Raw genomic sequence first — 56791 nt, 5'->3', positions numbered from 1 at the left:
CTTTTCTGGACACTCCACTCAAAGCACTTTACAGGTAACGGGGACTCCCCTCCACCACCATCAATGTGCAGCATCCTCCTGGATGATGCGACGGCAGCCATAGTGCGCCAGAACTCTCACCACACATCAGCTATCAGTGGGGAAGATCGCAGAGTAATGTAGCCAATTCATAGAGGGGAATTATTAGGAGGCCATGATTGGTAAGGGCCAATGGGAAATTTGGCCAGGATGCCGGGGTTACACCCCTACTCTTTTCGAGAAACGCCCTGAGATTTTTAATGACCACAGAGAGTCAGGACCTCGGTTTTACGTCTCATCCGAAGGACGGCGCCTGTTTACAGTATAGCGTCCCCGTCACTATACTGGGGCATTAGGACCCACACAGACCGCAGGGTTAGCGCCCCCAACTGGCCCCACTAACACCTCTTCCAGAAATAAGGATGAAATATATATATATATGTGTGCAGCAGCTGTGGGAATTTGGAAATTCGGGAAGTATCAGGAAATCTTTGGCACCTGTGTGGAAGTCTTACAAATTTGCCTTCAAAATGTTTTGTGAGTTGTAAACACAAAATCCATCAGCATATTATGAATTTCCATTTTTTATCTTTTTTTTCTGGAGTTTCCTACACGAGAAGCTAAAGAAATATCATTTTCTTACACTACATTTTCTTTATTTCAGTGCAGAGGCAACTTGATAAGCTTTTCATGTCCCAATACATACAGATATTAGTCATACTATAGAGAATTATGCAAAATGCCACTCAGAGTTGAGCTAGATAAAAAAGTGCAATGAATTATGGGACATATGTTAATTAAACTGTTCTCTTTGATTTTTGCTTCATGCTTATTTACTTTACGCAGACAACCAGAGAGCTGTTATGCTAGTATTGTATGACCTGTGAACCAGATCTGAGAGCAATAGGAATAGGATTACTCTAAGTAAAAAATAGTCTAAATGTGACACCATCATTCGCTCAGGGAATATACCGTAATGAAGAGTAGGAACGAAACAGAGTGGGGTTTTTTTTGTTTCCTCCCAAAGATCTGTTTACTGCAGCCTATTTTTGTTCACATGGCTGCTTTGAAGAGCTGTTTCCTTTGTCATCTCATGAGCATGTGCTCCTGACTCCATTTAGATCTGAACTATGAAAAATAATCCAATTACACAGAACAACATTTCCAGTTGTGTGAAATGTGGTTTGTAGTTTCATGCGAGTTTAAGGGAAAAAAGGATGAGACACTGGATTTTTAGCCACTCAGCCTACACGCTTGTGTTTGGCAACTGTACAATAACTTACTGGGCTTCAGCAGAGATAACCAGCAAGGCATTTAAACACGATCAAAAACATCACAATAATCTTATTTTTAGCATGCTGCTCACTATAAAGTTTATGGTTTGGAATGAAATAAATAGGTAAGCCGCCATACTTCATATTTGATAAAGGTACCAGATGAAGGAATAATATGCTCATTAAATTTATTTCAATAACAGTGTGTACAACAATAACATCTACTTCAATGCAATTTAACACTCGGAACAAATCCAGTCAGGTTTATGGAGGTTATAGCATATGAACTGAGTAATGTCTGTGACACTGGACAAATTATTACCATCCACCCTCTCTTTAAAGGGATGACAAGCATGTTTTTGCTGTGGCTTCTGTTTTTTTTAGCACCAAAACATTATAGCACAGAATCTTCAAATGATAGTTCTGGCGGCTAGTCTGTGCTAAAGGATGAGGGATGTATCTTATTAAGAAGAACTGCAGGTTTATGAGTTTCTTGGCTGGTTTGTGGTGTGTGAATGGGTGTTGGTTCTAGACAGGGAGAGAATGACAGAGAGAAAATGAGAAACAACTAATCCATACGGAAGGTTTTGTTTGGAAAATAATTTGGTCTTTTCTTCCTTTGGAAGATTTCTTAATGAGCTCGTCTACAGATCACCGTCCGAACATGTGAGAGAGAAGACAGCACCTACGTGTCTTCTGAAGAACACAATATTGCGGAGTCTGTTTCTGTAGCAGGGACTGATATTCACAAGCCCCTTGCAATCCACTGGGGGCGCTATTGTAAATGAAACCAATGAGACCTGGTTTGACCCGGATCAACTAAACCACAGCAACGCCAGCAAGTCTGATTTCCGAACCCAAGCTCAGAATCCCAATTCACTCTCCAGATGGCTTTCTTTACTAGCTGGGACTGCTGGGAGGGCTTGGATCTCATTTGCACGCATATATGCATTCTCATAACAAAGCATCCATATCTCAGGCACAGTTAATATTTTCAGTGCAGTAAATTGAACACAAGATGCCTTGGATAAAGACATTAACTAAAAAAAACCCTGTCTTACTGTGCTTGTTAAAATTATTTGGTCAACTAAAAGTGATGATTCATTCCCTTATTGATCTAAGAGATCACTTGATTCATCACAGCCTGTGGTATGTTGTTGTGAAACACAATCTCACGTGCAATAGCTGGTTCAAAATATGTGGGGAATGTGTTCTTGTGAGAATGTGATCATTCTTGGTATTAATTTATGGGAAAACAGCCTTTCAAGAGAAGCAGCACTCTGGAATGAAAAAAAACAGTCTGTCTTGCCAGGTTCTTTATTAAATTGTCCACTTTATATTGGTTTCATGCTTATTTACTGTGTAGACAATCGAAGAGCTATTTGCTTTCAGAAAATTGGTGGATGAGATGCTTAAATTAATTAGTTACAGGAGAAAAAAAATGAATTAAATGACCTCCTCTGTCTAAAATAGTGGTAAAACTCAGATGGACATCTGACCCATTTTTCTCAGTTTGCTGTTTACAGCTAGGAATCCGAAGCCCCTGGGTGATGACACAGACCCTTGATATAAATATTATAAAGCATGGCACATGATTTATTTAATGATGTTAAGCTGGTTTTGGCCAACAGGGGTCTCCATTTAATGAAGGACCTCTATGGCAGGGAAATTATTCAGGTATTTTTTTATTTTCATTTTTTCATCTAAAAGTTTCAGGATGATTCACTCACAACAACCTGGACTCAGAAAATGATAGGTTTCAGACAACACAATGTTACATCTGGGAGTAGAATCCATAATGACATAAAATGTGCAAGCTAATACAGAGCACATATTAAAAGTACTCACAACAATGTGTAAAAGAACATCGCATTTTGGAAATATTATTCTTATATTTTTCAGTAAGCTGTGCATTTAAATTTGATCAAGCAATACTCTTACTTTTCAGGTTTTGTAGAGCAAACTATTGTTATCAGACCAGATTTGTGTTTTCTATCTTCCTTAAATGAAGAGGTTGCAGAAGGTTAATTTATAAGCCAACATCTTCAGTCCTATGAAGATCTTGGCTTGCTCTTCAGGAGGCTGGATTCTCCATACCTCAACTGTCTTACATAGTAGAAGTGTAGTAATACTACAGTTCATCTTTCCACCATTATTAAAGGTTCAAAACATTTTTTTTTTAATTTCTGGCTTTCTCCATTTGCTACTTACTTTATCTATGAGTCCTTAAACCTTCTATTATGGCATATCACAGCATTTGCACTGCAGGCCTAACGTCTGCTGAGATCACACCTCAGACTGTGTTCCATCCATCCATTTTCTAACCACTCCTTCCAATGAAGGGCTGCAGGAAGGCAGATCCTGTCCAGGCAAGCACTGGGAGCAACCTCCCAATATGTCTTTGCATGTGGGAGGAAACGGGAGCATCTGGAGGAAACCTATGGAAAATCTAAAAACTCCACATAGACAGCACCCCAGGTCCAGAATTGAACCCAGGGTCCCAGTACATCAAGGCAGCAGTGTTCAACACTGAGTGTCTGTGCTGCCCCCAGTTTATAAATCTTGGCTGTTGAAATCTGATGGTGTCCCAGTTACGCAAGCTGTTTGACAGGGCTCTGTCTTGGGATCATGAATGCATGCAGTATATGCTCCCTCATGGTAAGATTATTCATTATCGTGGACTTTCACTCTTAAGCTGTTGCCACTCGTATTTATTTTAAACTTAATCTTCTACTACTTTCAGAATTTGACAGCTTTCGATGCTTTAGATAAGGATGCCACAGAACTTTCTTAGACTAAAATGTGTCTAGACTGAGGATGTGCTCATTGGCTCCCAACAACACCTACACAAACTTGGTGATCAGTGTTGCTGTTGACGGCACTGAAATTAAACCCTCGACAGGAGTCAGAAACCTTGGTGTTATTTTTGAACCTGTGTTGTCATTCGAAGCCCATGTTAGAATCGTCACAAGGGTATCTCTTTTCCAGCTGCCTAGCATTGCCCAGTTAAAGTCCTCACACCGTCTACCTGATGCTGAAAACTTGATACATATCTGGATTTATTCAAGACTAGACTGCTGTAATACCTTTCGTATTGAAGTATCTGTTTAGGTACTAAACAGTCCAGTCCATACATCTTTAGTTAATATGCTAATGAAAACTGAATTGCCCTCCTTTAAAATACAGAGTTGATCTGAAGGTTCTTTTGCTTACTTACAAAAGACACTGGTTTAGCTCCTGGTTATAGTAAGGTCTTGTTGAATAACTGTAGAATAACTGAGCTCTTGTTATGCTACCTAAATCCAGCATTCACACAGTGGACAATAGGATATTCTTCTGTGTGCCTTTACCATTGTGGAACTCATTATCCAGATTCATTAGAAACTCTACAACTCTGTGGCCTAATTGGTGTGATTTTCCTTTTGTATTCTGCGTTATATGTACGAGCTACTTTATTCTTGCATTGAGTTTAAAGTCACGTTATGAGAAATTCAACATCTATTGAAACAGGATAATATGATTAATTATGGAAAAGTTATAACAGAAAACTGCCACACGGGAGCAGTAAAGAGTCAGTAACAATATACCGCAACACATGACCTGGTCTGTAAAGTAAAATCAATCGCAGTGGAAGGATGTGTTTGTCATTATAAATCCTCTAGACCTATTACAGACAAAATTCGATAATTTCCTATTGTTTTTTTTCTACCTGCGACTTATATTTTTTGTTGTGATATGATACACATAAGCTATCTTATAAGCATGTGTCGTATTTTTATTTATTTTATTTTACTTTTTTATTGTACTTTTTATCACTCGCTTATATTTCAGGTATTGCTACTATATATAGCAAAGTAAACTGCTATGTAATTAATTTACCTGATACGTTCAATCAAAGCAACTTGAATTCAGTATATTTACCACGGGACAACCTTGTCGTGCATGCTGCACCTAACTTTTTCAAAACAAAATCTTTTACTGGACAGATATTGTTTTCAGTGCAGAGCACGACGTCTTTTTCAAATTCTTATTTTAATAGAAAACTGAGAGAGGATTAAATGAGTAACACACACAGCAATCAAAAACGTTTTGATTGAACTCCGTCTAGGCTGCAACAGTGACCTTCATCTACAGCACAACTTCATAAAAGTAAATTGCACGCTTTATTGTTTCTTTTACCGCAAGCAGGAATGTCACCGATCTATACTTACTGGGAAGTGTGTGTCCTTGTTTAATAACAGAAATGTTAAAAGTGCTAAGACAATCAAATGCTGATTATTTTACTCGCAACACTGTAAAACAAGAAATGTGGAGGCTGTTTTGCTTTTTTCCTATCGGGAAAGTGCCTCTTTTTCTCAAAGTTTTCCAATATCGGCAATAACTCCTAAAAACACATTAGCGGGCACCGCTTGGTGAGAGGGTATGAGGTAATGGAGAGAGGTTTCAAATTTCGTGGGGTTTCTGACGCGTACCTGGAGGTCTCTGCAATCCCCCTAAGTGCCACTAGGCGGCGCACCAACGCCTTCGCCGCATCAGTGCGGTGTCTCCACCTCGCGCAGGACAGCTGCGGAAATCCGTTTTGTAGCTTTAGCCTGAACAGACCACTCTTTATTCGACCTTTAAGGGGGATTCTGATTTAGAGGTGGCTTAATCCCCACATATGGTAGCATCGCATCATTGACCTTTAGGGTGTTTCTTCCTGAAATGTGCTCGCCCATCAGCCTTCTCATTCTCCGGCATCCACCAGAAAAGCATCAGCCGCCGTCGCTCAATGAGCAGTCAGCTTGTGTGCCGGAAGCACAGGTAGTTCTGGACAGGTCACCGTGGCCGGCCTGGGTGCACACTGCCAGTTGTGTCCGTGCCTCGGTATGACTTCGCCCTTCAGACGAGGAGGACGATCCCTGCTGAGCTCACATCAGTCTGGAACATGGTTTGTCACCACACCAGTTAATTGCTTTGCACATTCACAGATCAGCTGTAATGGGCTACTAATGGCCTTTCCAAAAGCACAGGATCTTTCAAGGCCCCTGAGCTTTCGGTTAAACCAGTTAAGCCAATTACAGTTTAATTAGTCCGAATTAAAGTGATCGCTAGCCACTTATTGAAGACCGCTATAAAACCCCGGAGAACTGGGTGGGATTCTCCAGGACCACAATGGGTGACCGCAGCACAGCATCTTTCAACAAGTATGACATTTCAAGCCCCAAACAGTTATTTTAGCTCAGTTGTGGTGTTCTTGTGCTCTGCTGTTAAGCGGATACACAGCAGGTTTCTCGAGCGTTTTGTTCCAAGTGTCCTAGTGCCTTCAGAACAATTACATTGAGAATGGGCAGTGTACATTTAGAAGGCCAGATATCTATTCATGATGCCTTCATGAGAATGTGCTTGGACTGCAGACCCCTGCGCGTTTATGGGTTAGTGGGGAGTTTCTCACAGCACGTCTGCAACCCTGCATGATGAAAATACAAGCTTTCCCCCGACCGTCAGCTTTGTGGCAAAAAAATCCTCAAGTCAACGGGTACTACTGGGTTTGTGCCTGATCCCTTTTGTGCTTGGTGCTGTGTCATAGTGGCATAAGCTTACTGTCAATGCTGGTCCGTTAGGTGTTGAAAAGCCATGCGCTTTTTCATAACAGATGCCAGATCACTCCAGCTTCAAACAGACGACTCGTATTTTTAACATTCCAGGAAACAGCAAACAGCAATCAGCAATCAGCAATAGCAGTAGCAGCTTAGTGATACAGTTACGCCCAGCTTCCCTAATTCTCCTGCACATAGGATCAGAATGATCACAGTGCAATTTGCCTGTTTGTCCACACTTTTCATTTTAATCAGTATAAATGAATCCAAACAGAATGTAATGGCAAGGCATGGGGGCAAGTTCCTTGGGGGGGGCGGGGGGTAGTTTGGGTCACTTCTCCCTCCACCGGCGGTAGTAATTATTGCTCCGGCCTTTTTCTCTCTGATTGCCTTTCAATTAAGACCAGCAGCGTCTTTAATCAGATAATGGCAGCCCTTCCTTCTCTGCCAGGGCCCCACCCCTCTCTCTGCGCCCAGTGGGGACAGGAACGGCTTGAGCTGCTATCGTGGCCTGTTCCCTTGGAGACCACATCAAAGAGTGGCACAGGGGCCCTAGAGTTAAAAACGGAATGCTGGTTTCGCCAGTGTTGATAATGAGAACCTGCCACTGCTTCTCCAAACCTCAAATGATGTACAACTTAAGGAATTAGCTTCCCTCACTCAAGATTGGACTGAATTCTAAAAGCCCTTTTTTCACTGCTTCCACAGAAGATCTATACAGAGAGGCTGGTTAACGAGCCCTGTCACAGGATGAGCAGTGAGCTAAGGGCTTAGGACTTGAGAGGCCCCTGTGTAGATATAAGAATGGAGACTGGTACCCCTGTTTCCCAGCTGCTGGACAACAGCAAAATCCTTTTCCAATAAAGCGGACACTTTGTCTGTTGAAGGTCACTGACATCGCCAGAGACCAGGGCTTTAATTCCTACAACAACCCCTGTACTCTTTGCGTGATTTTTCAAAGTGTTTCCAATAATTATTTGAAATCATTTTGTTCACGTCTTAAACTCCGTGGTTTCACATAAATGAGTTATTATTCTCTGCAGGATGGCGAAGAGGCAGAAGATAGTGTGTGAGATGAAAATAGCAAAAGTCTTGGAGGCCCTCTTGTTTCAAATCATGACTGCAGCTCAACGTGTTCAAACAAATGTTTTTTTGCACAGAAATACTTAATGCAATCGGTAATCGAATGGGTTCCTGCACAGGTATAGTGCTGGAAATTCTCGAATCATTTTTAGCTGCCCATAGGAGCATGTGTTGTCACAACTTCTTTTCAACAAACGGTTCTGACTGTAGCTGTTCACAATTTTAAATGCAATATTACATGTTAAAATACAGACCAGGGTAGCCAACTCCAGTTGTCCAGGGTCCTTCTTGTTGTACAGCCACTTTTTAATTGTGGTGAAGATTAAGGCCCAACAAAACTGGTATCTATTAATCAATCGATCAATCAATCTAAATGAATAAAGGAATGAAACATTGAGGACCCTATAATGCTTAAGGACCACCACCTCTAGTCAGATCAATGAGGGCACAAGTATTATAATGAAGAAGATGAGCAGAATACGCTCCCAAAGCTAGTGTTCCAGTTGTGAACAATACCAGTACCTCCATCCATTTTCAAACCACTTGTTCCAAATCAGAGCCTATCCCAGCAAGCAAAGGATATACTAATTTTAGCATATTTTCCCAGATGCCAAACTAATCTACCAGTATGTCTTTGGACTGGGGGAGGAAACCGGAGGAAACCCAGGAAAACAGGAGGAGAACTTACAAACACCATGCAGACAGCACCCCAGGAGTTGAACCCAGGGCCCCAGTGCAGTGAGTCAGCAATGCTCTCAGCTTTAATTAGGAACACAAACAAAATGATAAGTAATGCATGGGACTGATCAATACAATTATGCATCAAGACAAAACATTACAAATAATGAGGTCGCTTCTTCATATTTTAGTTCTGAAAGAAATCGAAGGCAGCACTACAAGCAATTACACTATTTACTCCAAAGCTACAAACTGAGTTGGCAAAAATCTTCACAACCCAATGAGAATTTATTAAAACCAAGAGTGACGGAGGCATCGAATTGTTCTACATTTATACAGTTCTATCTAAAGGCTGAATAAATGGATACACAGTTTATACACTTCAATTTTAATCCCTTTTCCCATTCACACAAATCTCAGATTTAGCAATCCCATTGACTGACTGCCTTCAATTCCATTTCCTAAACCTTCCAGGGCTCATCAGACAAGAAGCTACAAGAGCAGATCATGAAAACCCATTCTGCTCCAAGCTAGGTTACTAGGATCTGATTTAAATTCCTACCCTGTCTAAATCATCCAAGTGCTGTTAAAGTTCTGGAGTTACTGAAACCCCTCCTAAAGCAAGGCTGCACACTGCAGCAAGCATGTCACCCAAAAGACAGAAGTAAGGTCATTCTTTTTGTCTTTTTTCTTTTTCTTTCCTGGGAAAGGATTTTTGTGTAGTTGGTCCCTGGACTTTCAGCAGTTAAACAATGCTTTGCTACACTGGCGTATAGTTTACCCTAGTAAACATTCCCCATCATGTTGTCGTCATGGTTCAGGACAGTAAAGTATAGTGAAGCTGTAGGAGAAAGGCAAATTTACCACAGTAAACAGCCAAAAGGGAGAACACCTAATCACACAACCTGCATTTTTAACTTACAGACCAATTCCATGAGCTACATCCTCAGATTATTAGCAAAGATATTTTCTTTTTTCCCAGAGCTCTGTGGTCCTCATAACATGTTTGATGTTAGCAGGTTCTACTTTAATTATTTAGGCCTTAATTAGATAGAATGGATGGAACAGAGCTAAAATTGTGTACTGGAGTATGACCGTATGCCAGGAAATCTTGGTGTCTTCTTAACTCCTTTACCAGAAGTTATACTGCTGGCGTTAGTTCAGAGAATAGTCTCAGGCACTTTTTAGTGGCTTTTATTGTCACTCTGTTCTTCACTCTGAGAATGTTCTTTTTCTCAGTCCACGAAAGATTACAAATGGCAGAGCATTTAGATCCTGTTTCTCTGCAGTGACCCCTGTCCTCCTATTGTCCAGCTGGGTAAGTCTATCTTTGTGGGGGAAGGAGACCCAGCACAAACGTCTCTCTATCCCTCCTCACAAAGCGCCCCTCAGGAACTTTTTGTTTCTGGTGACCTGGCTCTGCCTCCGCTACACAGATAAAAATCGAGCCTCCTCATGAACGTTCATTGAAAGAGGCTGGGACTGGACTTTGCACAGTGGAATTGCAGTCTTGTGCAGGAAACTGGATGAATGTGGGCCTGTTTTTACGTCTTCTTTTTGACCCCCTCTTTTAAATAAAAGCTCACTGTAAAAATAGCCTAGCGCAGCAGAACAATCAAAATCAATATTTTGAATTTCTGAAGCATCTGCTTGTGAAACTGATACACAGCTACACAGCAGTGAAACAGACACTGTAAATACAGCCATCTTGAGGAAGAGTAATTAGGCTTCTGGGCTCAGAACTGGGCAGGGTGGGCTCAAATCAATGGTGGCACATGGATTTTGTACCCCTGTGCTCAGATTACTACAGTAAAATTGGTACAATTGTATAATTGGAAATTGCTTTGGATAAAAAAAAAATCTCAACCAATTAAATTAATCATAGCAAAAGTTTTAACCTTCTCTGCCTGTCTCTGCCCCGGGTCTTCCATTTTTCTAAGAAAGTTGGGCGTGATAAGTTCACAAACTGTTGTGCTTTTTTGAAAGCTTGTCTAGCTTTCTGGCACCTCAGCATTTACCTGTTTGTGTCTACCAGGAAATTTACTGTACTTTGTAAAACTTTTCTCTGCTTTGCTGTCAGCATGTTTATATAAAGGTGGGTAGCTGCGTCAGCATGCGTAGGCTGCAAAGGAACAAGTAATAGGTTTATTCCATGCTGAAAAAAAGAAGAAAGAGAACACAACGTTTCGGCCGTGGAGCCTTTTTCAGGTGTGACACCTGAAGAAGGCTCCACAGCCGAAACGTTGTGTTCTCTTTCTTCTTTTTTTCAGCATGGAATAAACCTATTATTTGTTCCTTTGCATGTTTATATAAAGGTTTCTTTACAGAACTTCTTCTATATAAAGCTCTTGTATAAAACAAGTGCGAAGTGCATTATATAAAGGTTTCACAACAGAAATTCGTACATCAATTACAGTACATTTTCTCTTTAACAAAAGCCATTAAAAATAATTATGACTCTTGGACCGCTGTGTTTGATACAATTATACTGGTGGACTGCTGGAGCTGTGCTTCTTAGCACTATTTTTTTTTTGGAACACAAAGCATTGTATTGTTTTCACTGTGGTTTACCACAATAATCATCCACGAGCACATTACAGCAGCTAACAAGACTAGGAACAACTGCACATGCATTTTAAAAGGTCTCCAAGCACCCTTTGAAGACTGGAGGCTAACCACAAGGACGTTCCTACTAAAGCAGCAAAGCCACCAGCTGTAAATCTGAGAGAGAAATTTAAGCACCTCTGTCAACATACTGAGAGAACTGATTTTGATCAAGATAATGTCTTAAAGGCACAGCTGGGATAGTATAAGGGTTATTGTGTTGTCTTAGAAAAGTAGAAAAGCAGTGCATGACTCACCTCTTCTAGTTTTATACAGGTTCTTAAAGTTTTTTCTTTAAACAATTGATGATGAGTACAGCACATCAGAGCTCACCTCTCAGCTCTCAGCTCATCTTAGACCAAAGCCTCATGATTTATGTTTGAAAGATGTATGTACATCTCCACTATGACCTGGGTATCTATTCCTGGCATTGACCATTCTCTAGAACAGGGGTGCCCAACCTTTTTTCACGTAAGATCTACTTTTTCATTTGCCAGTCCAGCGTGATCTACCAGTGTGAATCTGAAGCTCTGATATAGGAAAAACAGACTGTGGACACATCAGTACAATAACGGTACCCATCACTTAAATGACAGCAAATAAAAGGAAGTGGCTCATGCTATAGTGAACCAGTAATGTTCCCCATTATAGAAAAAAAAATATCCTACCTTAATGTGAGCACTGGTACTGAGAAGCTTACTTGAGGACACTTTTTTTGGAACGTGTTGACACTGCTGATCATGTCGATGACATTTTTTATTGTGTCCCTGCAGCTCGACATTCAGCTCACTCAGCAGTTCAGTCCAGTCCGTGAGGAATGCTAAATCCAGAAGCCACTGGTCATCCTCTAATTGGGCATACTCACCATGTTTAGACAACTTGAGAAACTCTTTGATTTCAGGCAACAGCTGTCTAAACCTTGCCAAAAATGTTTGTTTTTGAAATTTCCAAACAGCAAGTCATCAGCCTCAGCAAACGCTTTTTTTATGACTTCTCGGTCCCTGAATGACTTGTTGTGTTGAGCCGGGACGTGGCTCACACGGAACGATGCGATGATTGCCGCTTTCCCTCTTGTATTAGGCCACGTGAAAACTGACTGCTGCTAGCTGAGATGTACATTTTTCCACATTTCTTTTCCGTAACTCACTTTTAGCGGGGAAGTCCACATCGCACGTTTTGTGTGCAGTTTTAAAATGTTGTTCTATATTTCCCTTTTTCGCGTAGACGCTAGCATTGCAGATTTGAATGCGATGGTACAAAAAATAATCACGCTCCCACTCCTTGTGGTAACGGTAAGTTTTCGGTCTCCTTGATTCATCATTTTTGCTCAAACACTACAACTGTCAAAAAGGCAATCAAACTTATCAAACTGCTGGCAAATATGTCAGTCTGTTTTGCTCCACTATGCACTGTAGCGAATGTGGGGTTTGTGCGCAATAACCAACAGAACGTTCTTGGGTAGCACACACAACACTCTTTGTTTACAGAGCTCCTGTAGCCTTTTTTTCAGTGTCAGCCAGCACTCAGGGAAGAGACTTATTCTGAAAAATATTCTAAGGGCTCAACAAGCTTAATCAAATTAACTTCCAGCAAGCAACGGGTGCCAGGCAGGTTACACACACTCACACCAGGGCTGTGTCCCAGAAGCCAATTCACCTACCAGCACATCTTTGAACTGTGGGAGGAAACTGGAGTACCCAGAGGAAACCCACTCATGCAAACATGTGGAGAACATACAGTATACAATCCACAATGATAGCACCCGAGGATTCAAACCCTGGGCCCCAGAGCTGTGAGGCAGCAACGCCAACCACTGCAACCACCTAGCTGCCCGTTGTGAAACATCTATCCGATGCCATTCCATTCTTCAAATAGGACGGCCATCAGCCCAGTTTCGCCTGGGACTGAGATCTGAGGGTTATTCTGGGTAGGAGAGCTGGTGTCATGCTCCTCAGTCCTGCCACACACGGCCACCGAGACAGGCCACACATTTGACTTTTTGGCCTAAGCACTGTATAGTTGTTTTACCATATTAAAAGTGTCTCTGAACAATATGGCCAAACTCATTGCTAAATATTGTGTACTCTTATCAGGAGGCCGTGGGTGTGTGAAAAGCTTTGTTTTCCAAGAACCATGATAGAATTAGTCATAACATGACTTGAAGATGTGCGTGGGTGTTTAGAGCGTGGCTCCTAAACCCTGCCTTATCATTCTGACTAGAATTGTGGGGTTGCTGTGTGACAGAGTGACATTTCAGGGACAATTGGCCCTAGGTGTGATTGTGTGCGTGTCTGTATTTATGTCTGTGTTTCTGCCCTGAGATATGCTGGTGTCCCATCCAGGGTGTATCCTGCCTTGTGCCCGTTGCTTGCTGGGATAGGCTCTGGTTCCTCTGCAAACCTGAATTGGAAGAAGCAGTTAGAAAATGGATGGATGGATTCCATACCTGTTCACAAGCAATATTAAAACAGAAATTCCAACTGGAAAATTAATTATTTTTTATCCTAAAGCAACATAGTGTGTGCCCATTTATACAGGATGTTTATTGTAATAATTGAAATGAAGTACTCTTCAGCAGTGACCCACCTGGAACTGAACCCACAATCTTCCAACTACAAATAACTTACCACTACTCCACAGAAAACCCACGTAAGAAGAATGTATGTTTTTGCCCTAACTAAAGCAGGCAAAATCAATTTAAACCCAGCACAATTAAAACTGTATACAAAGTATTTAAACCCATACTGTAATTAAACTGAGCAAATACAAAGTATTGGTGGAATCCTAACATATTGTAAGAAATATTTTACGCTCCCTGTTACCTGAATTATTATTATCTGATAAAGAGCAGTAAAAATAACAACAGATCATGTTTTATATACAGATTATGTTGTGGTTGAATTTTCCATCTTAGCTGTGCCAGACTTAACTAATGATTAATTTAGAGATTTTTGTAGGTCAAACACACTGCTGCACAGTAAAGCACTGAACTATAATTCCATTTAAAGCTATAGTCACTATCCCATGCTGGAGAAAACTGTAGCCTTTTGGGAGACTCTGAGTCCTCGCAGTGGGGATTTCTGATCTCCATGCAGAACATCTCCAGTTGCTTCCGATGACACATCCAAATGAAACTTTCTATTGGAGGTCTGGAGATCATGGTGGTCAATTCAGAACAGATTGGGAGATGTGCTTTGAGGGCCTGTCCTGTTGGAACATCCATTTGCAGCCATGCATGAGATTCTTAGCAGCAGGTTTTTAGTCTACATATCTTGATGTACCATCCCACAGATCTAACAAGACCGCCAGGACTCACAACAGTCCTACCTCACAGAAGAGATTACATTTTTCTTGACAAGAGATTAACTGCCTCTGCGCCAAATGGGGAAAATTTGTCCCATCCACTCTCGAAAGATGGACCCATGTGCAACCGAGATTTCATGTTCTTTCTTTTTATGTTGCCTCTTCGAAAGAGGTTTTAGTCTGTTACATGTGGCCAAGGAAACCACAAATGCAGAGGCTGACTAGTTTTGGAGCGCTGGTACCCTGCTGATGCCAAAGCTTCTCAGAGCTCTCCTGTCATCACATGGACTTCATTTAATTTCCAAACCACTCTTCACAGGAATAAAACTGTCTAGCATCCTCTTCCTGATAGAATTCCTATAGCCTGGATGACTGATGCTCAATTTGAAACCAGGTTGTTGAACTTCTTGCAAAGCTTTTAAAGCTATTGCCAACTTGTGGAGCTCAATAACTAATTATGCAATCATTTTGAGGATATATACTGTATTACTGTCTTATCCAATATCTATAGTCTTACAGGTTTTCTTGTTCTCTATGCATGCAACAAATAGTGCTAACACCAACTTTCAATTGCATTCCATCAGGGGTAAAAATGAAGTTGGTGTTCATAATACTTTCACACATACATTTTTAATATTCTCAGAATGCCATCTGTTGGTTAGCCAAAATCCACAACTGTACAAGTGACTGCATTGTCACCACATAAGGCTTCCACCTATTTTTTACATCTCAAATGTTTGATGCTTGATGTTTGAACAAAATTAGACAGCCTGCAGATAAGATAATTTTATCATGTAAAATTGAATATTATTGAATGCACTTGCCAAACTTTTTCAAGAGCATCTCACTTCTGTGGTAAGCAATGCCTTTTAAGTTTCCTGAATCCAGGCAGTTAAAATGCTCCACTGAACTAACACTTTAAGGATAAAGGATATCGAATGCAATTGAACTAAGTTATCTTTTATTCCCACAGCTATCAACCTCCTTAATTTGGGCAAGTGATTGTATGTTTACATCAATTTAAATACTTATTTTTTTCTTTCTCATCATACATGTATGCCTCCTCTTTGTTAATGGGTTCAGGTTGTGTTAAATGTATTGTGTATTGTATTCTATCTTTTACCTGCCTGTAAACACATTTCCCATCTGTCAGTACTCCGGTGTACCTAGTGCCTGGGTGTATGTACAGTAGGTCTGAAAGAGGTACAGCTCATAATATTGTATAAAAACATTGATTATACCAAGTAAATTAGTGAACATCCTTGCTTCCTAGTAGGCTCACTGCAGGCGTGAGTCATTAAAAGCCACATGAAAAATCGTATCGCATTAATTTTTCCTCCATCTCTTTCCCCAGCCACGGGGGAACATGTCAGGACAACGAGAGCAAGAGACACCCCTGGAACTCGCACACGTACTCTTGGAGGCCCAAAAACATCTTGACCACTTTCACCAAGAAAATCTAGCTCACAGACAGGCCACCAGTACTGATATCTGAAACCATGTTTTTTAGGTGCTTCTGATTCTGATTAGATCTTGAAGTCATTCACTCAGCTAGGGAAGAAGCCATTAGTCAGGTATGAAGAGGCCTAGGGACACTTAAGTCTTAGTTGTGTCCAATGGGAATTCGCCCAGGATCGACTGATTTGATTCTGAGATTCTAACCTTCCAGAAGTCCCAAAATAGGCCACTTAATCTGGGCCTTTATTTATTTATGTCTGACATTTTCCCTTCGCCTCAGGCCCAGACCATCGGCTCTAATCTCTCCTCACCTTCTGTGTTGTGTTCCCAGGTTTAAGTGTTAACACTGCTATTTTTAAACAGGAAGAGAGTCTTCGTACCAGGCTCCCAGGAAGACAGCGAGCAATTAATGCCACCAGCACAGCAACTGAAACAAAACAGGGCATTCCCCTCTAGAACATAACAAGCTTTCAACATTTTCAGGCGTCTGGGTTTGTTTACCTTCGATGTAAACTAGCCTTGGGTGAGCACAATCTTTGGGCTGATTGGATATGAAGTAGCTTTACTCAAGGGCTCATGTGTTCAGTTACTGGGAAAGGTGGACACTCTGTCCCATTAGGAAAAAAAAAGCACAGCATGACACACATCTATTTGCAAGACCCCCTTGGCCCTTTGGAAACAAATAAGTTTACATTTTTAAAACTATGATCAAAATGACAAAGTGCTGCAAATGGGATTTTAACTATTCTTCACAATAAAGTTCTCTTTGTTCCTACACTGCAGCAGTTCTGATCAGGGAGAGCAAGGAAATCTAAACAAGATAATAAAGGCCGTTACTTGCCCCCAGGAATTAGTGTTTATGTTTTAAAAAAGGCCAGATGTGCCAAAATGGTTTCTGAATTCGGCTCTGTAACGTCATGGAAGTTAAACAGTAAACTTGTAGAGGCTTTATGTCAACAGTCTGATATAACAGAGAAAACAGGAACTTAACCTGAAATGACAAACAAAAATAGCTATTTGGAAATGTAATGAAACCCTTGCTTACAATAATACCCAACTTCCCATCCTAGACACAGAAGAGACTGAATTTAAATGTCGTCTAAAAAACCCAACACAGAGCATTTGAATTGCACACCAAATATCCGCTACGGTTTAAAACAAAACTATATAAACTATGGTGGTAAGCTTCTTAATTTTACATACTCTGCGAGGAGATTGAAACAGATGTCAGAATATCTGCAGTTGTGTAGAGTTGGATGCAGAGAGTATCTGCAGCCTTGCAATCTTTGTAAATCACTTTAAATCACATTGCAAAAGGGTATTGTCTCTAAAATACATTGACCTTTTGTTTAATTTGCCTCTTTTCAACTACAGTTTTAATCCTGATTTGTCTTTGAAATCTCAAACCACTGAACGAACACAGGTCTTTAAACCCCTCCTGCTGAGCATCAGGGAACAGGGCTTCATTTGTACAGTTTCAGCAAATGCAGTAAATGGTTCAATTAGGAAAACTGAAGCAAAAGGGGATGTCCAAGAGGCAGGGATAGCCATCATCAGGCAAAGGGTCTCTAAGCCCCAAGAGGAGGTCCGGAGGGACCCCAGAAAAATCCAGACACATTAAACTCCACTATTTGCTGTACTATATATCAGCAGCTTGTCAAATGACCTCTCATTCAGTCAACGTCTTTCTAACTAACATAAAATGACTGGATTTATTCAGGATCAGCCGTCCTGTCCTGCTGTAATGATTTGAACAGTTCTGGGATGGCACAATTTCTGGGCTTTGTTCACCTGAGGCATTCTTTACATAATTGTACTGATTACTGGATTGAGCTGGTTTAATCCTTTTCCCCACTATCGAAGATGCTGGACCGTAACCCCTCAATACCCAGACATGTGGTGCAGGGGCCTGAAAAGCTCACATTCCCTCTTTATTGTCTTCCTGCCCGTCCCGGCTCGCTCCTCACAACATCCACACATGTGGTGCTCATTAGAGGCCAGTCGGTGACACAGCAGCTGCAGCTGTGGCAGGAAAAGCTGATAAGAGGCCGGAGGAAATGCTAGGTTCATTTGAGGGCTGAGCTTGTGTTAGCCAGCCTCAGCCCTCCCTCCCCAGCCCTCCACTCCCCTCCCATGTTCATGGGAGCTGTGGAGCCAGCAGAGGAACCCAATATCCCCGCGAGACCCCAGGCAGGAAAGAGAACCACGCATCAGGAAATACTGGGAAAGACACCAGAATCTCCCTCCTTTGGCTCAATTTAGCTACGCCTCATTCTCTGGACTCCTGCTGTTCCCTGCCCCGTCGCCCTTCCGCAGGTACAGTGGCTGGAGCTGAGGCGCTAAAGCCCATTGCAGTCCAAGGAGAGACGAGTGTATTCACCTCCAGCCTGAACGAATGATGACTCTACATTTAGAAAATGACCTGATTGGGCTGGGATTTGGTCATCCAAAGCATGTGGGATGCTGCTGTTTTTTGTAGTCTTGAGCAAAGCACTCAGATTGCTCTGGTAAAATACCCTGCAGTAAAAATGCTAAGTTGCTTTGAATAAAAGCATCAGACAAATACATTCGTATGCTAATGAAAGAATAACGCAGCTGTCATCGACCTGTGTTAGGAATTCATGAACAAAGGTGATTCCAATTTTTTTTCCGGCCTTAATTGATTATTGACATTGCAATTCGGTGTAAGACATTATCAGAAAGGAAATTGTGATATTTTACATCTCTTGGTCCTCAGCGATTTACCTTTGCTGGGAGATCATAATGCTAGAAATCCATCCATCCATTTTCAATACAGACAGTACAGGGTCACAGGGGAGCCAGAGCCTATCCTGGCAAGCAGTGGGTGCAAGGCAAGAATAATACTAGAAATACAAAATCAAATACTTTCTTCTTAACTGCTTATAGTACTGTTCGGTTTTCCAGTTTTACAGCAAAGGCCTACTAGTTATGCTATGGTCTACCTGCAAAGGACTAAGCACAGATACGGAGCAAAGCAACCTTTAAAATCAGGACTGCAGCTGACTACTGTTTGTCTCTGCTCCACAAGGGCCTTGAAACAGTTGGGACAATTGGCTCTGGGGTTTCCTTCAGAATCTGGCTGAAAATACTGCCTGCTGCCCTCATAAACACCTCACGTGTCCTCTTACTCCGGACTGCTCAAGTGTTACAAGAATGGTTACAAACAAGAGTAGGCTGTTCAGCCCAGCTACCAAGAAGTAAAGAAAAGATATACAAGTTGGTGCTGTGGTCCGGCACCAGACTTCCTACTGTAAATTCAAAAGGGGTATAAACAACACCAACCTCTCTCTTTTATGTTGGTTGAGTTCCTGAGCCAATCTCATTCTCTCCTCCTGCATTACGTCAGCTGCTCTTCAGCTTCTTCCACTACCAAAACCCACTGCAGAAATACCATTAAAGCACGTTAAACAGAGCATTTGGCAAACACTAGTTATTATGTGTCCAGCGCACCTCTCCTCTGCAGCACGAAACACAAACTTGGCACAGTGTTTTCTCACTCCTCCCCAAGATCAGCCCCGGTCAGGAGTGTGAGGACAGAAACAGGCTGTGTTTGACAGTCAGGTGTGAAATACCATCCTTGAACTTTGGCGGGTTCGTAACTTTTTAGGGTCTCTGCAATTCAAGGGGATGGTAGCCCATCTTTAAAGCAGGGCACTTAAAATTCCTGTCAGCTCATGATTTTTTTAAAAAAGCCGCTAGATAGTTTTATGATCTTCTATATATACCTGCAGCTCACCACTCATCTCAGTGTCATTAAGCGCTTCTTAATGATTTGGTTCATGTCTTCAATTGGATTCAAAATAATAACTCTGGGGCGGCACAGTGGTGCACAGTGTGGGGGCCTGGGTTCAATTCCTGGGGTGCTATTTGCATGTTGTCCCTGTGTTCACATGGGTTTCCTCCAAAAACAAACCAGTAGGCTAATTGGCTTCTGGGAAAACTGGCCCTGGTGTGAGTACTGTATGTGTGTGCCCTGCGATGGACTGGCATCCCATCCAGGGTGTATCCTGTCTTGTGCCTGTTGCTTGCTGGGATAGGCTCTGGCTCAACTGCAATGCCATACTGGGACAGGGGGATAGAAAATGGATGGATTTTAATAATCAGTATAGATGGCAATGTTTTAAAACAGGGTGTCACCAATCCAGAACCTTGAAGGCCATAATCCAACCAGTCTTCCATCTCTCTTAAAATATCTTTATCTCTGTGGAGGTGTACGATGTATCCTACAATATGATTTTTTTTGCAAAAAACATAATATCATTTTACTCACTGAATCTACCATCAAAGGAGGTGTAAAAAATTGTACTTGAAGAAAAACTAAAATTTCAGGAGGCTGCCATTTCTCCAGCAGTTTCTTTGCACCTGTGGTTTTCGCACTGTCTTTCTAAACATTTTCTATGCCTGTCATAGAGGAAGACAGAAAAACAAATCAGTGTAAATGCAGGTTTTAATGTTTTATATATTTTATGGCATTGGCATATTTATTTTCAAGAAAAGAAAGAGATTGAAAATCCCATTTAAAGACACAAATTAGCTATCTTAATTAATTAGGCTCAGAAATAAACCAGAAAACAATGTATTCACTTTCAGTGGCCAGTATGGTCTCTTTTAGTAAAAACGATCCTGTATACTTTAAGTGATACTTAAAGTAATAATTAACATGAACTAGGTGGAAATACCTCCTCTTTGGTAAGTAGGTCTCAATTTTCTGTTCAGCAACATAACAAATCCATGGTAGAGAGCTGTTTTTGTAGGGGGATTCAGGAAACTAAATATATAACACTGGACATGAAATGACAGCACATGTAGAGGCACAAATCATACTGAGGTTCTTAAGTTTAATTTGGCCCTGGAGGTCCTGGAGTCCATTGTGTCAACAGCAGCACTAAACAGATCTCCCTTTTATTTTCCTGACAATGCAGTTCAGGAGTGATAAAACAGTCTTTGCATTCAAAGAGACTTTGTCTCAGTAGCCTGGTTTGTCACTGCAATGAAAGTATCTCACAAGCCCCAGGTCATAAGTGTGGAGCATAAATGTTTGACCCTCTCCTTGCCAGCTGACCTTCTTCTTCCACTTTGCTCTGCCTTAATTCAACTCTCTGTTTAAACGCAAATTTCAAACTTAGCATCCATACCAAGTCCTCTCCATTACTAGATATTTGTCATTAAGTAAAACATATAGTACTATACGAGTAGAATTATATACATTCCCTGGAAGTTTTTCTGACCATTTCCAGAACATATGATGGTAGAGATGGGGAACTCCAAACTGTCGATGCAGAACCATAAGGCCGGCAGTGTAGTGCAGTGGCTTAGCATTGCGGCCTCGCAGCACAGGGGCCCTGAGTTCAATTCCTGGGGTGCTATCTGTGTGGAGTTTGTACATTTCCCCATGTTTGTGTGGGTTTCCTCTGGGTGCACCACTTTCCTCCCATAGTCCAAAGAGGTAGTGACAGACCAATTAGGCTTCTGGGACACGTGTCCCTGGTGTATGCCCGGCGATGGACTGGCATCCCTTCCAGGGTGTATCCTGCCCTGAGCGTGTTGCCTGCCAGGATAGACTCTGGCCCATCCTGAAACGGAGACAGAGAGCCGGGCTCACAGTGAAAGCCACATGGTACCGATTTTCCACTGGATTCATGATTCATGATTTCTTGAAACATATCCAAGAAAATCATTATTGATAGGCATTGGCTAAATAGTGGAGGAACTCCGTGTGCTCAGTCCATTCAGCTCAGTTAGTATAGCACTCAAAGTAAAAGCACTTTAGCCTTGATTTAGTAGATTTTCTTGCTATCCAGAAGAGTTGTTACCCTACACATGCTGCCCAGACACCCAAAAAAAACTTCAAAAGGTGGATTCAGCGGTTCTGGTATCAGTCCAAAACCTCCCTTCCTCTTTAAGCATATCCAGCGGTCCTTGTGCCAAGAGTCTGCAAATGGGATGATCCTGATACTTTTCAGGCCAACAGACAGCGCTAGTGGAGCTGGGAAGAGTCTGCCGATTGCTCTTTTATAGTATGTTTACTCAAAACCCTTTTCATCTATTTCAAGCTTGATAAGGAGATGCAACCTAACCAATGGTTAAAGTGAGCATTGGTGGTCTTACTATGGATGCCATGCTTCAAAGCCTAACTCACACAAGATCGGCATTCAACCTATTTCTCTTGTTATTTTATAAGACAACGGTCTCCCAGTGTCAGATCTTAGAGAGACAGACGTTTGTTAGCTGAATCAAGTTCACCAAGAGGGAATTTGTGAGAGTAGAGTATTAGAGATACTACTAAAATGACCTACAGTATCACCTATACTGTACTTTTGTATTTGTCTTTAAATTTCAAGTACGATTGTCACTGTGACCTTGATTGTATTGAATATTAGTTGTTTCAGTAGTTCGGTTAGATCCTAATAAGTGCGAGAGAGAGAGATGAATATGTAGCGTATAAAGTATTTGACTCAGCTGCCCAACCCCCCCCAACTGTTGTGAGGAGTGATCTAGCAAGGGTGTATATGGGGGGTGGGGGAATGTGAGAGAGATACTCGAAAGGAAGTCCTGGGTGAGAGACTTATATATGTAGGTGAGTGGAAGTGTGCAAGATTAGAATCCACCCTTCTCCCCGAAGGCGGGTAAGTTAGTTACACAACTTACCCAGATGGTGCACAACTTACCCAGGAGGAAGAATGCTTGTATCTTTACACCTGGAAGCTTTACTAATCTGTGCGGAACACAACTCAGAAGGAGAGAGTATCTCTCTTTACTAGGGAGCCCAATCAGATCTCCCTTTAGATAGAAGACTGAAACTGAAAACGCTGAAATATGCCGACAAGCACGTCTGTCAATACCCACAATCAGAAAACAAATTGTCAAGAAGGGGATGCATGTTGGTACAGGTGGTACCCCTGACAGTGAATAGCCCCGTCCCTTCTCCTCCGGGGCCCGGACAAAAGGAGGAGACGGAGAACAAATGGAGCTGTCAGGCAGGCACTTAGCCTCTCTTCCTCTACACCCGGAACACAGGTGCTAAGTGACACACTGAACAATGCAGCCAGCGCCAGTGGCCTGCAGACACACAGCTACAGTGACTCACCAGGCGGGCCAGAGCCGGGCCTCTCTGGGGTTCTGCATCAGTAACCATCACGCTGCCCGTTTCAGAGAGGAAAACACACCTAGAGCGTGTTTCCTCCAGCCCCCCCCCACCGTCTCAGTGCCAACACTCTTCGTTTTTTTCTTTCTTCCAAGTCTAATGACGACCAGTGGAAACAGTTTTAGAATGAATCGGAATTTCTTTAGCCTTCCTGTCAGGCCTTGATTGGCTCAGAAAAATCCTGTGGGTTAGAAAACCAGCCTTGAAAGCAACATACAATTGAGGTTACGCTTGGTCTGGACACACAAACATCCATCCATTTTTCTAACTGCTTTATCCAGTACAGAGTCACGGGGGAGCTGGAGACATGGCGGTGTACAGCCTTGACGTGATCACAGGGCACACACAGACGGCAACACACACACTCACAACGGGGCTTTATTTACCAGAAGCCAGTTAACCTACCGCTACTGGATGTTTTTGGACTGTGGGAGAAAACAGAAACTCATGGAGAAAACACAAGCGAGCATGGGGAGAACATACAAACTCCACACAGACAGCACCCCAGGAATAAAACCAGGACCCCAGTTTTGTGAGGAAGCAATGCAGACCACTGTACCACTGTGCAGCCCTGAACACACACACATGTGTTCCCAAATCAATAATTAATTTAATCATGATTCTAGAGCTGTCTTTCTAATGCCTTGCTGGGCTTTTATGTACATATACTGAATATATACATCCCACATTGCTTCTGAAAGTTGTTGAAGGATTAAAATCAAAACGGAATTTCACAAAACAGACATAAAGAGAAAAGTATCAGCCTTTCGAGGTATTGTGTAAGAGACCAACAAGGACATTCAGATTTTTTCTTCCCAGTCTTCACAAAGATAATATACAGCCTCCAGAAGTGATGTCGTCAGGTTCAAATCATTTTTTTCCCTGTATCTGTATTTGACTAATGTCTTGACAGACAACCTGTGCTCTGAGTTTATCTGGAGTGTTTTCAGCTGGGTCAATATGTTTTCCTTTGATGTCTGCCAGGTTTCTCATCAATGTCCCTATTTGTACAGGTTTATCCTCAAAATGGAACCAGAGGAACAGAGGTCCAGATTCTTTTTTTGGCACCAGTATCCCAAAAGGCCTAGGAGTTGTGATGTGCCAGATGAAAGCATCAGGGAGCTTGAATTCATCTAAAGGAAGTGGATGATATCTTCTGTGGTGTGGAGGCGTACAGTATGTCCTGTGTTGTGCAGGCCAGCTGTCTCTGATGTCTCTCTCTCCGCAATTCACAGGCAAAATACACTCAGAGGACAAGACAGGCCCAAGCTCTCTTAGAATGCTTGTCAGTGCAAGGGCATCACCACCTTTCTGATAGGACTGGCAAATTAAACAGGTTGTTGTGCATAAAGAGCAAGGGTGTTAAAAAGCTAGCTTGTCCTTTCTAATGATTGTGCTATGAAAAGTGTCAATGTGGAAGGTCTTGGTACACAGTTGTATAAAGCTTTTCACTGTCCACTGAACTCCCTATATGATTTTGCATTCAGGTATAAAATGGGAAACACCAAACCTAAAGAGGCTGCTTATGAGAATGACATTTTATATAGACTAGATTGGCCTTTCTAATTAGAATATTTGTGTAAATAGGTCATTTACATCTTAGCGACAATATGGGGAAGCAATAAAAGGCAAACAGTATGTTAGGATATAAATCCATCAATCCATTCTCTAAGCACATTTTCCAATTCAGGGTCATAGGAGAGCCAGGACCTATCCCAGCAAGCAACAGGAGCAGGGTGGGGTACACCAGTCTATCACAGGGCACACACAGACCCAAACACACGCATGCACACACTTACAGCACAGCTCATTTTCCCAGAAGCTAATTAACTTACTGGGGAAACAGAAACATCCAGAGGAAACCTATGCAAACACTCCATGTAGAAAGCACCCCATGTCCAGAAGCAAATTCAAGGCTCCAGAGCTATGAGGCAGAAAGGCTAACCACTGCACTACTGTGTCACCCACTGTAGTTGAAAACATAGAGTTAAAATCTAGGTATGGTATTTTTAAAAAGTGGAATGTGCTACTAAGATTTCACTTGCCATACTGTGTACATTTGTGGCCGCTACTTTGAAAAAATATATTACTGCTCTAGTCCAGAGAACAGCAACGAGATACATCAATTAACTTCAAATGACGTCCTATTCTGACAGGCTGAAAATCAAAGACGTTAAGAGGGCCTAATTCAAGTTTTCAAAATCCTTTAAATGCATTAACAAAGTCAGCCCAAAGTCAAATGAGCTTCTGCAGAGGGAACAGTGAAAACTATGGGGAAGAGCATTTTGAACCAAGAGAAGGTTCTGGGGTGTGGAACAAGCTACTCAGTCATGTTGTTAAAGCAGGCTCTGACTTCTTTCAAGACATGGCTGAATGAGCTTTTCAGATCACTTAACTACTAGCATCCAAAAGAGTTACATACTGTAGGCCAGATCGCCTCCTCTCCTCTGAAACCTTATGCTTTTGTTTCAGAATAAATTAAGTGTCTTAATAAATAATGAAGCGTCTTATTTTTAGACTTGCAGTGGGCAATGAAGTGATAATCCACTGCTGGAACACATTGTTTTCCACCTCTGCCTCTTGCTAAGAGACGTTCCACTGGATTTCTTCATAGCAGAATGATGTGTTTGTAGAGACACCTTTGACAAGATGAGCTTTAAAATAAAAGTAATTTTTTTTATGCAAAAGGTGTGAGACAAAAATGTGATCGTGTCTGGTTTCATACAAAATGAATGCAATCATTTACTCCTAAAAAGAAGGGTCTTTCATCCATTTAATTTTAAAAGTTCCTTGAAAAAACAGCATGTTAATCTGAGCATGTTTATTTATTACTTATAGCACAGGCCATACTGGAGACACTAGATACCTATATATATATGCAAAGGGAACTGAGTTAAATTGAACACCACTGTATGAAATAAGGTATTTCTGTTGCTTTCCTGCCTTTATGTTATTTTAGAAAATCCCAAGGAGTCCACTCAGAAACTGGGTTTAAATTTTAATTTGGGTATGTTTTTTTAATGGACACCTATAAACAAATTCTAAGGTAACACAGATATTTTGTTTCGTTTTTCAAAAGCTGAAACAGCTTTCAAAAGTCAAATTAGACAAACCCCCCGTTATAGTTGCTCCCTGAAATATGTACCGAAGGGACAAAGAACATTTCAGAAAAGCACCTTTTCTGCTGATAATACAGTCTCTGACGTAAGCTGCATGCTTTCGTGAGAAACTGTTTATCTGGACCTGCTGCCAATAGCAGAAAACATAGCATCGGAGAATGTTATTCCCTGAGAGATATTCCAGTACAAATATTATTTTTTAATAAGGCAAACATTGCACTGTGTACTTAAGGTGATATTGGTTCACAATAACTCGCCTCATGCCCCAGCCCTTTCTAGGATAAGAGACTTTCTGATAGTGGAAGGATAAACTGTCTCAACCTTCCAACAAATAACAGAATTTGTTAAGGCAGTGGTTGAAAACCGTGAACTTTCATTGCAAAGTCGACTCCTCTCAGACAAGTGGCTTCACGTTTTATGGGGCTCACTGTAAATCATGGATCCTCACCCTACAAACTAAGGGTGAAAGAAACCCTTGCTGGGAAAGTGGAAATAACTGAGTTTTTACACAGCCCTTATCTCCAGAGCTCCAAACAAGCCAAGTCCCTGATATCAGAGGGCACACACTTTTACAGGGAATCTGGGAGTCTGTTAAAAAAGCAATAAGAGTACAAGGACCAACCATAACAAGAGGAACAAATGGTATTTCTCACCAAACGGATTCAAAACAATATGAAACACAGAAAAGGTCACAGCTATGTGAAAGTCTGTGCCAGGTACAGAGGCGGTTTGCTTAGTCTGGAGTCTAACAAAATGTCAGCAAAATACACAGAACACAGTCCCTGGGCTTTTTTCAGTGAATTAGTATAGCTATAATGCACTTCATTTTCAGCTCTTGTCACTAGGCTGCCTTTATTCAGCTGTCTTTGAGTGATGTACATTTTATTTAATAATAAATGCCCCTGTTAAGAGCAAAAGAAATGGAAGAAGTATATTTTTGTGAAATAGCTTAAGTTTTTTTTTACTTTCGTAGCACCTGCTTGATATAACCGTATAATATGTGGGGGATTTTCATACTTCTTAAATTAATAAAAGAAAAATCTGTCCATTTTAAAATGGCATCGTCCAGTTCAGCGTCATGGAAGAGCCAGAGCCTAACCAGCAAGCAATGGACACAAGGCGGGGTACACCCTGGATGAGGATGCCAGTCCATTGCGGGGTACACACAGACACAAACACACACTCACTCCAGGCCTAATTTTCCAGAAGCCAATGAACCTACCAGTATGTCTCTGGACCGTGGGAGCAAATCAGAGCACCTGGAGGAAACCCACTCAAAAACAGGGAGAACATATAAACCCCATGCAGATAGCACCCCAGTCTGGAATTGAACCCAGGACCCCAGCACTGAGAGGCAGCAATGATTACCACTGTACCACCATAGTAAAAGATATCTAATAAATAAAAAGAAAACAATCTTCTAAAGCTTGGAATTGAAAAGAAGTAAAGAACTCCTGAATCATGTACTGTAGCTGTGCAGAAACAATGATCTCCACTCTGAGCAGTACGACCTTTCTCTAATGGCTGACTTAAGAAACTGTATGGTATTTGTCTCAAATGTGTAAGAAAGGAAGCAGAGAAAGAAAAAAAAACAGAAGCTAGAATGCTACCAGAATCCCAGTCTACATACTGTAGCTTATAGATTCATTGTAATCACAGGAACTATTCGTATAGGTTTTAGTTCTACATGATACAGTATATCATCGGACCTAACAGTGAAGATGACAATGACCACACAAGAGTCTTTATAGATACGGGAAACGTGAAAATTCTACAATTCTTACAGAATCTGTGCCATAAAAGCTAACCCTCCCAAGCACAGGGGACCTATCCAGAATTCCCAACATGCTTCTGCATCCATATGAATATGAATATCAGGCTTTCATACCAACCAAATGTGCAAGACCAGGTTAGACACAAACTGGTGTGTTTGTGCCTCCTCCTCTGTGTGCTTGGAGTTGTGTCATACACACCTCTCTGTGTTAAGGCTGTCTTCTCAATATGATTTCTCAATACATACTGTACAAGGCTGTTGTATGGCTCTAAATACAAAAAAAGGCTCTAATATACAGCATTACACTTGCAGATTCCTATGGTTTTGGTTCAAAGTCTTAAGGATGTGAAACACTAGATTGGGCTATTTTAATTGGTTATTTTCAATTTGTCCACACAGGTAAAATATAGAACTGATTTTTTTTCAAAACCAATAATCTAAGCATAAATATAACAAATAACATACGTAACACTGTGAAACAAACAAAATTTTAACTTTGAAACTCAAAAGGCAAATACATCCCAGCAGCAGTCTCCGAAATACGATTTTCGAGTCTTCTTCTGAAGCATAGCTATTTTAAGAAGAAACCAAAGCTGTTACCAACATGTTGACATTTTTTTCTGCTTTAAAAACAATTTAACACACAAAAATATTCACTTCAGGGCAGGGGAATAACACAATATGGACATGAAAAGCACATGACTGAGAAACAAACTTATTTTTGTGTACACCAATATATCTTCTCAGAAGTACTTTGGGACAAGAGAAGATAGGTTCAAGTTTATATGTAATAATTCAGTCTGAAATCGGTTTTTACTCAGTGATAACTTGAGTAAATCAACACATTCAGACTCCAGAGGGCTCCTAGAAACTGACACTACAATACAATGCAAAGGTGTGTGTGACTCAAGGATGTGGATCAAAACAACCATGTGAAAATCTACCAAACCTGCCTAATGATTTACTCTCCTAAATAATAGTGATCTTTAATTATCTTTTCATTTGGCTATAATAATATATTGAGCATAGTCTTTGGCATACATTTTTTATCAACTACTACAGAGTCACTCAATAGGAACACAGTTTTAAAATACCCATAAGGACAGAGCGTAGAGCGGTTCAATAAGTTACTTGGCCAATTAACACAGAATCTATGTACGAACCAAGGTGTGAGCTGAAATTATCTCTCTCACAAGCCCTTCACCTGAGTCACTGAGACACAGTGTACATGGACCTTGTGTCTTCTGTTAACCCTGGACCCCTTGGAGGTAGTGGCTGAGAGGAGAAAACTAACTAGATGTCCAAACTAGAGGCCATCATGGACAATTTCTCCCATCCCCTCTATGATAGGCTTGCAGAAATGAAGAGCACGTTCAGCAATAGACTGATCCATCCACAGTGCGACAGGGAGCGCCACAGGAGGTCATTCTTGCCTTCTGCCATAAGACTGTACAACGCATGACCTTGCGTCTGGGCAGAGGCAACATTGACAGTGACCTGTTTCTGGACTGAACGCATCTACACATCTACTGCTACATCTGTTCTCTTTCTTTTTCTTTTTCTTTCTCCCGTTTACAACCGTTTTTTTTGTGTGCAATATATGCCAGGGACCTGTGCAACACATTTATATCTATATTTATATCTATATCTATATTTACATCTATATTTATATTCATATGTGCGATATGATTTTTCTGTGTACTGTTCTGTTCTAGTTTGCTCTTGTGTGTCCGGACTGTGAGTAACTCTTGTATTGTATTGTATGTATTGTACTATTATTATATAATTGTTACACTGTGGCTGTGTTGTCTGTGTTAAGCTGCTGTTGCACTGCAATTTCCCTCACGGGATCAATAAAGTATCTATCTATCTAACCATACCAACCAAATCATTTAAGTGACCTTAATAAACAAGCTCACATTAAATGTGCAACAATTGTGCACTAAACAGATTATCCAATGACCTAAAGATTTTTTATAAGAGAGGTTAGGAAAACTGATTCAAAAAAATTGAGATGTTTCAGAAAAAGCTTGCTGGGTTGTTGTTTGCAAGTGAAAAGCCTGTGTACTTTAGTATGCAAAAATATCTTTACATGTTAGAAGAAAATCAGTATAGTGCTATGCCTCCTGCCCTTGCTATTAGAACATGTATCAGTTAAATAAGATTAAACAATGTGCAAATTGAAAGTGGATTAACACTGAAAAGATAAATAGTTCAGATTTCCCTTTATGAAAATACGAAGTACTATATATTTTCTTAAATTTATGTGGCATAGCCCTGACTATAAAACTGCTTGCTCAGCATTTTTTTTTTAGTCTCATGAACCTTCAACTGTTTTGAGTCCTAATGTAAAACACTTACAGTGTTAAGGACTTGCAAGCTTTCCATCAATAAAGAATCAGGGAGGGTGTCTGGGGGCAGCATGAAGGGGCAGTGATTAGCACTGCTGTCTCACAGTGCTGAGGCTCTGGGTTCAATTGGTAGGGTACTAAATGTGTGAAGTTTGTATGTTCTCGCCACATGTGCATGGATTTCCTGCAGGTGCTCTGATTGGCTCCCACAGTCTAAAGACATGCTGGTAGGTTAGTGGGGCTTTGGTCACATTAGCCCTGGCGTGAGTGTGTGTTTGAGTCTGTGTTCGTGTCTGTATGTCTGTCCTGCGATAGACTGGCATTGTTCAGGGTGTACCCTGCCTCACGCCCATTGCTCCCCTGCGACCCCGTACTGGATAAGGAGGATTAGAAAATGTGTGGATGGAGGGGAGGTGAGAGATCTGATCTTGTTACCAGAGGCATCACAAAGCCCTGATTTCCACAACTAAAAAGCAAAATTATAATTGTAGCAATAAAACATTCTATAAAGTAGCCCCAAAAAATTATCAACTGATTAAGATCAGAAAAGGTGATAGAGGCTTACTACTTGCTTCAATTACTGTAAGTAATTAATTCTCAGCTGAAGTGAGAACCATGGTGTATTTTATGAGACCCTGGGGTGCAGGGTCCATTAGGAGGTGTGCACAATCTGAGATGACAGTCAAAATGGTTGACATGACCGTATAGCAACACACAACAATATCGAGCACTCACTTCAAGGCTCTGAATTTGGCACCGAGACTCTTTCTTCTGCATTTGCAGTTGCATTCTTCTGGTTTTGTGTTTTCAGCACAAGGCCTTTGGACAGTGGAGACAACAAAAAAGCAAAAAAGTGTTGAGGTTTGGAGAAAGATCTAATTATGAAAATAAAGAGAAATTTTGCAAATCAACATGGACACCCTCTATCCCAACACACACACACTCTGTGTAAACCACAATTGTTTCGGTCAACCTTTCTCTCATACTAATAAAGGAAACCACGCAAACGTACACAACATGACACTTTCCTCTTTTTTTGCAAACTAAACACTTCTATAACAGTTTTCAATACATATAATACAAGTGTGACTCTGTCACACAAACCACACAATGTGGGTGATTATCACAGCCACATGACTGTGATACGAGTATCAGCCTTGCTCATGAGCGTCTTCATCTGGACCTGCATGACAAGTCCACTCTACCAGTTACTTGTGTGCCTGGGTCTCTTCTCTTTCATGCACTTCAAGCTGTGACAGGTTTATATTATTGTAAAGTCAAGGGTTTTCAATCTAATATAAAGGGGCTGTGTGCTATTATAAAACAAGATTGAATGCTCTCATAACGTAGCACTAGGCCCAAGCCCTTTAGGTATTAAATACTTTCCTGTCAGCTGCAGTTGACTCGGACGAAAATGAATCCTCTGTGTCCCAACTGATCACTTTCCACCTCTAAATAGCCACCACATGGCTAATAAGTAAGAAATCAGAGGAATGAGCTTCAAGCAAATGGTACAAATGTTCCTGGCCAGGAAGAAAGCTTTCACATTACTTCCCACCCCTCAAGGTGTCATTAATCAACCAAACGAGGAAAAGAAAAGCTTTTCAGATAACTAGGGCCAGCAACTCCTGATGTAATGAAAGCATAGCAACACATAAGGTCTTTTTCTGCTGGGTCTTTAACTTACTGACCATCAAGACTCTTATAAAAGCCATTTGTTCGTAAAATAAGCAGTCTTACCCCCTGCCTTTTACCCCTCAATACCCTCCCTTTCTCTGTCTCACAACCAAGGATATGAGCTTTGTAAAATAAAAGCATTTCCTCTCACAGAGCTGTGCCTGGCTGAACTATCATCCACACTCATCTGGTTTTTGGTTACAATATCATATTTGTCCTCTTCATTAGCCTGGACAGCTATTTCCCTAAAGACTTTTTACAAGGATGTTTCAGAGTGTATTAATGTTTGTTTTATTTGAAATACAAGCAATGGTTGGTGAGATATATACCGAGACAATTCACTTGTAACTAGGACATGAAGCTGACAGACATTGATTTGACAAAGAAAATAAACTTCCCCGGTAAATAAAACCTGGAAACACCAAACAGAATCAATGAAATGTCAATCCATGATCCTCTTGCGGTCATAACAGGACAGAGACTTATTCAAAGAAAGAGAACTAAAAATAAACACTTCCCAGAGACAAATCACGGAGTGAAGGCCAGGATTAAGAGGACATTGTTCATATAAACAGCACTGAAGCCTCTGCAAAGCCTCCTGCTGAAGGTGAGAGGTCTGAGCTCTCTGTTAGTTTTTCTTGTATTAACCCTCAGTGTGGTGTACTCTGATTTGGTAAACTGTCTGAAACAAGCTGTGGAATGAATTGTAAATAAACTGAAGTAAAGAAGACCTCTAAGTTGGGGAGGAAACAAAGGCTAAACACATGAGATCTTCTAAAGGTTTCTTCTCTCTTCAGAAAGAACTGTCAAAAAGCTTCATGAAAAGTGAGACATTTTGTTGCTGTTTGTGTGTCAGACCTGAAGAGGAAACGCACTGTGTTACTCTGGGCATAATCCATTAACCTTTCTGTTGAAATGAGCTCTGTGTGATGTTTGTGAGTTCTTAGGCCTCGGCCAGGCAAAACAGACCATGTAGATGAAGGAATGTTCTCTGGAGGTCAAAGACCTGCACCGTTAAACAACCTGAAAACCTTGTTTCCTAGGTAACACACCAGGTAGAAACATATCAGGCCCTGGCTTGAAAAGATATACTTTTGATATGAACATCACCATCCTATGACGGAATAGGTTTAAAAGTTTTTTATTGTTTAAAGGAACAGAGCAGCTGATGAAGGGGGGGGGAATATATTTGGATTTGTCATCTACTCCAGTTACAGCTCACGAGACAGAAAAATATGGCCACGCTCCACTAAATACCGTGCTACGGGAACAGATGCAAGCAGGTCATGGCCTCTCCAGCAGGAAGTTAGGCTGCCAGCGCTCCAGTACAGACAGGAGGTGCCATCTTGGGTTACTGTCAGAGAGAGGTGCAGCTGTTGAAATGCAATTACAGTACCTGTCTGACTACGAGAACACCAAAAACTGGGCAGTGAGATTGGAGAGCTGAGTTTTGTGACGACGACATATTTTTCTTTAGGAACCACTGTTGCACTGGCAAACAGGTAATGACAGGTACTAATTTTTCAAAGCATTTCTGTCTTCCTCCTGCAACGTGACACTGTTCCAGCAGGCATTTAAGCATTTACTGCCTTTTCCTGGCACAGTGGAGATTATCTCCAGTCAGTGACGGAACAATGTCTTGGAGCATGAAAATGCTTGTTTTTGACTCATTTACTTTTGAGGTCCACATTTGTGTTATTTTCTTGCCCTGAAGTGGATATTTTGATATGTTAAATTGCTTCAAAAGAGAAATAATATCAACATGTTAGTCACAGCTCTGGTTTGTCCTTAAAATAGCCATGCTTCACAAAAACACACTCAAACAGCACATTTCCAAAACAGCTGGTTAGGCGTTATTGCATCCACATATATGTCTTTGTTACATCCATATACTGTAGTCATATATACTATTTGTGTATTTGTAATGCATATATTTTTCTTTTCAAAATAAATGGTGAATAATTTATTTCAGCTGTGTACATAAATTGAAAGTGACCAAAAAAAAATAGTCCACTCCAGTGTTTCACATCCTTAAGGCTACGAAACAAAACTTTCAGAATTTGCCAGTGTAATACTGTGTACAAGAGGCTTTCTGTATTGAGAAGATAGCCTTTGCACAGAGAGATGTATAGGACACAACACAAAGCACAGAGAGAAGGAGGCACAAACACTGCAGTTTCTGGCTCACCTGTTCTTGGGTTGGTATGAAAGCCTGATATAAAAAAATAAGGTATGCAATGAAATATCTTTGCTGCAGCTGAGTTAAATGATACAGACACTTTATTATAAACACAGATAGGGTACCAATAAAAGTGTCATTGACCTTGTCAGAGTTCATCAAGAGCTTTTAGTCCTGGCTGCTCCCATGCACAGTCACATTCCTTTAAGAACACATTTTCACAAGCTCTGTAAATTTAATATCCAGAGAAAACGTGTGTTTCTCCACTACAGAAATAAACGCAGCTTTATTCCCCGTGTGAGTAAGAAGGTGAAAAATGAGAAACAGGTGTGTGAGATGTGCAGCTCTCAGGGCTTATCTCAGGCTTTTCACGATAGAAAGCTTCTGTTATTCTTTGAGGGAAGAATCCTGGCACCTTCAGGGTGAATTCACAGATCATGTCACGCTGTATACTTCAGACAAACTCCAAACATCCACTTGCAGGCCTGCAAGTATCCGTTGCAGAAAAGGAACTGATACCGCCGGTATCTGAAACATGTTGTTCCAATTAAAAATTCCTTCCAAAACCCTATGTCTCTGTCAAATGGGTCTTGTGCCTTTAATATGTGAAGAACTTCCTTTCTCAAACTTCTTTGTTCTGCAACAGTACCACCTGAACTCTGGCCCCTTGCCTCACATAAGGCACACTTCAGCAATTACACAATCACTCCTCATGATCTCATGGTCTGGGACCTTCAGGAGGGAGACCCTCAAAGAGATTCCTTTGAAACAGAAGCTGGACATTAACTCCTGTTCCTTGCTTTAAATCAGGCAGTTGGACCACGCAGGCTGTATTGTGCTTTTCTAGAGAAGCTACATTCTGCCAGATAGGTTAGCAAACAAGGTGGCCAGAGGGATCCAGCAGGACTGATAAGAGATCATGATAGCGGCAATTTCAACACATGACCACGTTTCACACAACTGTAGGCCTGGCCTTCTGACCGAAACAAGGAAAACCCATGACTACAGTGAAGCAGAAGATACAAAAGTGGTTTATTTTCATTAGCAGGTCAATTGGCAGGCATTATCCACAGAGAAAGGATTTTCAGCCACTGCCACTCAGAGAAGAGCCCCAAGCATTCCTGGTTTCATAAAAGTATTCAGGTCAGATTGATATGACGAGCTACAAGACCCGCAGCCTTCAAGAGTTAGGCCACAGTTTCACAACGTACCAGCTTGGAAAATCCGTACAAGTCAGTGCTTGCACTCTTCAGGGCTGAAATTGACCATCTGTGGTCTGACTTGTTTGAAATCTCAAAGACCCCAGTTAAAAAGGTCAAACTAACTCCTTGCCTTCTTCCCCCTTCCAGCAGACACCAAAAGGTTTCTTACTGGCTTGGCTCTGCGCGATGTCTGCAGCTTATGTAGATGAGAGCTCAAGATAAAGCTCTACCTGGATCTCTGTGTCCTGAGAACTCTCACACTGGCATGCTGCACTGCGTTGTGAGAATGAGCTCATTCAGGACTGATTATGTCTTACACTGAGTGCTTCAAATGCTAGTTAAGAAAATGTTCTCAAAACTAACTTTTCTCAGCGGTCATCATATACCCAATGGTCATATTTGTACTGTGATATACGATTCAATTAAAGCAATGTCCTTGGACCCAGCTGTGCACAGTATAAATCACTTACCAAAGTGTTTTGAACTTCTAATTATTTATTTCTGTGCTGGCCTTGGTATTTCACTTATAAAAAAAACATTGCAGTTATTATTAATCATTACTGCAAATGCGACAAGTCTCTTCTGGTCTCTTCAAGAACAAAGAAACAAACCAGATTTCAATAGAAAGTTGCTTAAGAAATATTGTGCCACTTCAAGTGAATAGTTCAAGAAGACAAAACCAGAAACGTTTGCTGCAGACTAGTTCTCTTCAGACTCGATGGTAGACTTTCTTTTCAAAAGTTAAAAATATTTAATTTGCTGTATAACAGGACAGGAAGATAGCGCAGCACGAATAATTAGCAAGAAACCTGACTCGCATTTGATTGATACTTAAAATTAAACGGAGATGTAGTCAGAGAACCAACTACGTAAGGGAAAGATTGTTTCAAAGTAACGGGTCAGCATTAGAGAGCTGTGATTGTCTTAGAGGGTGGATGATATATGTTCTCATAAATGCTTTCAAATGTGTTGAAACTGTAAAACTAATATTACATGATATTTCATATAATTAATTCGGTATAAAATTATCAAATTCGAGTTTTATAAGTGGCTTTCCTAACTAATACGGCTAAAGAGCTATTAAACATGTTAAAACATTAAATATGTTCAGACTTTAAAACGAATAATGAACAGCAAGATTGTATTTTTTGATCCCCGGAGCTGATATCATGTCAAGAATGAAAGGCTCAAAGGCCAACTGCTTTAACGCGCTATTTTCTTTATTTGCCTCTCCGGGATCCCAAGTCTCTGTTTTATTGCGAGAGCTACGTGGAGGCTTATGACGGGTTCGTCCCGTAAGGAAACACAGTAACTGCAGTGGCCACACAACGCCGGGAACGAGGAATTAAAACAGTAGCTGGAAAATGCGTTTCCAACAACAGTGCCCCCTTCTCACCGCGGAAGCCCATACAGGTAGGTGGGAAGAGGCGTCGGTTTACAGCAAGCGTACCTGCCCACTCCTCGTTCGCAGAGGATTGTCCCGGCTTGCAGCTAACGTTTCGCTGACCCCAGGAGCTATCCGGCTGGCACTGAGCGAGAACGCAGAGACTGGAGCAGAGCACAAGTATCGAGGGCTGATGAGCCAACTGCAGTCAGTCGCTGCGGAGGTCTCAGCTGATGCGGCTGACAGAGTTACAGGCGCTCCTGTAGCGGGACTCTAGGGGACACGGAGACACAGATAACAGAGCCCAGGCGTGGGAGAGCGGCGTTCAGAGGTAAGAGCCGTTGTTATATCTCTATCAAGTTACAAAAATCGAAGATTAAAAGAAGCGTAACGTTAAACGGTGCAGACTGTGTACAATTTAGATTATTTGTTCTTATTTAGTGTAATTCACCGGCTTCCAAAATATCTTACTACGTGATCGTAATAAACGTATTGCAGTTCTAAAATTCAGTTATTACCCCTTCTATTTTTGACGTCTGCGCCTCTGTCCAACTTGATAGCTTATTTAAAAGCATGTTTCCTTGTTATCAAAAATGATGCTACCTGGTGGCTTTAAATGGTTTTAAAAACCGCTTCAAAGATTGCAGTCAAATGACCATTTTGAAATGAATTGAGTTAGTGCTGTAATCTCAGTTTAACGTTAGAATATTGACCTGAGATCGTTTTAAATATTTAAATCAACATGGGATTTCGGTTAGTTTCCGTACACTGTGGTTTTCAAAGACACCCAAAGGCAAAATAGGTAAGGGAAGACATTACTTGCATCAACTCGCTTATAATGACTGAAAACAATGTGGTACTCAAACTTAGAATTGTTTCATTGCATCGCATTGTAACCCCTGGCTGTAAAAACCCAAATTATTTCACTGAAACAAATGAAACAAAGAAATGATATTTCACCTCGATGTTATCACGGTGTAACCCGTAGACCATAATCGTTTGATACACATACGTCGTTGTTTTGGAGTAAATAATTCTGATGTACTGTAACTAGTTGAGTGAGAATAGCATCGGATATCAAGATGTATTAACTGTAGTTTTTTACAAATAAATGTATTGATAGCTCTCACCTATGGTCGTATTTCAGCACGCCCATAAAACGGTACATTTTTCCAAATCTCTTGATTAATTTGTCACGGTTTGGATTTCGCGTGCAGCCCGCGGTTACCCGGTCAGAGAAGTAATTAATCATCTGAGGTGTGTAAACTTATAGGACCTCAATTAGATGCAGTTCTGTTCCTGTTGTTAAAAGCCAGCCTCGTTTTATGACAGATTTCAGTAAGTCTCTGAGGCATGGGACTCAACTTGAGAGTTTGACGCTAAAACCTTCACGAGAAGAAACTGGGGGCTGGCTGTTTGATTTCCATTTATACTGTGAAGATAAAAACGTATTACAGATCGAGGACGATATTTTTCAGACATTACATTTAATTTTAAATTAGACCAATAGAGTGATAAAATAAAACATCTTCGCAGCTTTGAAAAAAAAACAGAACCAGGTTTCGGGTGTCAGTTGGGTTGTCCTTGTAAATTCAAGTTTTCTGTTCTATATAACTGTTTTATTTCAGAATTATCTGTAGTATTCTTGGAAGTCAAATTCAAATGTACCCATCTTTATAATAATATGGGTTCGGGGACGCGGGTTAAAGTTTGAGCATCATGAAAAAATATGCTTGGCTTTTTCAACACAGTGAATAAAGGGAAATATAGAATTGGGTCAAAATGTACAGCCAAGAGACACACCAAGAAACTAGTCTTTGCATTGAGCGCAGCTTTAAGCGAGCTCTCATGTGTCATTAAAGCGAGATGAAAGAAGCAGAGACTGAAACAACTTCCATTCTTGCCGTGTACAAAAGTTTGAAAACTATTTGAACTCCGTCGACGGAGGGGGGCATCTCATTTTTGCAACCTCTCGCGTTTGTTGAAGCCACTTTAAAGGCGCGATATAAATTATGATTTTTATTTATTGCGCCCTCTAGAATTCAGAGGTAACGTTAGCCATCGCGGGGGTCGGGCTTTCTCAACTGGGCTGAAATCGTTCCTCATGCCCTCGGGCAGAAATAGAAGCAGTCTTCTCCGGTGGCAGTATCAGTGCGCACCCCCGAAGTCAGGCGCTGCTGTGAGGCCGTGGTCTGGAAAGCCGAAGGTTAAAGCCATGTACTGTACCAGCAGGGCAGGTAACGAGGAGCTGAAGATCACCCTTCTCCATTAGGACCCCTGAGTCTTCTGATTTTCGTTCCAAGTGAGCTCTCAATTACATACTTGATAACAGACAATTGGGCCTGGGAAAGCAAATTACGAAATGAAGAAGGTAATTGAGATGTTCCAATGTACTGGAATGTTTTGGCTCAGTCCCATGTGGTCTGGTGGTGGTGGAGGGGCTGATGGGTGGCTGGTGACTTGGGGAATGCTCCAAACATTTGGAAAGGTGTGGGGGGAAGGGATACCCCAGGGAACTGGGGGGGGGAGGCTGAAGGAAGTGGATGGATGTAAAGAGGAAAGAGGGGGAAAATTAACACTGATGTTTTCAGACTGAATGATTCTGCCACACTCCCGGGGCTCAAAACGAGCAGCTTTGTCATGGAGACACAGCATGCAGCACTAAAAGGAGCAGTCTCAAACAATGCAAACACTCAAAACCCATCAATTTGTGACTGTTCCTATTTACGCAAAGGTAGGCACTACGAACACCAAATAATGGTTATGTTGTAAATATATACTGTACTGTACATGTATATCCCACCAATGAGTCTGAATAGATTAAGACCAGACTGGAAAATGATCTAGTGTTTTGGTGTTCAGCTGTCAAAACTGAAAACAGGACTAGACGGTCACAGATTATTCACTGTAATAAAATTGGTCCCGCAACAATTGCCACAAAGCAAAATAGACGCTTTGCTACAAAAAAAGAAACAAATAATCTAGAAATGTCTCTTGGGATATTCAATTTGTTTGAGAACCCCCCCCCACAAATGTGAGTGAGCTCAAAGTACAAGTCCTTGTTGTTGTGGATTTAACAGCCGAAGAATGACGGAACGTGAAATGTCAAGAATTAACATTTTCATCTAATTTTTTTCAAACTGGGGGGCTTGAAAATCAAATCAAGAGACTCCATGATAGTTCATTAAGTAATGCTACGTGTTCAGCATACTGTTTGAGACCTTTGTATTGTTTGTTTGAACCTGGGCTCTGCTGTTTTTTTTCACCATTCTAATAATATATTCAAATAATAATTACCTGCAGTGAGTCACATAGATTAACAATTAATAATAGAGAGGGTGGGCAGCACAGTGGTTAGCACTGTTGCCTTGCAGAGCTGGGGCCCTAGGTTCAATTTCTGAGGTGCTCTCCTTTGTGGAGTGTGTATGTTCTCCCTGTGTTCAAGTAGGTTTCCTTCAGGTGCTGCAGTTTCCCCCCACAGTCCAAAGACATGCCGGCTTCTGGGAAAACTGGCCCAGGTGTGAGTGTGTGCATGCCTGTGTCTGTCTTCCCTGTGATGGGCTGGTGTCCCATTCAGGGTTCACCCGGCCTGGTACCTGTTGCTTACCAGGAGAGCCGGAATTACAAGAAGCGCTTAGACTGGGTAAATGAAATAGTGAGAGTATCATAGGAGACAGACGCAGTAAGTTGTGGTTTAAAACAATCAGGTTAATTCCTTGTCCTGTAGACTAGCTTTTCCCAATCCTAAAACTGTCAATCCTAATTCAGATTTTTTTTCCCAAATTCCCAAAAGCCATAGAGACATATAGCCGGCTGGTGTACATTGACTTATTCACACAATTTGCAGGGTCTTCAGGAAAGTACTGCTTATATCAGCAGGCCTTCGGCAAGCTTAGCTTATACCAATGGAAACAGGAAATAATTGATTTGTCACCATATCCTTGTCAATTATCAAATGAGGGAGTCGGGGTTGGAGCGAGTTCAAATCGTTAATAAGGGGGTCCGTGGATCACGTTTGGTCTTGACCGCTGTCCTCTGGATCAGAACCTTCTGAATTTATAATAATAATAATAATAACATCACTTTATTAACCCTTTACAATTTCTTGCATTAGGAATTTTTCTTTTCACATACCCCAGCTTGCTCTCCATGAGACACACAGATAGGGAGAGAAGCTTGGGGTCAGAGCACAGGGTCAGCCATTGTACAGCACCCCTTGAGCAGTTGGGGTTAAGGGCCTTGCTCAGGGGCCCAACAGAGTAGGACTCCTCTGCTGGCTGCGGGATTTGAACCTGCAACCTTTCAGCCACAGGCGCAGATCCTTAGCCACAGAACCACCGCTCCACCCCCATTTGTTTTGCCCGAGGGGGGCTGTGTTACGCTAATGAGTCCCCTCTTGCGGTTCCTCTGAGAGTCTGAAAGGCGGAAGGGAAATTGTTTGACTTGCGCAGGCCTCGCCTCAGGGTATCTGACTAGCCAGAGCTATTGCCAGTACATCTGCACATCACAAGGCTTCGCTGGAGTGAAGCACAGCTAAACTGTTACTTTAATGGCTGAACACAGCAGCACCCTTAATGCATCCTTCACTGTAGGTTACAGGACAGAAGTGCCAGGGATGGGTGCCCATTAGTATAAATACCTTTAATAGCATAATAATAACATACGACAGGCTGCAAATGGGAGGAGACCATTTGGAGAATCTAGCCTTTTCTTAACAAATGTGCAGCCTCGCAGTGTGTACCTTACACATGGCTGACTAGCATGGTAAAAACCAGTGATCCTCTGTAATAAAGAGTCAAAAATGTATTTTCTCAATTTCTAGGCTTTCTGATACAAGGTGTCTGTTTTACCCGAGAGGGATTGAAAGTCCTTCTCTCATACTGTACTTGTGTGCATTTTAGGACACATGTTGAGCCGTGCTTGGAAACAAATGTGAAACTTTGCTTAGGCACTTTTTTTTTACTAAAGAGCCAATATGTTAACCACTAAACCACCTAGATTCCTGCACAGCTGCCTTTCCACTGAGAGGTTTTGTGAGTGAGACGGACAGAGTTGCATGTTGCTGGAGAAGGCGGGACGGATGTCTGTTCATCCTGAGCTCTGTAAAAGACATACAGCTGTAGGCTGCCCATACCAACATGCAGCAATTACAACTCAGCTGCGCCATACTGCCCAGGCACTCCGGAAAGCTTGCTCACCACAGAGCAGCCAGGATTGGCTTCTGAAGGCACCAGAATGTCTAGGGATGTCTCTTGAATGTGTTACCAGGCCTGCAACCAGCACCTTGTAGCACATGGGCAGAAGCTGGTACTAACTGGCAACTACTCTGGCTCTATATAAACAAAACCCTGCAAGTATTATAGGAATACAGTATTTGAAACATTCCTAGCTGGCTTGCATCCAAAGACAAATGATAGTTCTGAGCCATAAAATACATAATTAGCTCAATTCAATAATTAAGATATCAGCTAGGACAAAATCCAGAGGATACAGCCCCTTGAGTGTTTAAGTTCAAAAGGTCCCCCTTTTTTGAACAACCGAGAACAACTGGTTGGGTACAACCTATTCCTCTGATATATTACTGTGTGAAGAGGTGTTCTTTGTTTTTATTTTTTAATACCAACACTAAGAAAAGGGGTATATCATGTAGGAATGTCAAATTCTCTAAAAAAAAATATTCACAATCGTTCCTCTTTGCTTCTTGTTATACTGTGGTCTAAATTAAATACTAAAACGTTTGTTGCCGTCATTCGCAATCATGACTGCAGTTTGCAAGGTGCACACATCTACAAAGGAAATCAGAAGATCACCAAAATACCCCCACCATGGTATCTGTGAACACCCCTGAGCCCCCCAGCCTCACAGAAACAGCTAATATTTGAAGTGGAGTCTGCCATTGAGCTGGTCTGTGCCTCTGGTCCCAGTGAAGGCCTTGGCTTGCCAATTAAAGGGGAAGTGTGTCTGATGACATCAGCAGCCCGCAGCACAACAGCCAAAGGTTATGTTTTTGTACCGAGAGCAGGCAGCTGTTTTGGGTGGTTTGACAACAATAGCGGCAAGTCTCCAGATAAACCCGGGCACCCGCAGGGTTGTCATGAACTCGGAAAGAGTGTGACTTGTGTGTTATTTTTTCGGGCTGCTCGGATTATCGCCAGCTTCCATTTCCGCTTGTTTCCCATTCCCAGGATCCCCGTTTTATTACAGGGAACTGTCTCCTGTGAGTTTCTCTCTGGAGTACTTAGGAGGGGGGGAGAGAAAAAACGACCTTGAAAGATGTTGGTTAAGGAAGCAATCTGTTTCCAGGGATGTTGAGTGATATTTAACTTTTATGCTCAGCAGTTCAGTTCAGTTTCTCTTAATCCATTCCTGTGGAAGGAAAAATACCCTCAGTGAAGTATCTGAGGTTTTCATTGTGTTTGGGGGGATTTGTTTTAAATTCAGCACATGGGTGCTGTAAGTTTTAGTTCTGTTTATGGCCTGTCATTTGCCCACATGTGAGCTTCAGGAGTCAAGAGTGCTTCAAGCATAGTAGCAGTGTCCTATAATTATTTTGCAGACAGTTTTGTAGAGTGTGTGTTCTGCCAAAATGTATTAAATCAGGTGGCAGCAGCCTATGGGCTTTTGTGGTTAGTTCTGCACAGTAGTGTTAAATGCTGCTATACTGACTTGTCTTGTTGGATTTTCAATAACATTTTCTTGCTTTAATCATTGTGAAGCTTTTTTTATTTTCATATGAAGAGTTGGTCCTTCAGGCCATAGACACACTAGTTTTATCCCTAAGAGCTTCCTGGAAAAGGATGGCAAAGCTGGTTACGAGGAGAAAGATTGTCTTAAAACACAGTAAAGTAGAAATTGGAGGTGTGACCAATATGAAGTGTCAAAAATGAAATCTAAAGGAAGGCTTTTTCTCTTATCTTAATGAAGGCAGCCATATGGGAAAAGATCATAACCTTAGGAACTAGAGCCTACAAGATCAGGACATGCTTGGCTGCTTCTAGAGTCTTCAGTGCTGCACAGTCACTGTCTTGCTGTCTTGGAGTGTGGGCTATTCAGCGACCCTGGCATGCCCTCCCTTCACAAATTTAAACTGTGCTCTCTGTCTGGGGTCAGTGACCTGTATGATCCACATGTTTTCTAACAAGAGGGATTACAACAACCCTCTGGGAGTCCCCTCGTTTCGACTCCGCTCACCGGCACAGACACAGCTGAATACTCAAGCCAGCAGCTTCCCTGTGTCTTGGAAGTATAGGCGTTTCGTCTGCCGGGGCAGAGTTCCATTCTGTGCAGCTGCTGTGTGCTCCTTGTTTTAGAGATGGACATTCTGTTGTGTTTAGGTCGTACTTCTAATTTCTCAACAGTCAAAACAAAACAGTGCATCCAAGGAATATGAGAATATTGAAAAAAATCTTCATTTTTCATTTTTTCCTGCTTGTGCACATTATTGTTAAAAAGGATGCCTTGAAGCAAAAGTGTGCGGCTGAAGCTACAGTAATATTTATTGTGTGGAATTGCTGTGAATCTTAAATTACACGGGAATCTTAAACTGCCCAAGTAAATTACTTGCTAGTACAAAAATTGGTTATTTCTTATTTTGCTGTCCAGGTTTGAGATACTATTAAATAAAAGGCTTTGGGTTTCTTCCAGTCTCTGTCAGACAGAAAGCAAAATGTGAGCATTTAGCATTCAGAAAGAGGACATGACTTTTTGGTAAAATGCAAATCCTGTTTTTGGAAACAAAATCAAGAAAAGAGTTATTGGGGAAAGAGATAAGAGCATTGCAATAAAACTCCGACAGATAATGATTTTAAGAATTTTTTAAATCGCAAATAAAACAAAGCCCTTCGTGATAAGTGATTTGAATTTATTAACCACTTGCATACGGTATTGTTAACTGTATTTGTTTGTCCAACATCTAACAACAGAAACTAACCCTAGTGCATTTACTGAATTCAGTTTTTGGAAGCTCCTACTTGCTGTCTGAAACGGTATAAGTTGCAGACAGAATACAGTAAGTATTGTTAAAGGAGCTCCTGTTGTGCAGTCCTGTATGGTGTGGCTGTTTTTCTTTCCTGGACGATGTCTTTCTCCCTGTATGGGCTCTGCCTTCGTTAAATAGAAAACCGATAAATCTGAGTCACACGCCTACAAACTGGACAGATTAAATGGTTACACCATAAGCCTTTAACAAGCAATCAGTACATAATATTGCACTTTCACTAGTGTCAAGGAATCCCAGTTTCTACCGGTCATCTGATTATAGAGGCTTTGCCACCGGATGCCTGATGTTGTCGGATTTCAGATGCTAAGCAAGACTGGGTCTGGTCAATAATGGAATGGGAGATTACTCAAGAATAATCAGATTGCTGCTGTAAGTGGACCAGCAGGTGGTGCGCTTCCCTTAGGACCTGAAGCTGACCAATGCCAACATCCCAGTATAGTGACCGAGGACTTTGTGCTCGAGGAGGTGCTGCCCTTTAAACCAACATCCCAACTTCTTGGCCATGAAGGAACCCATTGTAATATCTGTAAGAGTAGTGTTATTAACCCACATTGACCTAGATAATTCTACTTAATTCAACCAGTGAAATACTTCCTCACGTCGGCTGTGCAGCTGGGCTGCTGTGTGTCACTCAGGTAGGTGCTGTATTCAATGGAGGATGAAGTGGGTCCCCTCCTGTATATGAGATCCTTTGGGAGTAAAAGTGCTATACAAATGCAAGAATGAATTACGTTGATGTTACATGCAGAACAGTCAACAACCTATGAACATAGTCTAGGTAAACCTTATACATTCAGGGCAGGAATCTACTAAAGAAAGCTCTAGCTTTCTCAAGTACCAGTAACCTGTCATCTGAGGTGCTGCACTCATAGAAACGTTGTTTATAACTTAAGAGTCTGTGAAAGAATCATGCATGTAGGTAGGTTTATAGAAATATGAATAATCACTAATGCTTGTTATTCTTGCATGCACATCACATGTATAGCTGTGTGACTACACTGAGAAATAGCCCTTAGAAATTGCTTTTCTGTTGCACTCAAGTTTAAGATGCGCTCACAAGAGAAAACTGAGAGGTTCAGTGGAGATTTAGTCCCAAATTATAACCTCTTGCTCCTTCCCAGCTACATAATCACTCAACATAGACTTAGATAGTCTATGTATGTGAATGTAGTCACACTCATTTTTTTTAATTGTCTTAATATAAATGGCCTCTAGGTCCATTCAAGTGAGCAAGCCCTACCATTTTGTACCTCTTAACAAAGAATCAGGTCAAAGTGGATTATACACGTTTTCCTGATTCCCTGTCGCTATGTCAAATTTTCATTTTCTGACTGCTTTATCCAATATATAGCCAGGCCCAGGTGATCATGCATGTGTGTAAATGAGCCTCATCCTCAAGATAGTTCATCTCTCTCGCTTTTTATAATCATTAACTTTGAATGACAAAAGAGAGTCATTCAAGGGTTAAGTACCCATCTCTTAATTTGTGCCTCTTTTCTTGTGTCTGGACCTTGTCTGCAGTGACCTGCTGCTAGCCTTTACTAATTCAGAATGTGAGAATGGGCCATAGATCACTGCACTAATAGCAGTCAGGCCAATACAATAGGTTGCAGATTTAAGGCCCAGATTGTCTCCATAAAAACTGAATGGCTTTCTCTGACTATTTTTTTTTCTTGCTTGGTTTCTTATGTAAACTAATGAATTAAATTGTGCAAAATCACTCTCAAATCTTTAACGCTAGAGAAGGTCCCTGTTATTGGGATATATAACATCAGCCGTGAGCATAGAGGTCCCAGACATTGTGGAAAGCTGTTTTTGGAGACACTGTAACTGATACTGTAAATTAGTTCGAGTAAATTGTTCACTGGGAATCACAAAAGGCATTTCAAATAACATTAAAACTCAAGTTTGATGTAGACTGTATTTTGAATGCAGCTAAATTCCTATTCTAATGTTTCTTGGCATTTTGAGAGTGTGGATTTTCCCAGCTTTTGGGAGCTGTGTGGGACAGGCACCCGCATGAGGGAGCGTGTTACACACCTTCATTTTAAACTCCTCCGCAGCAAGTTTTAAAACAGAGGGATTGTTTTTTGCTTTTTCAATCGTGGCCTAATCATTCCTCTTGCAAAACACCAAAACACCATGGGGATTCAGCTGCTCTGTTTGTGGTTTGCTTCATTTGATGGGAATTGAAGCCACCGATCATCCAAAGCCCTAGGTTCAATTGAGTTTTCTCTGTTCTAATCAAATAATGCAGCCTGTGGATTCACATACCCCTCGGAATTACACTGAAATGTACAAAAAGTAGTATCTATAGTTAAGTGCCCATACTGCATTTATAAAACATTAGATTCCCCTGTTCTTTTAATTTATTTCTGTCAGACCTGCACACGTTTCTAATTGCTGAATTACTAACCCAGTCCCCTTTCCAGCCTAAATCCTTTGTCAGCACATGTATGGTTGAACACGGAGCTCTGGTAATTGGGCTCTCTTTACAAGATGGGAATCGCAAAGGAGCCCCAGATGTTGGTGCGTTTGAAATGTTCCACCTGGTTCGAGAACCTAAAAAACACCGCGGCAGGCGCCTTTCAGCAAGGGCGGGGCTGGGGCTCAATTGGAGGGCCGAGCTGTGGAAAGGGTCACTTCAAAAGGCCCAGCCGAATGTTTCCTCTTTGCAAAAGTGCATTCATTTACGTGAGGAAGTACCCGGAAGGTGTTTGGCATCTGATAGCCTTTAAAGCCCCCTATTTGGGAGGGTCTACAACCAACCTTTGAACTACAGAAGAAAATGGGAACAGGGTGCACAAACTGATAATAATTGAATGCATTGGGCTGATTTTCTGTTCAAAGCACCTTCCTTTTTTGTAGGATTTTATACAGCCATATATTTTACTAAGTCAATCTTAGTAAAATATCTTGTTCAAGGATGCAATAGTAGTGTCTCCAGCCTCCAACCTGAGATTTGGACTGCTGACTGGAAGGTTGTAAGTTCAAAGTCCTAACCAGTCCATTGTACAATAATACCCGCTCAACAATGCAGGCTTATTTCGTTGTTATTGCTCCCATGTCTTCATGTCCCATGAAGCTTTAGGCGATTTATTTTACGAGACTCTGATGAAAGCTCTCTTTTGTTTTGGTGACACAGTGTGGAGTAATGCAGTATAGTGATACTGTGGCTCTAGATTCCTAACTGGACTGTCGTACGATCACATCCCAGGCTGCTGTACCTTTTACTCATGCGGCTCCAGCAATCCTACCTATACAAACGGACAACAACATTTTGTTGTAAAGTGTTGTAGAAGGAGTAAAATTGGTAATTGAAATCACCCATTGCTAGCGATAACAAATAATACTGATAAGTTGAATAAAAGTTGACGTTTTCCAGTTTGAAAAGATTCATGGCTGTGTGGCTGTGAGTGTGGCTCCCTCTTGAGACCTCGAGTCCTTGGTTCTGTGCTGGCATACCTTCTGTGTGGAGTTTGCATGTTTACATTAGCTAGATGGGTTAATTGGTGTCTCTAGATTGTGTGCACTGGCGTCTAGATCTGTGCACCCTGTGATGTACTGGCGTCCTGTACCGTGCTGTCCTAGACTCCAGGTGTCCGTGACCCAAGAATCAGTGGCTATGTGAGTAGCTGGTTTCCCGGGGTCCTGAAGAGGATCTGTGCTTATTTTCTGGTCTGCCGCTGAGACATAAACCATCTGGTTCCTTTTATGTTGCAGCCTGTTCACGCTGGGAGCGCCCTGAGCCCTTCTCCTGCAGCAGCAGGACAGATTCACAGGCCAGGCTGTAGTGAACCCTAGAGAGGGCGATAAGAGGGGACAGCCCAGCGTCTGCTACATAAAGGACTAGCAGTCATTATAGCTGGGAATCTGGCCAGGTTTTACAGGGTGTTGTAAAAGCCCAGGAGCACACAGCTCTGCTAATTCGCCTCATTAGAGGTAGTGAATGCTTTTTGAACTTCCAGGGAATTCCTCACTAACTGGGAAGCTCTCCTCGTTTTCCCGCTGGAAGAACAGGAATTCAGTTACAAATACGAGCAGCTTGTTCACCCAACCTTGCTAGTCTGCTTGCTAGATGTTAATGGAACCTGAAAACCTGTGAAGCCTTGGAGTGTTAAGCCTAAGACTCTGGAGAGATATGAATTGTTTGTCAATAAGTATTAGGAGACATACAGTAGGAGGAAGAAGTGGAAGAGATTTTCCTTTTCCTGTCCTGTAGTAAAGTAGATCAGCTTACCTAGTCTTGCACTTAAATTACTTTAAGCCTTTAAATGCATTATTTGTCATTATAAGTCATTATGGCCTAGATTAAAATATAGATTTTGTGTGTGTCAATGATGTGTTATCTGCTTCTCCTAACAATGAATTGCATGTTGCCATTCACTATTGCAAACACATTCTAACTACAATTCCATGTAGGTCCGTGTTCAATTTGTAACCCCTCAACTAAAGTTTTTAGACATTTCTGCTGTAAGATGTTTATAATGTATTATAATACATAAACATTTTAGGACAGATAACAATACAAATTTTGCAGAGGTTAAAGCATTCAGACAAAAAAGCAGAGAATTCTTTCATTTAAGTTTCAATGTTAGGCACATGTGCCTGTTCTGATTAGTGCATTAAAACTTTCACATGACTTATTGCAGGAACCAACAGCTGAGAATAGTGTCATTAAGCAGTCATACTGCTTCATAGTACAGTGATTAGGTTAATGCTGACTTTTAAACGCTCAAATAAAAGTTACTTTTGCTAACATGTAAAAATACCTCTGAATTTAGAAAGCTAAATTCATGAATACAAAAAGCATAGGAAATCAAAAGGATTCCTACTCTTTACAGCTATGTGCTCAGAGAAGTTATCATGATTTTGCAACGATAATCTGTTCAACAGCAATCCCAGCAACAACAGGACGCACAACTTTTCTGACGCCTTTATTTCAGCCGTTCTCAACCTACAGTAAAAAGCAAATCGGTATCAGCAGTTACCAGGTCTGAGAGAGTGTATAGGCTTGGCCTTTGAGAAATGTGGAAATGTGTACCTGTTGAAAGAGTCGCACAAGCTGGGTTGAAGGGTATCTGCCAAAGCTCTCAGATCAAAGAGAGCCAATTCATTAAAAAGGGCATATGGCAGCATGCTTTTATAATGATCACAAATCATACCACTGCATGATAAATCCGTACCACAAACCTTATGTATTATCTAATCACAAAAATACATTTTGTTTCATTTGGATATGAAAAAAAAAATTGTCATCCACAGACTTGACCTGTTTTGTTTCTGATTGGTATTTAAATTGCTCTTGATGTTTAGTCTTGTTTTCTTTAGTCTTTGAATGCTTTAGAAATGCTAAGGTCATTCAGACAGATGGTTGTTGTCAATATAGTTTTTTTCTTTGCAATAGTGGACATGAGGTGAAGAGTGAAATCCCAAGAGAACAAAACTTTCTAGAATAGAGGAGTTATCTAGTTTGACTTTAGCTCATAAGCATCTATGATGTAATACAAAGCTGTTGTATTTGAGTCTGCTCTATTTCAAGTTTGGTGTTTTGTCTAAGTTAAGCTGTCTCCATATTATCTTTAAATAGACATAGCTGAGCTCTGGTTAGAAAAATGAGTGCCGTAGTTACTTTATGAGGGGACAGGTTTTCCCAATGTGACATTTTTATTGCCAGCTTTCCTTTACTAGAAATACAGTGAAGGTTTCTAAAATAAACTAGTCTGGTGGTTCGTGGTGACATAATGGAACCATTGTGTTATGGAAATAATGGAAATTGTGATTTTGTTATTTTGTGATTGTGAAAATGTGATATTTTTCTGATAAGAGGTGGCTTGTCCATTTGTGACTTCAGGTGACTCCAGACTCTTCCTCTGTTATAACCTACCGGACGTTTCTCAGCCCATTGTACTATTTCCCAGCATTCCATTAAAGCCAGTGGAAAGTAAGTCATAAAATGTTTCATCCCTTTTTGGGCTTCGTACAAAAAGTTCTGGAAAGAAAACGGAAGCTGGTAGTTGATAGATATTAGGCTTCATTTTTGTCGAAGGTCCACATGTTGTTTGTCTGTGATGTAGTTACACAGATGCCCTTCATGCTTTCATTGTGCAGATAGCTCCTCTGTGGTTTTATTTAGAAAAACCTGCATTTACTGTACCTCACATCCTGGTCAAGCAAGAGAGTCAGACCTCCAGATTTCCACGCAGGGATTTTGTTAATGTTGGACCTCGGTGTGTTTTGGTTTCTTCAGATGTTTTTTTATTTTCATTCAATCAAAGTTCCCCAACAAGTACCTGGACACTTAAAATTGGTGTCTGGTGTTTTTAATAGGCCTGTCTTTCTTTCTATAGTCTAGGCTCATTCCCCAGCTCATCAGAGAAAGGAAGGAAGCCCTAAATATAGCTTCCAGTGTAATGTACTTCTCTGATGATTCACTACTCTGTTTTTTTTAAAGTTTTTTTTTCTGACAATCCTTCTCTTGTCATCTCGTGTCACGTTTCTTTAACCCTTTCTCTCATGCCAGTGTGCTCTAAGTAGTTTTAGTTCCATTTTGTTCTTCCTTGATTTTTTACAGGTCAGTTTTGTGTTACCATTGCCACTGCACTGCACCACTGCAGCTTGTATTAGACTGTAGATGCCTGACCAAAGCTTACCATGATTCCACTGTTCCTGTTTGCAGCTCGCTATGTTTTCCCCATGGTACAGTATATTACCATAAACATTTAGTGACTTTTGAAAGTTCAGATTTTAATCTTTTATACTTATTGATTTTTAAAGTTTGTCCAACAAACTGGAAGTTGAAATATTTTATGTTTTTTTATCTTAAAAGCAACATTCCTGGCCAGTCTGCTGTGGAGTCCTCTCAGCACCTGAGGTGTATCTCGAAGCCCAGTTACATTATTTGAATTCTGAAAGTCTTTCATCTCTGCATCTATGAAAGAGAGGCACACTCGAGGACAGATGTTTTTATTTTTAAAAACAATCAAAACAAGCTTTTAGTTTGCAGAAATATGCAGGATTTAGTTTGCCTGGCAGTACCTTCCTTCTTAAGCTATTCTATCAGGCCAGTCAGTGAACAAAACACACCTTCAACCATGTCTGTTACAGGTTAATTCATAGAAATCTTTTTTTTATTATTTTGCTGGTTAAGCCTTGAAACCTATTGTATGGTCACATATGGTCTGTGGTGGCTAAATGATAAGGTCTTTAAATAAATGCATTTCTTAAATGAAGCGGTCTACAATCTGTCTGAGATCTTACGAAAACAATTTAAAAAGCAGCTACATTGATAGTTACTGGATGACAAGTTGGAAGCTGAATACAGAAAAGTCTGGGGGCTCTCATGGAACATTCTGGAGAAAAAAAAAACAAAACATGGGTTTTAACAGCAATGACACACTTAGTCGGATACTAAATAAAAAAATTAAACACCTCTGCACTCCAGGTTCTCCCCACCTCGGAGGAACATGCCTCAGGCTTGTGACTGTGCCACATGCCCAGGGCCCAGGTCTTCCTTCTGCTCATAAGGCCTTGGCTCGGTCTGCACTGCTAATCCGCCAACCAACTGTGCAGACAACAAACCCCTTTCATCTCCGGCCCTCTCCTTTATTAAAGTGTGCTGACACACGGACGCAATAATCAGGCAGGAACTTTTTTTTCTAGCTATAAATACTCCCGAGTTATTTCTGGGCCTGCATGGGTTAGTCTTATTCAGCTATAGGACCCCACCCCAGCCCCCACAACTCTCTCTCCATATTCCCTCTAAATAGCACTCTTGTCTTTCTGTGATTAAAAAAGACCCGATTAAACTTTATTGCCTTTTCTAGCTTTGGCTGTAATTTCATTCATCTTTAATAAGAGGCCTTTTAAGTTTCTGGCTCCTATTAAGGTTCGGTGTGAGATGTCTGCCTAATGGGTTTTGCATTTTTAGTTCACCTAAAAGGCCACTGCATCAGATTTTAGCTTTTAAAATATTGACTGGTTAATGTATGATTCAGTTTCACATTCAGTGACAGCACTGCAGGAAGCCGAGAAGGTTGTCCCGCAGTTTGGTGCTCGGTGCCCAAAACGTGGTTTTATAAAAGTGCTATTCACATGTCATTTTTTGATGGGGATTTTTTAGAAATGTGCAAGCAGTACAACTTTATATTCAGCTCAGAGCTATATTTACATAGACACGTGTCTGAGCCTAGTCTGTGCCTTTTGTATATGAATCACTTTGACATGCATCAAAGTGAAAAGCACTACATGATTTAATTGTAATTTTCAACTTGGCACAAAAATGGCTTTTTTTTGTACTAGACTAAAGTGGGCCTTCCTACAGGAAAGACATAGAACTGATAAACTGACGCAGATTGAAATAAACTGTTGTGAAAGCCTTTCTTGTTAACTATAGTTGCTCGGCATTTTCTAATTTCATATAAAAAGTCCAACTCTTTTGTGAGCAATGTGTGTTTCAGTGATAAAAACTGGATTCATTCCATTGCTTTGTGGTTTCTTCCTGAGTTTTCACCTTTCATCTTTTACAACGCCTTTCAGAAAAGAGGGAACAATTTTTTCTATCTGGAAAAAAAAGGCTTTAAAATTCACTAACACAGGCTTATCCGTTGTCTTGCAAATTTGCACATAAAATCTTTCTGTACCATGCACCATGACATACCGTGAAAAGAACATGCAGTTTATGAATTTTGACTGGTTGACTTACGGTTTAAACTCCCAGAGATGGGAACAAGCCAAACACGATGAGGTTTCCTGTGACACTGTGTGGGAAGTAACTCAGTCATGTTATCAAATCTTTCCAAGACAAAATACCCTCACTGGAAGTAGTGTTGGAACTAACACGGCTTTTCGTCTTTTTTTTCCACAGAAAAAAAACTGGGACAGAGTCGCACTTGGAGTGAAGATATCCCTTTGGCATTTGTGTCTTTCAAGGATGGGCCGCTAACGTTGAGTTTTCTCTGACACGTCTTCCATAAATCCAAAAGGATTGAAAGATGAGAATCGAGAGCAAATATTTGAGATCATTCCTTCTGGGTTAGGGAAAAGATATCTATGGAAGACAGCAGCCGAAATGTGGACAGAAAAATTCCATTCACAAGTAAATTCTTCCTACTATTTCTGGCATTCTTGTTATTCTTTTTGTGGGAAGCAGGCATCTCATTAAGGATTCCATTTGGAAGGAGGAAGAAAGGACTTCCCTACCCAATTATCAGAGTGGCTCTGTAACTACTGGATATAGATATCAATTTGTATAGCTTTTCCAGTGCCCAACAAAGAGACTAATTTTAGCCAAACCCACTCTGCCAGTGCGGTCAGTAGAATTTCTACTGTAGTACGGATCATAAAACAGATTTCTGTTGTAGTATTTTGACTTTTTTAGAGCTCTGGGAACTGTGTCCCAGTTCAGAAAAAAAATCTACCTTTTTGTTCTTTCAGAAGGATTCGGTTAGTTTTCCGAAAGAAAGAAAAAAGACCTTTGTTCTTTTATTTTGGGATATTGATTCAGAAGGAAGGATCTGGTTTTTTCGTGTCCTCCATTTTTTCCGGGTGTGGCAAATCTTTCGCTTTGATGTCTTTATCGGGAAGGGCCCATTATGAAGCCCCTCACACCAGTCGGTTCACCCTCTCCCCTGAGGCTCCTGAACAAGGGGCCTGAGTACCTCCGGAGGCAGATAGACAGTGGCGACAGGGGGCGCTCTGTCAGTGCCGTAGAGCGCCTGGAGGCCGACAAGGCCAAGTACGTCAAAAGCCAACAGGTGATCAACAGCAAACAGGAGCCTGTACTTGTGCCCTGCGCCACCCCGCCCCCACAGCCGAGGAGGCCTCTGACAGTGCCCTGCGCAACCGTGCCCCTGCCACCACGCAGGCCTCTCACAGTGCCGTGCTCCGCGCCCCTCAGCTCACTGGGGCGAACCTTTGCCCCACAAGGGGACAAAAGTGAAGCCTTGCAGGACATTGAGGCCAAGAAGGAGAACCAAAACTTGAAAGAGCTCAAAGGCAACACTGCCAGAACAACCCCGGCCACACCAGTGGTGCAGAACACCCCTGTACTGAGGAGGAGCTCAGGCAAACGCATGCTGAGGCCGGACTCTCTGATCATCTACCGGCAGAAACGCGAGTGTAAGACGTCAGCAGGCGGCGAGACTAAAGGCTACAGCTTCGTTAGGCGGCTTTTCCAGGGGTCCATGCGGGAGAAATCCTCCCTGGAATCGCCACCTAAGATGATTATCAATGAGGAGAAGTCCCCTTCCAAAGAAGAGGACACTCGGATGTCTTGGACCAATGACAAGGAGACGCCCATCAGGGAACAGGAAGTGAGCTTAGAAAGAGACTCATCAAAGACGGAGGCAGAGCTGTTCGTAGCTCCCGACAGCCCTCGGACCCCTCGAAGGACTATGGTCCTCGAGGTCAGTCAGTCTGCGATCAGTCTCGCTGGGGACACCGGCAAGCAAACTCTTTTGAGAAGAATGGGGCTGCAGCGCTCCAAGTCAGATCTCAGGCTACGCTACTCCTTGGCCTTGTCTGAGAAAGAGAGGTTCTTCAACTACTGCGGGCTGGACCTGGAAGTTGTGGATCGGTTGGGGCTGGAGAACTTTTTCAGTGCCAGCTCGGACACGGTGTCTCTGATGCTGCGAAGCGTTAGTGCGGGCGGCTCCGAGGCCAGCGAGTTCTCCCGGCACTCTGGGGAGGGACTGTTCGAGGAGGAGCTGACCGAGCAGGTGCCCTCGGTCGTGTCTGTGATTGAGAGGAATGCGCGGGTCATCAAGTGGCTGTATGGGTGCAGAAACGCCAAGGACACTCCCAAAGAATCGACTGTATAGAAGCTAAGTCTTGTAACTATGACACACCGCAGTGAAGCTTACGGTTGCCAGCTTTTGATGTTTAATCCCACCCTCTACCTGTCTTTAAATGGAAAAACCGTTATCAGGCCGCATCTTCTTTCTTAATGAAATCAGAGATTTAGTACCAATGAATTCAAAAGAGGCTCAGATATATTTTCTGTTTCATTAAAAGAAAGGGGATCTCTTTTTTCCCCAACCCATGAAAGTTGAGTTCATACCACATGAGTTCATAACACGCAAACCAAAGATATAATAACTTATAAACGGCTTTTAAATTATGATCATGTCTTAGAGAGCAGTGTGTCTCATATACTGTAGTAAGCAGATGTTATTTAATTAGATCCAAAGTTAGATGATTTTACCTTTGCTCTTAGTTGGTTTGCTAGCACAAGATACATTTAAAGCAAGGTTGTATGGGTGGGAATAAATATAAAAACAGGCAGCCTTACTGATAATGTACGATACTGGACAACTAGGCCCAGTGAGCTGGCATATTTATTTGTAGATGTGAATTGTGTCTTGATAAATGGAATCGTTTTACAGGCACTACTTGTGTATATATAAATGTGTAAACCTACTCTTGTTGTCACGTTGATGATAATGAAAGTCCTGATTCCCTCAATTATTTCTTTTTCTTTAACGTTTTCATATTTCAGATCTGGTGCGCAATAAAAGAAACTTGGTTTTCTCTTCAGTTACGCTGTTATTTTTGAGTGTCTATTCTACAAGTAAAAACCGCAGGCCTTACGGAATGAGAAGAAGATCAATACCTGCAGAATTTATTGAGCAGCTGTTTTTGTCAGCCAGGTTTAACTCTTTCGCAATGTGAAGAATCTCTATGTTCTTGCCCATTCTCCTAGAAATCCAATGGTATTTAAAGGCAAACCATTAAGAAGGGTCTTGAGATTAGTATCGTGATTGTGATGTGTAGGCAGTTGAAAACACATGCCTTCTTCAATTATAAATTAGTCAGAGCACATTGTTACTTAAATAAGGGGGAGGCTTTGGAAAACACAATATAAGTCTGCCCCTGGGAGTATTAAAGCACTGAACTGTGACTGAGGAATGGTGACTATGTTTATAAAATTGTTGTAAAATGGACT

At 41.4% G+C, this 56791-nt stretch overlaps 1 protein-coding gene and 1 long non-coding RNA gene across 2 annotated transcripts; one reads left to right on the top strand and one right to left on the bottom strand.

Annotated features, from left to right (window-relative positions):
* Positions 1-1484: 1484 nt before the first annotated feature.
* LOC107077598 (uncharacterized) lies at positions 1485-37005 on the bottom strand. Its single transcript, XR_001478599.2, has 4 exons — positions 36915-37005; positions 33341-33437; positions 31142-31225; positions 1485-3730 (listed from the first exon to the last, which is right to left on the bottom strand). It is a non-coding gene; the product is annotated as an uncharacterized lncRNA (long non-coding RNA).
* fam110d (family with sequence similarity 110 member D) lies at positions 36741-56382 on the top strand. Its single transcript, XM_015349115.2, has 2 exons — positions 36741-37179; positions 53714-56382. The coding sequence occupies exon 2, from the start codon at positions 54441-54443 to the stop codon at positions 55665-55667; it is 1227 nt and encodes a 408-aa protein (XP_015204601.1). The 5' UTR covers positions 36741-37179; positions 53714-54440; the 3' UTR covers positions 55668-56382.
* Positions 56383-56791: the final 409 nt, after the last annotated feature.

The sequence above is a fragment of the Lepisosteus oculatus genome, chromosome 11, assembly GCF_040954835.1.
Source record: "Lepisosteus oculatus isolate fLepOcu1 chromosome 11, fLepOcu1.hap2, whole genome shotgun sequence".
Classification (NCBI taxonomy): domain Eukaryota; kingdom Metazoa; phylum Chordata; class Actinopteri; order Semionotiformes; family Lepisosteidae; genus Lepisosteus; species Lepisosteus oculatus.
This window is presented reverse-complemented; position numbering and strand designations above follow the sequence as displayed.

What these genes read in the sequence shown, in the direction of transcription:
- fam110d (XM_015349115.2), top strand. Translation starts at nt 54,441, where the DNA reads ATGAAGCCCCTCACACCAGTCGGTTCACCCTCTCCCCTGAGGCTCCTG.